Source organism: Solanum dulcamara, chromosome 4, assembly GCF_947179165.1.
Source record: "Solanum dulcamara chromosome 4, daSolDulc1.2, whole genome shotgun sequence".
Taxonomy (NCBI): domain Eukaryota; kingdom Viridiplantae; phylum Streptophyta; class Magnoliopsida; order Solanales; family Solanaceae; genus Solanum; species Solanum dulcamara.
In genome coordinates, this window is record NC_077240.1 from 49,933,665 (window position 1) to 50,005,753 (window position 72,089).

General features: G+C 37.1%; 1 protein-coding gene across 2 annotated transcripts; it reads left to right on the forward strand.

Moving 5' to 3' along the window:
* Positions 1-4,706: 4,706 nt before the first annotated feature.
* Positions 4,707-37,246, forward strand: LOC129887421 (double-stranded RNA-binding protein 1-like). 2 transcript variants are annotated; one of them, XM_055962520.1, is made up of 6 exons: positions 4,707-5,134; positions 13,842-13,979; positions 17,462-17,697; positions 18,088-18,304; positions 34,308-34,436; positions 35,446-35,532. In XM_055962520.1, exons 1-6 carry the CDS (start codon positions 4,858-4,860, stop codon positions 35,478-35,480), a joined length of 1,032 nt encoding a protein of 343 aa, XP_055818495.1. In that variant the 5' UTR covers positions 4,707-4,857; the 3' UTR covers positions 35,481-35,532. The 2 variants fall into 2 exon arrangements, with proteins under 2 accessions (XP_055818495.1, XP_055818494.1); XM_055962519.1 differs by lacking the exon at positions 35,446-35,532 and adding an exon at positions 36,601-37,246 and having other exon boundaries at positions 4,708-5,134.
* The last annotated feature ends 34,843 nt before the right edge of the window (positions 37,247-72,089 follow it).

Genomic DNA, 72,089 nt, shown 5'->3' on the forward strand with positions numbered 1-72,089 from the left:
ATAATGGGATTTCTCCTTTTGTTTGTCTATCTTGTGCAGGTACTCTGAAGAGCTGATCTTGATCATAAGGAAGGGTCTCCTCTTGGGAGTAGATTGCAACAACAAGCATCTTAACCCCCTCTACTATGGAAATAACATGGAGATACCCAAGGACCTGCAGCAGACTATGACCAAAATGCAGCAGGGTATGATGTGCAGGGTGATTTGGACCATGTGGACCTGCACCAAGGTCTTCAAAATTTGCAGGACTGTAGCAAATACTATAGGAGAAAGACCCAAGAAGTCTCATCTCAAATGGATAATTGGAGACGTTAGGCGAGCAACCTTGAAAAAGTCAGTTGTCTTAAGCCTAAAGAGGGAGCATTTTGCTATTTGGAAGTTCCAACCTGTGCAAAATACCTCAAAATCTTGCAGGACAAAAGAAAAGCATGTTTGTGCAAGTCTCAAGGAGTTTTATCTCAATCGGATAATTGGAGACGTTAGGCGAGCGACCTTGAAAAAGCAAACATGCTCCAAAACACTATTAGAGGTCCTTTCCTTTTTGCTAGCTTGTGCAAGTTCTTTCTTGCTTTTGTTTGTTTGCTGTATTATTGCAGGTTGCTGGAGTGCTACATCAACATGCATTAACAATAACTACATGGAGGACATCAAATATACAACCACCAAATCAAATAGAAACTCTAAGACTGCTACACAAGGCCCATCCTGGTTTTTCTGTCTGGTTGGCTGTTCGTTTTTCTTTGATGGTTTTTGTGTAAGTACAACACCTGATGGGGCACCTTGGCAAATAAAAGGCATCAACATAGAGATAGCAACCTTACAATCTAGGACTTCACCAACACATCAGCTCTCCACTCAAGCCAATTTCCTCACTGCAACACCTGAAGTAGACCCTTTGCATCCCAAAACTCCTGAAGCTCCTTGCTCCTTTACTTATTATGTGCAGGCACATAAGAAACAACTACTAGTTAATAGTACTAGTTACAGTAGTTTGCAGATTTGTTTGGTTGTGTGGTTTGTTGGTTTGGTTTGTCTGTGCAGGTCCATAAATCCTCATACTAAGGGAGACAACTACTTGGCTTACTTGGACCTCATCATCACAGCAACACTACTACATACCAGGTTCCTGGTCTCAACACTTGCAATAGCTTTTGTGCACCCCAGCTACAACTTCAAAGTTGAGAATTCTTGGGTTCTCAGAGTACCAGCAGCCATCAACATCCAACATCTGTACCAATAATTTGCAGCACTCAATGAGCAACTACAAGTCATTACTACTTCATACATCAGCTTCCAGATTTGCTTGTTGGGAGAGGCAATAAGGAGCTGGTTACAAGAATGCAGCAACCTTCCTTGGCTACTTATGTCAAGAAGCTGCCTACAGGTTTGCAACAGCCATCACACCTCCCATACTTGTTTGACTCTTTGGTTGCTTGGTTGTGCAGGTACATAAAGTCTCAGACAAAGGGAGACAACAGCCACAAAAGCAAGGGCCTCACCTACTTCTATCACCTCTCCATGCATACCAGATGCATTCTTTCAACACCTGCAACAACTCCCTTACATTCAAGACTCTTGGAACTCCTTCTTGGTTCATGTGTGGATGTGCAAGTACACCCCTGATCAACTTCGACAGCACTGGAACTATGCAAAATGCAAGGCACACAATGGTGCACATCCAATCAGCTGCTCAAGTCAGGGAGGCATCACATACAAGTTGCACTACACAACTACTCTATCTTTCATGATCCTCAACAACAACCCCAAGGCTACTGGCTGCTATAGCTCCATTTACTTCCTATCCTTTCATCCTCTTTAACTACTCATCCTTATATTGATGTTGTTGTATATTTCCTTGGACTTACTTGGTATGAGAAGACTAAAAAGGGCAAAGATGAAAAAAAATTTCCCATCCCATGCAAGATAGAAGTTTCATATACTTTTTTCTTCTTCAATTTAGCTATGTCTGATACGTAGCATAGTTGAATAGGAATAGTATAGGTTACTCTCTTTTTTCTCATGGAAGGGGAGAGTCTCCCTCATTTATGCTTTCCTAGTCGATTTGTACCGGGAGGAGTCCTCTCATAGGTTTACTGCTTTCTAGTTATAGTTAGCCTCTCTTTTATATCTGGGATGAGTTAGCAGACCTTAATAGGTTAGCCGACTTATGAACCAACATAGGATCGAAGGTAAGGTTTATGTCCCTCTCCTTGTATTTTTATTTTGTTTATTTATATTAAGGCTTGGGGGTGCTGCTCAACCCCTGACTATGCACGAGAGGTGGGAGCCTCGTGTAAGGTCTGTTCCCTTAAAAAAAATTAAAAAAAAATAGTTAATCGATAACTTCCCTGTGGGTTCAACACCCAGCTCCTAAAAGGAGCCACTTTATTACTTGCAGGACTGCATAGACATGCACGTGTGTTTGGACGCAACAAGTTCTTGGCGCTGTTGCCGAGGACTTAGAAATTAATTATTTTTCTTTTTTTATACTTTTTTGTTTTATTTATTTAAGTTTTTTTTTGTTTTTTCTACATATATATATTTCTTTCCTTTGAATATCTTGATACTCTTATTGATATAGACGATTGGGATAAATGGTGGTTGGGTGAGGCGTATCCTTGTTAGTACTATGGAGGACCCCCACTTGGATATAGAGTGTCATACTATTTAAAAGGGTGGAGAGTTCTTTAAGATTGATTAATATTATTTTTTAAAAATACTTTTTTATTCTTTAGTAGAAGCACACCTAGCCCACCCCTTAGTTTTTCTTTTCGGTTCTGTTTTGAGTTGTCCCTTTGAACCAAGTATCTTTAATTATTTTATTTTTTAAGAGTAAATTTTCTTTTTCTTTTTCTTTTTTTTGGAGAGAAAAGACCCTGCATCTTTTTACCTCTCCCGTATTTTTATTTGTATAAGTATTTCACATTTATGATTAAATTTATAAAAAATTGACCTACCTTTGACTTGTTTGATACTTGCTATTTAGCCCTAATTTTGAGTAGTACTTTTCTTTGAATGCTTGATTGTTAATGAAATTGGATACTATTTGACACCTAGTCTCATGGTTGTGACTCTGTATATAATTTATTTTTATTTTGTAATTTGTTAGGACCCTGTCTATCTTAGAAGTAGAGTTGATCCATCTTGATTGAAACTTATGCTGTGTGTGGGGAGAATTTGCATATATTCCATGTTTTGCATTTTAATCTAGAACTTGCCGTGATTTTTTTTTCCGGTAACCACATTGGAGCCCGACTAAATCCGGATTCGCGTCGGGTAGTCTCACATTGGAGGGTAAAGCCCTCCCTAACAAAGGTGACTCCGTACCTAAAGGGACTCGAACTTGAAACCTCTTGGTTAAGGATGAAGGAGTACTTATCACTCCACCACAACCCTTGTCGGTGCCGTGCATGCATGTTATTGAAACGAAATAAAAAGAATTGCTCGTTTAGAAGATGATAATAGACTTTCTTTGATTTGTCTTGTAAATTTTAGCCTCTTCAAATATTATATCACTAGTCAGCCCTTTTGAGCCTGTAACATTTTGTTGGTAGCTATATTTTTACCTTGTCTCTTTTGTTGAATTCTTAGTTTTTGTACCTTGCTTCCTTGAGCACTGTAGCATAGACTTATTATGATTATTAAATCTGAAGAAGATGGATGTTTGAGTGAAAAAAGTAATCAATGATATCTATAGAGTGATGAAAAAGCGCTCTTTGAAAGAATGTAACATGAAAAAAATTGTTTGAGTAAAAAAAGTGAAGCATTCTTGATGAGATGAAATTACTAATGAAATAATTATTGAAGACGGGACTGAAAATAAAGCGAAGAATATAATGAGTGATGACGTTTTAAAATATAAAGTGCTTAGGGAAGTGTAAGTTGATTATTTTTGTTGGATGAACATAATATATACTTTAGACAACTGTATTACTTTCGAACTCTCTAAATCAAATAATTTATTGTACATATCTTTGTCCTAAATCTTCATCGTTTACCTTTCTAATAAAACCCTTTTCAAACAAAGTCCAAGAAATGTGAATACTACTAAGTGCTAAGGTTTGGAAATCCTAATACAAGAAATGTGAATACTATCATTGACTGTTGCAGAAAAAGCTTAAGCAAATTCAAATCGAAGCACAAGCAAATCCAAATCGAAGAAGATACTACCCCTTTGAAGACCCAAATTGAAGCCTCATAAAATTCAAATCAAAATTCTAACAAATCTAAATAGAAGAAGATACTAACTTTTGAAGACGATGCTTAACAAGATGAGCAAAATATGACGACAAACGAAGTCCTAGCAAATTCCAAGCAAACGAAGTCCTAGCTAATTCCAAATCGAAATTTAATTAGTAAAAAAATGCTAACAAAACCTTAACAAAGGGTTATGTTGTGAGATTGGAGAGAAACTTTGGTGTGGAAGAGGGGTGGAAGAAATGCTAGTGTGAACTTTAGTTACATTTGACTTTTAATTAATTTTTTTAATTAAAAAAGAGAATAATAAAGCCTCTCTATATTTTTGAATTATATATATTATATGTATGCCACATTAGTAAGTGCGATGATCACCACAAAGTGTTTACCAGAATGGCAACAGCTATGATAGAGATTGTAGCAATTGTGGATTGTTCTAGAATTTCCAAAAAATAAAATTCACGTGAACAACCTGTTTTCGTGTATGAAATGAGTGTATTTGAGCTTCTTGTCTCATTATCTCTCAAATTAAAGTCGAACAAAATCAAGGGAACAAAGAAAACATTTCTCTCCCAAAAGTACCCCTGAAGCAGGCACATTCTAATAAGAGCGCTTCAGACCTTTCCCTCATTTTTTCTCTTTACTCTAAACTCACAAAGAATGTACAAAACGAAGCTACAAGAGCTTTGCCACCAGTTCGCATGGAATTTGCCAGAGTACGCGACAGAGAAAGACGGTCCTGATCACAACCCTTGTTTCACAGCCACTGTTATAGTGAATGGAGTCTCCTTTGAGTCGCCCAAGGACCAATGCCGTTCTTCCAAAGAAGCCCAAAATCATGCTGCCCATATCGCCTATGACCATTTCACTGTTCCCCAATCCATCCTCTTCTCACCCCACAACCTTCCTTCACCTGCTGTATTACCGACTTCTTCTGGTTAGTTCCTTAATGATTCTATCATATGGATTTGAAAAGTGTCTTATAATCCCCTTTGTTATGTCTATCACTGGTTTGCTACAATTTTTTTGGGTTTTGAACTTCTCTGATAAACTTTGTGTGTTGTTTGCCGTTGTACTTCATGCACAAGTTATTGTACTTTGTTTTCAACTTATTGAACGTCAAGTTTAATACGAGAACTTTTTATTTCCCAATATAGACCTCTCATTTTATTTGGGGATGTGCGTAAGATAAAAATTCCACAATTTACTTACTCTATTTAAACTGGTTGAGTTCAAAAGTGCAAGTAAAGTAACATTTTGAAAAATAGAACCTTTTAGTCAGAAGGTGGGTCTCATAAGTAAACCAATATTGAAAAACAATTTGAATTGTGTAGGAAATATCTACATGGGAAAAAGTCGGACCTTCCTTTTCCAAACAACTAAGGAGCTGAGGAGCTCAAGTAGAGAAAAACGTGGACATAATTTTGGGACAATCCCAGATATAGAAATAGGATACTAAGTTGGGTGAAATGACAACAAACAACAACAACATATCCGGTATAATCCTACAAAGTGAGATATGGGGAGGGTAGGAGGTATGTAGACCTTACCTTGAAGGTAAAGAGGCTACAACTCAAGAAAAAGAAATAGTCCAAAGCAGTATGGAAAATAGAAATTACAGAAGTGAAGAAGTTATGAAAAAAATACTATAGACAACATGACAAATCATCTTGAACAGTAATCACAACAAGATAATACGATAATCGAAGTATAAGAAACAACAAATAATAACCAAACTCATTGGACAAATAGTAAGTTGGGTGAGATGGAGTATCTTTGTTTATTTTATTATGTTATTATTTGACAAGGTTTGAATATGTTGATTGGGGTTTATTTCTTTGTGATAATGATTACTCCTGTTACCAAGTTTTTTCTTTTTCTTTTCATTTTTTGCTTTCGCATATTAACCAAATGAACTTTGACCATAAAGTATTTGGTACCATACTGATATTTTGAAATGGAAATCTTTAAATTTATAACATCATGTAGTTTCTACATCTCTAATTATTGTTATCCATTGAGGAATTTATTCATGTCCGATGCGGTGAAAAATAAGAATGGTTTCTCGCATCATGGAGGATGAGGGTAAAAAAACTAGTCCATGATAGTTGGATCTGGGTAGGTAGCTAAAACATAGACACTTTGACAGGGAAGCGATGGAATTAGTGGATACCCTACAAAGAAGGAGAGTTGATATTGCATGCCTACAGGAAATTAAATGGACAGGGAAAAAGGCTAGAGAAATAGGTAACATGGGTTATAAACTTCTAGTCAATGAACTGCAAAAGAGACAGAACCTGGCAGCTAATCTTTGTTGTCAAACGAAGTGTAATAGAGAGTCTTCCCACAGTGTAATCTTTATTCCCAGGTGTTTCAGAGGGACCTGATAGTCCAATATGGAAGTTACATAGCAAAGGGAGCTTCACTGTGAAATCATGTTACTGGAATATGAACTCTAACCAGACAATGAGAATGGAGTAACCATGGAAGCTAATCTGGAAGTTCAATATCCCCCATAAGGTGTCATGTTTCTCATGGTTGGTGACCAAAATAGCATGTCTAACCCATGAAGTGTTACAACATAGGGATTTGCTCAAGGTGTTATATGTGTGAAAAAGAGGCAGAGGGCAACAACCACTTATTTCTACACTGCAAAACATCTGAAATCTGCGGGACACGTTCTTATGTATACTTGGAGCTAGCTGGGTAATGCCCAAAACCTCTTTGGACATGCTGAAACAATGGGAAGGATTGAGCAGAAGTAGAAGATCAATAGAGGACTGGTGGAAATGTATTCCAACTTGCATCTGGTGGGCACTGTGGAAGGAAAGGAATGAAAGATCCCATGATGGGCAAGCTAGTAGCATTCAGAAGATCAAAATGAAGAGCTTGAGTCTGCTGTATTTTTGGTGTAAACAGGACATGGTGGGGGAGGTAGAAAGTCAAGTGGACTTCATAGGACAACTGTAAAGATTTTGGTTTCCATGATCCCCCAGGGAGTTGTAAATCCCACCTCATCAGTCTTTCCTGACGAGTTTTTTTTTGGTGTGAATACAAATTTACCTTTATAAAAAAAAGATGTAATTAATACGAGGACCGGTGAGAGGTTTGGTGAAGATATCTGCAAGTTGATCATTTGACTTCACAAAATTGACAATCAATCTCAATGTCCTTAGTCTTCTCATGAAATACTAGATTTGATGCAGAATATCAATAAAACACGGAGTGACCACCCCCACTACGAGTCATGCCAAATTCCTGAATTACTGTGTTGTACTTCTCAAATCAAGCTTGAGAAGACTCTTTCAGACCATAAAGTGACTTACACAATCGACATACAAGGTAACCAGACTCCCCTGAGCAACAAAATCAGGTGGTTGCTCCATATATACTTCTTCCTCTAGATCACCGTAGACAAAAACATTCTTAATATCCAACTGATTAAATGGCTAATGGCTAACAACAACCATAGATAGAACAAAGCTGACATGTGCTATTTTAGCCATGAGAGAGGGTGTATCACTGTAATCCAGCCCAAATATCTTAGTATACCCTTTTTTTAGCAAAAGTAAATCTGTAACTGAAGAAAACACTACAGGAAAACTCAGAGTTGTCGGAAACATTAGAATGGTCACTGGAAAGTGCTCGAAATCCTGTGTAAAATATATGGATAGTCTCAAAATCAAGAGATGAGTAGATCTTAAACAAAAGAGTTACCATAAAACTGGCTGGAATATGCTCATGGGCTGGATTAATTAGATTTGATGTCTGAAAGTGGTCTCAATCTGAGACATAAAATTATAGGGATAATTATTATTATACCCCAAAAAGAAAAACTATTTACCATTGGATACCCCATTACTTTCATGCCCCAAAAAGGAGTTCGCGCGCGTCATTAAGGAAAATCAACTAGTTCGCGCACGTCATCAAGGAAAAAACACTGCAATGAAAGACACTGCTCAATTACTTCTTGATACCATCAGAGTATATATATACTCTGATACTATCATGAAGGAAAAAACACTGCAGTGAAAAACACTACTAAATTATTTCTTGATACTATCATAGTATATATATACTCTGACAGTATCATGAAGGTATCAAAGTCTGAATAACACTGCAGTGAAAATGTTTAGCTGTCCTTGATACCTTCAAAGTATATATATACTGTGCTGTTATCAAGGAGCAAAACACAACTAATCACTAGATAAACTGTCCAATTATTTCTTGATACTATCAGAGTATATATATACTCTAATAGTATCATGAAAGAAAAAACACTATAGTAAAAACACTGCTCAATTATTTCTTGATACCATCATAGTATATATATACTCTGACTGTATCATGAAGGTCACGCGAAGACAAAAATGACCCTGGTCACGCGAAAAAGGGCCGGGGCAGTGCTGTAATTACTTTGGGCCTTTGGTCCAATCAGGGTAAATTAGTTGGGTAGGTCCAGTTTAAGTAAATAGTTTACTCCTTTGGTCTATTTTGTGTAGTTTTTCCAAAATTATATAGGTAGGGTCGGAATGATGGCACGATCCTACTGAGAAAGAAAATTATATGGGTAGGGTTGATTGATGACACGACCCTACTGAAAAAGAGAAATTATATGGGTAGAGTTGGAACGATGGTACGACCCTACGCAAATCAAACATGAGAAAGTAGTCACCGAAAAAATGACACGATGTTGCACAAATTAGATATGAAAAAGTAGTTACCGAAAAGATGGTACGGTGTTCCACAAATTAGTTATGAGAAAGTAGTCATCGTAAAGATGTCACGGTGCTAACAAATTAGATATAAGAAAATAGTCATCGAAAAGATAGCATAGTGCTACACAAACCAGATATGTGAAAGTGGTCACTAGAAAGATGGAACGGTGCTATGCAAATTGGATAGGAGAAAGTAATCACCTGAATGATGACGGTGCTATCCAAACACTGATGGACATTAGCTCTACTTTTGTTAACATAACCATTAGCTAAATGGGCGGCATATTTGGTAATAGCCGCCCGTTGGCAGCTTTAGCTTTTTTATTCTCTACCAATATTGTAAAGACTTTGATGCCATGTGAGAAATATAGGAGGAAAAATATTATTGAATTGTGTATCTACATTATTGCATTGAGACCCTATTTATAGATACTACATTATAATCCTTTTCCAAGTAGGATTCTATATCCTATTCCTATTCCTATTCTAAGTAAGATTGTATATACTATTTTTGTTCCTATTCCTATTCTAACATTGAACAAGAATTTCCCAGTTCCCATCTCATTAATTTTCAGACCGTGGTTTTGCCTCCACTACTTGCTTGCTTGCCCATTCCGTACCTCCGACATAGTTGGTGTCGTCATTTTCCTTTCTTCAAAATTCCCCACCAAACTTCTCTGTAGAATTTCATTTTGGGTATACAAGGAGTCATTAATGTTAATAGTTTCAGCATTCTTCATTAATGTTGGTTGAGCATTAACTCCATCCCCTTTCCTTTTGACCATTTAATGCTCTTCACCGCCTCAGCAAAAGGAATATTACTATCCACTTGTCTCTGTTTTATATTATTCTCCTCCCTTTTGTGACTAGAAAGAAATCTCCCCATTTTGTCTGCTATAATGTCCCATATTGAATTGAACGTCAGCTCCGGAATGATGATAACAGCTCTCCTTTTACCCCTGATATTTATCAAACTGATGTATCTTCCATATTTGTTGAAGTTCCTGGCACAGTAGATTTCCGAGAGCGATTCTACTTTCTTCCACCTCCTAACCACGTTGCTAATTGTCCTTGAGGCTTCCTTCATGACCTGGATGATCCAGATCATAGATTTCCTGCTGAAGGAAGTTCTTGTGATGGTATTTTTGTTCTTTCAGTCCATTCATACCACTCGCCCGTCGTTCCTTTGATTCTCTTGAGGTCAAAAGATTTGAATCCTATCGTAAAGTAAATACAGTCCTCCATCAGAGCTGGATAGAGGAATAAAGGTGAGGGAGGGGAAAGAAAAAAAGAGAGGAAAAGAAAAGTTGGGGGATTTGGATCCCGGTGATCGGAAGGACCACCGGAAAGGGTTGTTTAGAGTAGGCCTATGTCACTCTTGGGATTCGTGCCTGGGAGAGAAAGTTACTTTTTGTTATTTAGCAGTTTTTCACAATAACTTGGCCCTGGAAACATCTAGAAGGTCAAAACTCCCCTAAACGTTTCCTGTTTTGCTTGGTGGGTGATCAGAAAAGCTTGTTTAACCCATGAAATTTTACATCAAAGAGGTTTACAGATTGCTCAAGGTGTTTTTTGTGTGACAAGTAGAATTTAATGATCATCTTTTCTTTCACTGTAAAATAATTGCAAATATGTGGAACATGTTCTTGTGTATGCTAGTATTGAGCTGGATAGTGCCCAAGACTACTTTGGAAATGCTGAACAACTGGGAAACAAATTGGAAGAAGACATTCAGAGGAAAACTGGTGGAGGTGGACCCCAGCCTATATTTGGTGGAATCTATGGAAAGAAAGAAATGCAAGATATTTTGAAGGCAAAAGTAACAACATCAGGAAAATCAAAATGAACTGCATCATCCTTCTTTATTTTTGGTGTAAAGTGTAAACAAGATATGGTGGGGATCTAGACATGTTAGTTGATTTCATAGGGGAACTGTAAAGTCTATAGACTAGTCTGGATGGTTTTTGTCTTGCCCAGTGTGGGTTGTAAGTGAACATCTAATCATTTTTTGGATGATGAATTTTTGTGAATACAAAATTACCCTTATCTCAGAAAAGAAGACTTTGCAAAAATTTTCAGACTTCTTTCCTCTTTTTCTTGTTTGAACGACAATAATAGTCAAGTGTAGTGGAGGGGACAGGGTAATGGTTCATTCATAGTCCATTCATGATATGCTGCTCACAAGTTACAGGTTCTAATCAGATTTTTTATGGTCCATCTAAGAAGATAAGGAAAAGTAAAGCACTAACAAAAGTTATGTGTTTGATTACGAAAGAAGCATGCTTGACTCAAGATAATCTGCAAAGAAGAGGAATACACGTAACACATAAATGCTACATGTGTTGAAAAGAAGCTAAATCAGTCGACCAACTTTTTCTACATTGCCCTACAACTTCTTTGATCTAACAGATATCCCTTGATTTTTTTGGGTATGAGATGGAGCATGCCAAGAACAGCTGCTGAATTTCTGTCATGCTGGAACAGGAAAGGATTGTCTAAGAACCTGAAAAAGACTTGGGACACCATGCCTGTCTGTACAGTATATGGTGGTGTATCTGGAAAGAGAGAAATATAAGATGTTTTGGAGGACAAGAAAATTCTGTTTTAAAAGTTAGATCTGATTGCATCATGGTGTTGTCATTTTGGTGTCAATTGGAGCTGGTTAGTGATGCTGAATCCTTATTGTAGCTCATAGAAGCTTTTGTATCGATAGTTAGGGTTCTCCTTTTCTTTTATCATTCTTTCTTTTTGGACTATAATGACAGCACCTTAGTTTTGGTCTTTTTTACATTAGTAGTAGTTACCTGGTAAGAAATGGTTATGGTATTGTGGGATAGATAAAAATAGGAATGGTGTGAGAATTGTTGTCGAACCAAGACCTAAAGATATGGTTGTAGAGGTAAAATGAGTTTGGGATGTGATTATTGCATCAAGACTTGTATGAGAAAGGAGATAATCGAAGTTATTAGTGCATGTACTCTGCAAATAAGATTAGATGCAGAAGCTAAAGCCAAGTTTTGGAAGGATATGGACACTTTGATTCAAGGAATTCTAGGAGTCCACAAATATTGGTAGGGAGGATATCTAAATGGTCATGTATGTAAAGATAGCACGGTTTCATCGAACAATTATAAGACTTGCAATATTATATGGTAGTGAATGTTGGCCACTTATATCCAACAATCCACAAGATGAGTGTTGCAGAGATGGGGGTCTCTAAGATGGAGCTGCGGTCATACAAGATTAGAGTTGATTAAAATGACCACATTCGCTTGAAGGTCACTTGGTCATATCTTGTATCGACCTATAGATGCGCCGATCCATAGACATGATAACTCTGGTGAGTGAAAAAGTTAAAGGGATGAGGTAGACCTAAAATCACATTAAGTACGTTGTTTCAAAAGACCTAAAATTTCCGGAGATCAATGTAGACTTAGCTAAAAATAGGAAACAATGAAGGAAAAACATCCATATAGATGAGCAACATCCATATAGATGATGCTCACTAGTGGGGAATTTAAAGGTTATTTGGGAGGGATTAAAAGTTGGTCAAACCTGCTTTTAAGCACTTTTTAACTTAATTTGGTGTTTGCTTTACATTTAAAATGTTCTTAAGCCAAAATAAGCTAAAAGTTGTAAGTTGGTCACCCTCGAACTTATTAGTACTTTTTTACTTAAACAACTTTTCTAGTTTGACCAAAAGAATTACTTATCCCTTAAATATTTTATAAACCCCAAAATACCCTCCCCTCATAGAAACCCTACGTAGGACTTTTAATTTAGAATTCTTGAGTCATATTTCTCCGAGAGTCTTTCTTTAGGAGATTTTCTCAAGAGAATAACTTTAATTTATATGTGATTTTTTTGTAGTATTGGAGTATATTTTTTTATTTACTTAAGTCAAATTATAACATAAAATTTATTTAAATAAAATAATTTATATTTATTCATAGTAATCTTATCAAAGCAATTTATAACTTAGAAGTGAATTGAGAGACAAATTAATTTATTTTGAGTTAAAAGTTAAAAGAGTTGAAATAACAAGCTTATTTTTACTTTAAACAAATTTAAGGGTATTTCAGTCAATTAAGAAGAAAAGAGCTTTTCAGCCCTTCTTTACCAAACACATCAATTGCTTCTTTTCAGCTCCAACACTTAGAAATTGCTTTTAAGCTCTTATTACTTAATAATTACTTAAATTCAGCTGACCCAAATGGGCTCTTAGTGTTGTTAGAGTACTTTTAATAGTATTATAGATATTGCTAATTTTTCAATTTTTTTAATTTGGTATGATGATGACATGAATATAGCTTAAATGGTGAAGTGAAGATTCATATAGACAACCTCGACTTGTTTGGGATTGAGGTGTAGTTATTGTTATCTCAATTTTTGTTTGGAATATGGTTAAGTTGATCGCCAAAAGGAAATAGGGATATCCGAGGGATAAGTTGTTTACCTAACTGGTTTGATACATTGTAAAAAAAACACATGTAGACCGGTGCAGTAAAAGGGCTAGGGAAGGATCAGATGATATCATCTATATCCCTACCTTGCATTTTTTCAAGAGCTTATTTTCACTGCTTGAACCCTCGACCTCCTAGTCACATTACTTTGTTTGAAAAGGGGGACACATTTCCAATTTCTTTTTGATATGTTCATAACAACTTTTCCTTTACCAAAGAATAGATTGAATTAACTAAATGTGAACATGATTTCTTATAATTTTACTTTTGTTGTTTATTCGTTTTTGCTGCTTGTCTAACCGTTTTTAGTCAAATGATGTGCTGCGTCTCTATCCTCAATGATCAAGTTTACAGGCAAAACTGGAAAAAGAACAATAAAATAGTTATTTTGATTTAATGGGGTTACTTATTGGGGTGTTTGGAAAATTTCCTTGATATTGTTACATTTCACTTAGTTGTGCAGGTGCTTCAACATCAAAGAGTAAGGTGGGTGATAGATCTCCAAATATGGATATTTTTCAGCAAAGACAGAATAACATTGGACAACTTTCTCGTGTCAATGGAACTGCATTGGCTGGTGTGGACACTAATACCTCTAAAGGTTAGAATGACATTCATCTTGTTTTCAATTTATTTTTTGATAGAATGTGGATTTTATTGCTAAGCACCAAGAATGCACTAATATGTACAAGAAGTAGGATTTCTAGACCCTTAAATCTGTAAGGAGTTTGGGAAGTCCAGAAAACATTTACATCTTATGTATGAGAAGGAGTGTGTTTATTTGGAGAAGTATCAGGAAAAGAAAAGAGACTTATATATGCTATTCAGTGACCTTGAGAAGGCCTATGATAAAGTCTCGAGGGAAGTCTTGTGGCGATGCCCGGAGGCAAGAGGTATATTGGTGCCATATGTTAGGGCGATCAATGACATGTATGAAGGAGCTAAAACGCGGGTAAGAACGGTGGGAGGAGACTCGGAGTACTTCCTTGTAGAGATGGGGTTACATCAGGGATCAACTCTTAGTCCATTTCTATGTGCCTTTGTGATGGATGAATTAACGTGAGGCTTTCAAGATGAGGTGCCTTGGTGTATGTTGTTTGCGGATGACATAGTACTGATTGATGAGACGCGCAATGGAGTTAATTCTAAGCTAGAGGTGTGGAGACAAACTTTGGAGACTATAGGGTTCAGGTTTAGCAGGACCAAAGCAAAGTATGTGGAGTGTAAATTAAGTGAGGCGATGCATGAGGAAGTGAGGCTTGGCAGATAAAATATCCTCAAGAGAGACATATTCAAGTACCTTGGGTCTATAATTTAAGGGAGTGGGGACATCGATGAGGATAACACACATCATATTGGTGTGGCGTGAATGAAGTGGAGGCTTGCCTCGTAGTCTTGTGTGATAAGAAGGTATCACCGAAACTCAAAGGTAAGTTCTATAGAGTGGTGGTTAGACCGACATTTTTATATGGGGCAGAGTACTGACCAGTCAAAAACTCTCATGTTCAGTAAATACATGTCACGGAGATGAGGATGCTGAGGTGGATGTATGGTCATACTAGGAGCGATAATATTATAAATGAGGATATTTGAAATAAGATGGGAGTGACCTCTATGGTGGATTAGATGAGAAAAGCGAGACTGTGATAGTTTGGACATGTGAAGAGGAGATGTGTGAATGCACCAATGAGGAGGTGCGAGAGGTTTGTTATAGTTGTTGTTAATGTGTGGGTTCATGAGAAAATTCTTGCAAACATGCAATTAAGATCAAATCATGCATAATAAGATCAATGAGAATAAATAAAACCATAATTGATTGAACCCAATGCATAATCATAAGGTTTTGGAAGAAATCATAAAAAAGAACTGAAGATTCTTTGGGACTCCATAGATGAAAAGAGGTCCATGGATGAAGTTCCCACATAACTTGAAGAACCCTAGCCTTGGAATTGCGGTCACATCTATACTGTGCTTAAAAACAGGACTGTAAATTATGGGTCAGATGTGACCAACTTGCAGTCACATATGCCCTTCACATATGGGCAAATGTGGTTGCATGTCTACTCAGCGGACTGCTCCACAGTCCTTCAGTAGAAAGATCTTAACTTTTTTCTCCGAACTTGGATTGACAAATGGTTTGATGTGCTGGAAAGTAGACTCATAGAACTTTAATTTGATAGGTAAAACACCCTCTAATTCCTTGTAGATTGGGAGATACACTCGTTTAAATTCAAACCTGGTACGAGATCATCTGAAACAATTGACCGCAATGTAACCTTCAACTTGAACTTTTGTGCCAAGATTCCCCTTGACCTCTTATCTTATTTTAACCCTTCAAATACCTTCATTTATTGGTTCCTTCATATATTTAGCCACTTACCATCTTATCCTCCCGAGGTTGAACAAATTCATCTGCATCGACTAGTCGTTCTTTGGCATGGAGATACCGGGTGTTACAGTAGTATTGGTTCTAAGCTTATCTCTCATGGCATAAAAATTGTTTATTATTTGATCTTTTTATCTATTTTCTCTTTTTTTATCTCTGTTTCATATTGCTTTTGTTTATTATTGGTGTGGCAGTTGTATATCATTTCACCTCATTCTTAAAAATCTTCAAGCTGAATACATACCCCTTCAAAACTGACGTAATCTCTCTGAGAAGAAGAGCATATATCTATAATTGGAGTGAAAGTATAACTTCTTTCAGATAATTGGAACACATGGTAAATGGATCTTTTTCCTTCTGGATTTGATGAGATTACTTCATCGGTACCTTGGATAAAGCACCTGTAAGCAGTTGAGATTTGAGATTTACGGCCTAAACCATGAAAAGAATTGTGGAAATGTCGCTTACGTCTACTTCAGATTAGTAGAAGGTTCAACCCATCTGTCAACTAGACCAGTATAACTTTTTAAATGTATATCAGTACATGGTTGATGGTTGGACCTTCCTATCCAGTACAATAGTGTTCTGGGTTTCTCTCTGTGCTAGTCCATTATTTTTAAACAATAGCTTTAGTGGATCTTAGATGAGGCCTTTTAGCAGTTCCCTTCAGATGTTCCTTCTGTGCTTTATAGGATATTTTGTTCTTCTTGGCGAACTTAACTACTCACTTTACACTTATTATAATTCATCTTCTTTTAAAAATGAGAGTTGGCATGTTGGGGGAATCTATATTTTGAGAAAGGTAACGTTGTACTAATCAACAGCACAAAGGTTGTGTTGGTACAATTTACGGATTCCAAAAAGCTAAATATATCCTTGTCCGTCTTACAAGGATTCTATGATGTCTAAAGAGTTAGCATCCTGCACAACAAGATACCCAGTGTAACCCCACAAGTGAGTTAGCATCCTGCACATAACTTCCTTTACACCAATAATGAAATAACAGTAAGCAGCTCATCTTGTTCTTCTGAATTGAGCTGTATCTTCCTTCAAAACACCTGCCATTCCTTTCTGTCCATTAGGTCCACCATATACAAGCTAGGATCATCTTCCACCATTTCTATCCAGCACCTCAAAGTATCAGTTGTAGAACTAGGCATAGCCCATCTGAGTCCAACCATGTCCAGGAATTGTTGCCATAGCAGAACAGTGAGTCCAGAGCAAAAATAAGTGGCTGTTAGATTCTGCTTCAGTATAACAAAGGTAACAAAACTCATCTGAAAGTCCCTTTACAAATTTTTTGGATTAAAGAAGCTTTTCTAGCTACCAACGAAGTAAAGCAAGCCACTATGAAAAGAATCTCAACTGCGGGCAGAATTTAGCAGTGATTGAATTCCGTGAATCTCTAGAGCTTCAAATTCATAAAAGAAAATTACTATCGAAGCAGTTCCGTATAAGGATACAATTATAAGAAAGATGCTTTGACCTTATCGCAGAAAAACAGTAATTGATATGCTTGGACGCAATGTGCGAAATTGTTGAAGTATTTCATTTGTTTTGGATACCTCATTTCTAGACAAAGCTTCAAGAGTGTGTGAATGCCTTTTAAGTTCATATTACTGACTTCTAGATCTTTCTAATCAGCTAATCCTTTCAAGACAAGTTTCTGATTCTTTACAATTTTGTCCATGTTGCAGGCATGCTTCATTTGTACAAGAATCGATTACAACACTATGCCCAGAAGCAAAATCTCACTTTACCCGTGTATTCTTCTGAACTTGATGGCCCTCCTCACACCCGTCGTTTTAGGTCAAAAGTGACTGTTGACGGGGTAACTTATGAAACTCAGGAGTTCTTCTCTACATTGAAGGAAGCTGAACATGCAGCTGCAAAGGTTGCTTTTGAGTCATTAGCACTTAATGACATTCAGGAGGTTAGTCCTCCCTTCGTTCCTGTTGATATAATACTCTTTTCTTTTTGGACGTCCCAGAATGTTTGATCCATTCTATTTCTATACTACTTCCAAACTTTAAAAACTCAAATTTTTTCAACTACCCAAATTTTTGAACTTCGATGTGGTATTTTCTCTATCAAATTGACTTTTCATCCACTGTTTTAATATTTACTTCTTCTATCACTAATATAATCTGAAGTCAATTTAGCACATTTAACTCCGTGTCCCATTCAAACACCATCAAGTAAAAACGGGAAGGAGGGAATATTTAAACAGTCTTAGTTTTACTTTGGTGCTGAGAGATCATTCATGTGAGTACATCTCTTTGTTCTTCTGTGTATTTATTTAATTATTTTTAGATAACATCAGGATGAAGGTTTATACAAGACACTTCTGCAAGAACTGGCTCAAAAAGAGGGTTTACTTTTTCCAGCTTATGATACAGCCAGAACTGGCCCACCTCATGCACCAGTATTCCGCTCAATAGTGGAAGTTGGAGATGGGACTTTTCAAGGACAAGAAGCTAAAACCAAGAAGCAAGCAGAGATGAATGCTGCAAAGGTTGCTTACAATGCCCTTGTGAAACGTAAGGAGGATATACACTTAGTATCATAATTTCAAGTTTTCTGAATTAAAAATGATTACTTTGATTGGGGTACAAGAATTACATGGAATTTTATTTCAGATTAGAAAAATGATCTTTTTAAAAGACAATATAAAACTAAACAGGAGGACATGGTGTTCCCAGCTGATGAAATTAATAAACTAAAGAACAAGGAAAACTTTGCACATCAATCCTGTTGTAGTTTCATTACAGCTGGTTAAACAAAAATCAAGGTACAATAAATAGTTCAAGAAGCTACATCTGCACCTAGGGCACCTAGGTGCTTTCGCGACTTTCTAATTTCCTATGGAGTATATTAAGATCCATTTGTAACTGAAATGTTGTGTAGGGCTAACAGTATTTCCAGTATCTTATTGGTTCACTTATAAACATTTGCTGCTTGTGAGTATATGAGGCTATTGCTATATAAGGTGTTAAGTAATACTTGAGAATCGGTTTCCACAATTATTTGCTTAATATTTTTACTTTTTGCTAATGTAAGGCCATGTAGCAATGCTATATTTTAGTTTGGAGGATTGTAACTTGACATGCTACGGAGGAATTACGAGAGGTAAGGTAGTAGAGGCCTTGTGATTCAAGTCCTGTGCTAATCGCCTGTCCTGTACTGCGGTCCTGCATAACAAAAGAATCATCAAGAAATATTATGGCACTGTTTAGGGCACATGTCAAACGACAGACAAATACAAGATCAAATGGACAACTAGGGACATAAAGAACAATGTTTAGAGTGACAAAGGATAAGGGATTAGCTTGTCCAGCACTTCTTGCTTTTGTTTGGATTCCATTGGCTGAAGTAACGATGGGAGGATACTGTTAATAAATAATATTTGACAAAGGTGATTTATCACTAGAAATATGATCTATGGAGCTAGAGTCCACGACCCATGGTCCAAGGGTATTAGACTGTGAAATATAAGCAAAATAACTACCAATGAAAAAAGTATCAGGCTGAGTAACTGAGGCTACTTATAGAGATGTCTGTTTACTTGCTTGATACTGAGGGAAATCATTATATTCCTCTTCAGATGAATAACCAGCTGATTATCTGTAGTGTTGGTCTGAGAAACATGAGCATTCGTGGGTGGTCGACCATGCAGAGAATAACATACTTCACGAGTGTGACCAAGCCTATTACAATAACGACACTTAGGTTCAGATCTTCCAAAACGACCTCCTCGTCGATTCTTTATAGGCCAGGATATTTGATTTTCTGATCCTCTTATTAGGGTTCTGAAGTAATCATACAACTTGAATTTCCACTTTCTGCATATCTTAATGACAAAAATGTCTAACCCGACTGACATGTATGATTGAAAATTGCGAAGTGGATTTGGAAGGGTTTGCACACTCTTCATATGCTTGATAGACTTTGAAAGAGTCAACAATATCTGCTGAATTGTAGGAAGTCGCCCAAATTTGATGCTTGTCGACTGCTTGACTGAGTTTTCTTTGCTGGATAGTTCTTATCAATGCTCTGATTCCATGTCAGGAATAAAGACTCAGAAAATATTATTAAGAAGCATTGGCTACATTTTTACACTGAACAATCTTTATGGACACTACATTACTATCCTTTCACGTAACAAATTATGTACATTCCGCTTCATATTCCTATTCTAACACCTATAAAGATAATGCAAAGCAGGCAATCAGGGCAAATGAAGTTGAAACCGGTGCTAGGAGTAGGAGACATATTGTCTGGTCTGTTAATAAAGGTTGCATCATGATTTATTAGTTTGAGAAAGATCCAGAGTTTGAGTGAAAACTAACATTATGATTTCATCAAGCTATTTTGGTTTAAATAACTGTGTACATGTTCTTAAAAGAAAAGACATTAATACCTAATTATAATAGGCTTAAATTAAGCTACCTACTATTTTCATACATGCTAGAATATTCACAATGAATCAAACAGATGCCCCTCAAGGTGGTGCATACAACTTATATGTGCCAAACTTCCTACATATATAAGTTGTCTTGGGATTGGCTAGGGACTTGGTGAATATGTCTTTGAAACACCTGAAACAAAATGAAAATCATGCTAGGAGATGACTTGTAATCGATCTGGCTATTGGACATGATAATGCTCAACTAGACCTCGTAATTGAAATGTAAGCGGTTGCATGCAAAACAATACCCAACTTTGGATTCGGGGTCGAATGCACTAAGGTGTGATGTCACTCCCCGAGTGTACACCCTAGGTGTGGTTGACACTTGGAAACCATTGCTGGTTTTCAAGCGAACCCTTGGCCTGGCTAACTACTCATCGGAAGACTTAACTTGAAAAAGAAAGTGTAAAAACGGTGAGCACTTTAAATGCTTAAAAGAAAACTTATAACATATCTGAATACTTTGAATATAAGTAAATGAATGTTTAAAATATAAATCTCTAAAATATTGAATAAAACCTCTACTCTGTCTATGAAGCCCCTAAATGACTCTGGATAGGTACGGGGACATGTTCACGGCTACCTCAAGAACTAAAAATAATGAAATAAAGAAACTAAACGAGTTCCTCCAAAAGCAAGGAGGTCTAACCAACAAGCTGGATGAATGTGATCTTTAGCGATGCACCTGTTGAAGATCTCTAGCACCTGTATCTGCATCATAAAACAATGCATCATCGAAAGACGTCAGTACATGGAATGTATGGTATGTAAAATAGTTGAAACGAAACATACTCACTGAATACTAAACTTGAATGGATACTGAAGTAACTCGACTCAAATAAAGCATACAAATATGAAACTAAGTCAATGCTTTACAAAATGTAAGTAAGTGAATGCAACTCAGTATAAAAATAATGTTTACTCTTTGGGGGAGTTTCTCTAATCGAAAACCATCACTATGCGCATCGTGATGATACAACGAACTACTCTCGTTTCCAGAGCCGTCCAATACCTTGCTAGAGTAACGGATGCAAACTCAACTCATGGATCCATATGAAGGCCGTATCAGGGACTGAAATGAGGAGACGTCCGAACCAACGACACGATCCTATCCTATGCTGGCTATGTAGTTTGAGGTTTGAGTTATCTAAACTTTTACTCAAATCGGTGCTCAGTACTACTCCCAAAAATATGTAATTTTATGCTCATATACTCAGATGAGTGAAAACATTCAAAATATATCTCATTTAGTCTCATTGGACTTTATTTTGATAAGCTCAAACTCGTTTCTCAACTCTTATACTTTCTCTTTTAAAAATCAAAATATATTTAGGACTATTCGTGTTTCCTCAAACTCTTTCTCAAAAGCATCATTTATGCTCAATACTCTAGCTCATTTAGACTTGTAAAATCATGCATAATCAGTAATGTAAAGTATTATAACTCAAGGAATATAATGTACTCAAAACTCTTTGCTCAATCAAGACATGAAAATATATTGTTCTTCAACTCAAAACAATGCATAGTAAAAGCGATTGTAAATACTCAACTAGGGCTCATGGGAATGTAAACATGACCGGCAACTTCAAGAATTGAATTATGGGAATAATCGCAATATCAATAATATATAGGAAACTCAATGAAAGATATCATAACTCACTCGAAAACTCGATATAATAGGATTAAAATCAAGCTTGAACTCAAAAGAATGGAATTTAGATGTAGAGCACGAGGACGGACTTAGTCCATCGCTATGATTAGCCTTACATACCTAAAAGAACGATGTTCTTGGCGAAAATCAAAGAACTTGATTAATACGCTTGAAACCTAGCTTTTTCTCCTCTCTAAACCTTGCTCTAAATCTTTTAAGTGTTAATGAGAGAAAAGACACGTAGGGTACTGTTAAGGGGTCTAATTTAGTCCCAAAGCATCAGGGTTTTGGTTTGGAAAGGGTGGGAAAAGACTAAACTAACCCTCATTAAAAATTGTCTTTAGCCGTCTATGGGTCGACCTACGGACCATAGGAACTCCTACATGCCGTAGAAGACCCCTCGTGGAAACTTTGTGTGTAGATTGGACTTATTGGAAATTGCCATGTTGGGTTTACGAACCCTTTCTATGGGTCATATACCCCTCTACGGGTCGTACAAGGTGTTTGTAGAAGAGCACTGGGGTTCTTGGAGATTTGGCTCTACGGACCCTTCTACGGGTCGTAGACCCTAGTCGTAGGGCTGAGTACACTTTTTTGTGGCTACTGGAAACTGCAAGATGGGTTTACAGACACCTTCTATGGGTCGAAGACTCTTCGACAGGTCGTAGAAAGGAGCTCGTAGAAAGGATCTTCGATTGTGCCTTAGGGCTTCTTCTACAGACGCTTTCTACGGTTCATAAAAGGTTCTACAGGCCGTAGAAGCCCTTCGTAGAAGGGTCTCAATCAACTAAAATTTCACTAAGTCTAAGAGGGCCTTATGAGGCCCTCCTATGATCCGTAGAAGTGTCTACGACCCGTAGGTGGCACCCGTGGACAGCTCTTGATGCATAAACTCAACTTTTTTCTAGGTTCTTCGGGACTGATCTAAGTCAGAATACTTCGGGGTGTTACACAAGGATTGACGAAAAGAATTTACTAGAATTTGTTTGTCAACTCACACAAACAAGCACATTGTAACACAATAAATATAAATGGGCGGATTTGCTTGTAACAAGGGAATTACTTCCGATTTAAAGATCAAAACGTAACACGATTGTTGTTTCGACAAGATTTGGAGTAACTAGAGGTGTGCAACTATGCATTCGATGGGATATCGATTTGATAAGTATTGACTAATTTATCTTAGAATAAATTACCACATGGATAGAATATGGCTTTACTTACATTCAAAATTCTTTCGACCCAATGAATATGTTTGTTTTGGGTTCTCCCGAACCCCAAAACCATGCCATACAACCCACCAAACATTAGCTTGAGCAAGCATAAACTATCTCTAGCTCAAGTCCTTAAATGAGAGTTTAATCAGATTTAGATTCTCTGTTGATTAAACGTCAAGTCCACATCATTGAAGCCTTACTCAATTCCACTTCCCTTTCTGAAGAAAAAGTAAAATTAGAGAGTTCAATTATTGTTAGCAACCATTAATTTTTAGATTAAAACTTGAAGACAGCAATAGATCCATGCATTACAATCAATTCCAAGACCAATTAGTCACTATCCAATCAAATCTAAACGCCCATCGTGCATACACACCCCTATAAAAGAGTTTAGCTACTCATAATAAAAGAAATGGGATTATACCAAGGTTGAATTCCTCAATTGCATTCATAATGAGCAGATATAGTCAATTACAAGCTTGAGTTTCAGCAACAATGGAGTTTTCTTCTTTGAAAAGGAAGCTATGAAGGTACTCTATTCAATACTTGGATTCCCCACTATGTCAATAACCCATTTGGGGAAGAATAATGTTTTCTAGTTTTGGACAGATCTCCAAAATGACCTTGGAAGCTTCCAAAGTATGTCATTTTTAATGTACGAATTTGCCCTTCAAATTTCCGTCATCTGACTTGCCCCTGCACCTTCGTTTCGCATGCCCAACATGCAGCACGCAGGTGGCTCAGCATTCTTGATCACAGACTTGAGTAAGTCTTCCTGTGCTAGAACCTGCTAGAGGCAGGTGCTGTCTTGCGGCACGCATGTAAGCAGTCCAGTGACTCCTCCTTCCAGGTGTGTTACACCTGCGTTACGCATGTGCTCTTTTGTGGCAGGCATGCTCTTTGCCGATCTTGAAAAGATTGCTTTCAGTTCCAATCCTTCATTATTTTCATTTCCAAGAAATCACTGTATACAAGAGAACAATGGCATGAAATTCCTTTAAATAACATTAAAACAAGGAAACAATTCATGCTTTAAGAGCTAAATAAGTTGGTAAAGACCCTGGACCCACCCGGCCCGTGCAAGCTGATCATTTGACTGCACGAACTTTGTGACGATGTCTCCTAAGAGCACTTTCTTTCTAAAATGATAATCAGTCTCTATGTGATCGCTCCTCTTATAAAATATTGAATTCGATGCAATGTGACGTGCAAACTCATTATAGTGCACATTTTTTTTTTCTCTCTCTAAATTTCAACTCCTTCAGTAGTTACTTGATCCATATGAGTCACATGTGTCCGGTGCTATAGCCTGTTATTCCGCTTCTGCAACTCGATCTAGCTACCACATTTTATTTCTTGTTTTCCTAGATAGAAATTTCTCCCAACTAGAACATAGTATCCAGAAGTTGATCTTTATAAGAGGGCTGCCTACACTAACTTTGTGACGATGTCTCCTAAGAGCACTTTCTTTCTAAAATGATAATCAGTCTCTATGTGATCGCTCCTCTTATAAAATATTGAATTCGATGCAATGTGACGTGCAACCTCATTATAGTGCACAATTTTTTCTCTCTCTCTAAATTTCAACTCCTTCAGTAGTTACTTGATCCATATGAGTCACATGTGTCCGGTGCTATAGCCTGTTATTCCGCTTCTGCAACTCGATCTAGCTACCACATTTTATTTCTTGTTTTCCTAGATAGAAATTTCTCCCAACTAAAACATAGTATCCAGAAGTTGATCTTTATAAGAGGGCTGCCTACACTAACTTTGTGACGATGTCTCCTAAGAGCACTTTCTTTCTAAAATGATAATCAGTCTCTATGTGATCGCTCCTCTTATAAAATATTGAATTCGATGCAATGTGACGTGCAACCTCATTATAGTGCACAATTTTTTTTCTCTCTGTAAATTTCAACTCCTTCAGTAGTTACTTGATCCATATGAGTCACATGTGTCCGGTGCTATAGCCTGTTATTCCGCTTCTGCAACTCGATCTAGCTACCACATTTTATTTCTTGTTTTCCTAGATAGAAATTTCTCCCAACTAGAACATAGTATCCAGAAGTTGATCTTTATAAGAGGGCTGCCTACACTACCTTTGTGACGATGTCTCCTAAGAGCACTTTCTTTCTAAAATGATAATCAGTCTCTATGTGATCGCTCCTCTTATAAAATATTGAATTCGATGCAATGTGACGTGCAACCTCATTATAGTGCACAATTTTTTTTTCTCTCTCTAAATTTCAACTCCTTCAGTAGTTACTTGATCCATATGAGTCACATGTGTCCGGTGCTATAGCCTGTTATTCCGCTTCTGCAACTCGATCTAGCTACCACATTTTATTTCTTGTTTTCCTAGATAGAAATTTCTCCCAACTAGAACATAGTATCCAGAAGTTGATCTTTATAAGAGGGCTGCCTACACTAACTTTGTGACGATGTCTCCTAAGAGCACTTTCTTTCTAAAATGATAATCAGTCTCTATGTGATCGCTCCTCTTATAAAATATTGAATTCGATGCAATGTGACGTGCAACCTCATTATAGTGCACAATTTTTTTTCTCTCTCTAAATTTCAACTCCTTCAGTAGTTACTTGATCCATATGAGTCACATGTGTCCAGTGCTATAGCCTGTTATTCCGCTTCTGCAACTCGATCTAGCTACCACATTTTATTTCTTGTTTTCCTAGATAGAAATTTCTCCCAACTAGAACATAGTATCCAGAAGTTGATCTTTATAAGAGGGCTGCCTACACTAACTTTGTGACGATGTCTCCTAAGAGCACTTTCTTTCTAAAATGATAATCAGTCTCTATGTGATCGCTCCTCTTATAAAATATTGAATTCGATGCAATGTGACGTGCAACCTCATTATAGTGCACAATTTTTTTTCTCTCTCTAAATTTCAACTCCTTCAGTAGTTACTTGATCCATATGAGTCACATGTGTCCGGTGCTATAGCCTGTTATTCCGCTTCTGCAACTCGATCTAGCTACCACATTTTATTTCTTGTTTTCCTAGATAGAAATTTCTCCCAACTAGAACATAGTATCCAGAAGTTGATCTTTCATAAGAGGGCTGCCTACACTATGTATATCCAACAATTTTCTCATGTCCTCGGTGTTTGTGAAGTAATCCTTTAATTGGAGCAGGTTTTATGTATCATAGAATGCGAATATCTTATTCCAATGACTGTCACAAGGAGAATCCAAAAAATGATTTAATACACCAATCGGGAAGGTAATTTCAGGTCGAGTTACAATGACATAATTCAACGATCGTACCAGCCTCCTATATCTTCATGGATCACTAAGAGGCTCTCCTTGAGTATTGACCCGATAGGAGCTTAACATTTAGATCATTGGAGTATCAATAGGCCTATAATCCGTTGTCCCTGTCTCTTCAAGAATATCAACTGCACACTTCCTCTTTGGAATGACAATTCCTGATTTGGATTATAAACTTTTAATCATACCCAGAAAATTAAGTGGAGTTGTATTATAAACTTTATTTTTTGTGTAAGGAAGTAGATGCAGAGGAAGCTGATCAGTTAGTAGAGCTTTTAGGGTCTCTGTAATTGGTCTTAGGCTACAAGCGTCCATAGTTTCTTGGAGGTCTCTAGCATGTCCATGTTGAGGAATACAACTTACCAGTTCTCCAAAAAAAAGCCTAGATGTTAAGCAAAAGAGATGTTAAGTGTTCAGTAGTGATGAAATGGTTCGAACTGCTGGAAGCCATGGTCATTTTACCAAATATCAAGTATATGATGATGTAGATGTTACCGGAGTGAACCTGCCTGGGCTAGAACTGTCTGGTTTAGAAAAACTAGTTGCAGGTGCTGGAAAATCTGGTTGGAGTCATCGGAAATCAGATCTGGTAACCATGGTCGGAATCATAAGGAAGATATATAGTCAGCCTCGGAATGAAGAAGCAAGCCTACTGGAAAAGAGAAACCTGCCGGAAAGCTCTGCATGCGTCGGCGCGTGATGCCGGAGAGATGAATCTGGTGGTGGGTGTGAGGGACCCAACCCACAACAGATTTCTTGGGTAGGGTTGCATGAGGTTTCCAATCCTATTGGTGGTACTGCTATATGCACAATACCCTTGGAGAGAGGTAACTCAGAATAACGATGTCAGTTACCAGAAATTCATTGTCTTCTAATTATTGTCTCACTAATTGCTCTGACACCGTGTGAGAAAGAAAAGAGTTTGAGTCATAATTCAACTTGATTATTCCCTCAAGCTGTTTTTTTTTCGTTTTGTAGCTATTGGGGTTTTTCATATTATTTTGTTGTAAAACTGTTTTGTTACTATCTATTTTCTCTTATACTTCCGTTATATCTTTTTCTAGACTGTTTTTGTCTTGAGCCGGGGGTCTATCAAAAATAACCTCTCTACCTCACTTCTAAGGTAGAGGTAAGACCTGGGTACACTCTACCCTCCCTAGACCCCATTGTGTGGGACTACACTGGGTATGTTGTTGTTGTTGTAGCTTTTGGGGTTTAAATAACTATGCCATGTTGTAAAAAGGAAATCAATACCTTATTACAATAGGAGTAAATTAAGCTACCTACTATATTTACATATTTTCTAGAATATTCGCAAAGATTCTAACGATTAGCATAAATTTATGGATTGCCCCTCTCCCCCAGGGAAAAAATGAAAATAAAGGCAAGGAGAACCAACTACTAGAATTCGACCGACTCACTATACATTCAGGAGACAATGGATTCTGCTATTTTCTGTAGACAGTTACATAGGACCCTTTTCCAGTTGAAACTTTGGACATTTATAGATGTTCTAATTATTGATGGTTGGTAAACTCTGGAAGAAACCTTTAAATGGGGTGGTTGCATGTCTCACCTTTATGCATAACTTGCAATCGCTCCACCAGTTGAAATTAAATGGATAGATCTAAGATCTCAAAAAGTGGCATAGGACCAACACACACACCACACACATATATAGATGTTGCGTGTTCCTTTTGTTTCCTTCTGTAGGATCAATAAGGTTGTTGTTTTTGAGTTACATGTTCTCTTGATTCCCATGTACTATTCCATAGTTTACACTGTCAGACAGATTCTCTAATGCCACTGATGTTTCTCTATCTTCTCCTATCCTTCAGAGAATTCACACTTTCAATATCTAAATCATTTTTGACCTGAACTGTGTTGGCTATAGGCTTACTATCCCGTTATGTACTTCATCCTATTGCAGATCCGTGAATAATTAATTGAATTTATTAGCACCAAAAGTTCCATCATTGCCTCTTCATTTTAGTTTGAATCTAGTCTGTGCCCATGAGCTGCCACTTCTTGAACTTGGCTACATCTGCATGAAAAAATATGTGATAATGTCGTTTTGTTTGGGAATGATGTGAACAAGATACTGATTGCTTTTACATCATTATATGAGATTAGTTTTTTTTCAATTCCTTGTCTGTTTACTCACAATATTGCAAAAGCAATATTGTACACGAAGATTGTTGAACTTCAAGAAAAATGATAGTTGCATCATTTTAACTCTTACAAAGTGGGGTCAGTACTTGCATCATCAGCCATTTTCAGGTGTACAGTAAGATTGTTAAACTTAGAAAAATGATAGTTGTATCATTTTTAACTCTTACTCCTGTAGCTTTGAGATAAGATAAAAGAAAAAGAAAATCACTTAAAGTAGAGGATTGATAACTGATAAAAGATATTTCTTTAATTATTACTTAAAGTTTATCCAAATCACACTATGTGGGATTTACTGGGAATGTTGTATTACTTAAAGCTTATTTTTTCAATAAGCAAAATTGTTTTTCTTTCACATCCAAGAATTTCTCGTTGAGAATGACCACATATTGTCCTAGTTTAATCAGAAAATATTGAAATACCATTGTCATTTAGATTTTGTGGTTCTGGAGACTAAAGTTGTTGAATACTATGTTGACTCTACTCTCAAAAAAATACTAAGTTGTCTACAACAACAACATACTTGGTGTAATTCCACAAGTGGTCTGGGAAGGGTAGTGCGTTATGTGTACGCAGACCTTACCCCTATCTTGGGAGATAGAGAGATTATATAACCCTCTGCTCAAGTAAAAGCATTACAAGGCGGTTCGAAAAAAGAAACCAACGGCCAAAAGATGCTAAGTTGAATATGAAAGTTTAAACAACATCAGTGCTGGCCATTTTACTAGGAGAAATATGGCTACTCCTATCCATCTATTTTTACTCGTACAAGTAGGAGCGTGTTAAAACAGAAACACTCCAAGAAATTGAATTGAATTATAAAAACAGAGTGAACTTATGAAATTCTAGCCATTTCATTAACTTGCAGAAGTTCTAAATTTATACAAGGAAAATGCTAACCATTTCCTATCTAGTAGCTACTTACAAAGTGGATGAAAAACTGAAAAAAACATGTGCCACTAACAGCCATAAAAGGGCCACTAACTTCAGAAAATTAACTAACTAGAGTTGACCAAGGCTAGCTAGAAAATAGGGAATCACTAAACTGAAACGAAGTAAAAAACAGTAAAAAAACAATAAGCTGGAAGTTCAATAAATGCCAATTGTTCAACACTCTTCCTTGGCATTTTCGTGTAGAACACCAATTCTTTGCCATAGATCTTCAAACCTTTCCTTTGGCATAGACTTAGTGAAAATGTCAGCTAGCTGGTTCTCAGATGAGCAATGAACCGGCAACACTTCATTAGATTGCTGTACTTCTCTAATAAAATGAAACTTGATCTTGATGTGCTTAGTTCGACCATGAAACACTGTATTTTTTGAGATTGAAATTTCTGAAATGTTGTCACAAATGATCCTGGTAGCTTCAGTTTGTTCATGGCCCAAGTCCTTCAACATTTTCCTTAGCCAGATAGCTTGGTTCACAGCAGATGCAACAGCTATGTACTCAGCTTCTGCTATTCATTGAGCTGTAGTTTCTTGTTTCCTAGAGCTCCAACTAAAACAACTTGTCCCCAAACAGAACAGATATCCAGAAGTCCTTCTGGAATCATCAACGCCGCCACCCCAATCACTGTCAGAGTAACCGACCAGATTCATAGTCACTTCGGCAAATGCTGGGAAAAATATTCCAAACTTGCTGGTTCCTTTTATATACCTTAACACTCTTTTAGCCGCTGTGTAGTGTGTGTCTCTAGGCGAATGCATGAACCTAGAGAGCAAACTTACAACAAATAGAATGTCTAAGTCTGCTTGCGGTTAGATATAGAAGGCTGCCAATTAAGCTTTTATACATACTATCAGCCACTTTTTCGGAATCCTCATCCTTGCCAAGCTTCACACCAGTAGAGATTGGAGTACTCACAGGTTTGCAGTCTTGCATTTTGAACCTGTTTAGGATATCTGAAATGTATTTCTGCTGGCATATAAGAACTCCATCACTGGACTGCAACACTTCCAAGATCAGTCATTTCAAAGACTTCCTCCATTTCATCCTTGAACCTTTGGATTAGTTCAATTTTGCTTCCTGTCACAAGCATGTCATCCACATAAATTGAGACAATTAAGGACTCACCACCAGTGGCTTTCACATACAACGTAGCTTCACTTTGACTTCTACTAAAGCCAAGTTGGATGAGATGATTGTCCATCCTCTCATACCATTCCCTTGGGGCTTGTTTTAGTCCATACAACGCCTTCGTCAAGAGATAAACTTGATCCTCTTTTCCAGGAATTGAGAAACCATCAGGTTGCTCTATCTCTTCAGCAAGAAAACCATTCAAAAAAAGCCGATTTGACATCAAGCTGATGAACCTGCTAGGAACTATGAGATGCAAATGCAAGAATAAGCTTGATTTTGTCATACCTTGCTACTGGAGAAAATGCTTCCTGGTAATCCACACCATATTGTTGTGCATATCTCTTCACAACCAATCTAGCCTTATGTTTGCAAATTGTTCCATCAGGATTGAGTTTTGTCTTGAAAATCCATTTTACACCAATCACCTTGCAATTTCTAGGCCTGTCAATGAGCTGCCAAGTTCCATTCTTCTCGATCATGTCTAGTTCAGCTTGCATAGCTCTCCTCCATGCTTGAGAATCTTGTGCTTCAGCATAGCTTGTTGATTCAGAGATGACCATATTACACCGATGATAGACATCTTTTAAGGTTCGGGTGCCCCTGCACTGGTAAGTCATCCACTAGTTCATCTTCCGCAAGTTGAGGCTGCTCTTTTAAATATAAATCAGAAAAAGAGGTCTTCTGATTTTTCCAATCCCAAGCAGCTGCTGCATCAAACTTCAGTTCTCGCCTGAGAATTAGTTTTTCTTTTTTCAAACAGAAAATCCTGTATCCTTTGGATGAACTATAGCCCATAAATATGCCCTTCTGAGCCTTGTTGTCCAGCTTACTCCTCTTTGTTTTCGGAACTTGATAATAACATATACACCCAAAGATTCTGAGATGGTGTACTGATGGTTTGTTTCCATACCAAGCTTCATATGGAGTCATTTCCTGCAAGGCCTTTGTAGGCAATCTGTTCAGCAAATATACCGAGGTATTGACTGACTCTGCCCAAAACTGATTTGGGATCTTTCTTTCAAGTAAAATACACCTGGCCATCTCCATTACTGTCCTGTTCTTCCTTTCAGACACGCCATTTTGTTGTGGAGTGTACGGTAATGTTAATTGGCGTTCACTACCTGTGCTATTACAAAACTCCACAAACTGAGAAGAAGTATATTCTTCTCCATTGTCAGACCTTAAAAGTTTTAATACTGAGATTACATTGATTTTCCACTAAAGCTTTAAATTGTTTAAAAACATCAAAGACTTCACTCTGCAGTCTAATGAAATAAACCCAACACATTCTGGTGTAGTCATCAATAAAGAGGAGAAAATATTTGTTACCATTCAAGGAATCTGTTTTCATTAGGCCGCAAACATCCGTATGAATGAGCTGAAGTTTCTTGCTAGATCTCCATACTTGATTTGCTTGAAATGGCAATTTTGTTTGCTTTCCCTGCTGACAGGTTTCACAAACTTGAGCATTAGAAAGTAAATTCAGGCATATTTTCCACTAGCTCCTTTTTCATTTCTGCGATGCTTCTCAGATTGAAGTGACCAAACCTTTTGTTCCATAGGTTTGTACATGTTTTTGAAGTAATAGTGTAAGCCTGCTTAGTTATTTTCTCCCAATCAACTGAAAACATTTTGTTGCTCATCTTAACACAAAATGATTTTACTCCAAAAGGGTCAGAAACAACACATTCCAGATTGTTAAGATGCAGAGAATAATCATTTTCAAGCATTTGTTCAACATTCAACAAATTTTGACTCATATAGGTGTCTACAAAACATCAGGAATAGTTTTGACACCTGATATTGTTGAGATAGACACTGTACCTCTGCCTTTGACTTCTACAGCCTCACCATTTCCCACTTTTACTTTGGATTTGTAAGTATCATCAAGGAATTTGAACATTTCAACATCATTGCACAAGTGATGTGTGCAACCACTCTCAAGAAGCCACGAATCAGAGGATTCATTGATTGAAAAGTATGAAACTGCAAAGAGTTGCTCCTCATGTGCATCTGCAGCTTCTGCTACTTGTGCTTGCAAAGCTCCATAGGCCTTTGTTCTTGATTTGCAAACCTTGGATATGTGCCCCGTCTGCTTACAGTTGCCACATAGCATCGACCCTCCACCAACAGTACTTCTCTAGATGTGTAGTTTTTTTGCAATGTTTGCATGGAGGGAACTTCTGCTTCACATCTACACTATTGTTTCCTCCATCATGCTTGCCCTTGTTCTTTTGGTTGAACTGTTGCTTTCCTTTAGCAAAATTTTGCTTTTGTACAGAGAGCTCTTTCAGTGAATTTGTCCCGTCTCATTGTCCTTCTTTGCTCTTGTGCTTGAAGAGCACTCATTAGTTCACCTAATGAGAGTTTGCTCTTGTCCTTGGATTCTTCAAGTAAGGAAATCTTAGATTCAAACCTCTCAGGAAGAGTCACAAGAACTTTCTCCACAATCTGTTTGTCTGTAAATTCTTCACCAAGAAGTCTAATGTTATTAACAATTAAGGAGATTCGATCAGCATACTTACTTTTTGTTTCATCTTCCTGAATATTTAGGGACTCAAACTCTCTTTTCAGGTTCAACGCTTGCATTTAACGTGTTCTATCACTGCCTTGAAATTCTTATTTCAACTTATCCCAAGCCTCTTTTGCTGTTTTACAAGCCATGATTCTATAGAATGTGGAATCTGCCACAACATTCTGCATGAACGACTTGGCTTTACATTTCTTTGCCTTCTCTTTGCTGTTGGATTTGATCTGAGCCAAGGTAGGATTTGCTGGTAGAGCAGCAATTGGTTTATCTTCCGTCACAGTTTCCCAAAGTTCATAGGCTTACAGAAAAGCTTGCATCTTCACAGACCAAATTTGGTAATTTTCACCGGTGAAAGTGTGGTGGATTTAAAGGTAGGTTGTTGGATGCCATTTGTGCTGTAAGTTAAAAACTTTTTGGTCCTATAAGATCAACAGAGGCTCTGATACCACTGTTAAAACAGAAACACTCCAAGAAACTGAATTGAATTATAAAAACAGAGTGAACTTATGAAATTCCAGCCATTTCATTAACTTGCAGAAGTTCTAAATTTATACAAGGAAAAAGCTAACCATTTCCTATCTAGTTGCCATTTACAAAGTGGATGAAAAACTGGAAAAATACATGTGCCACTAACAGTCATAAAAGGGCCACTAAGGTGAGAAAATTAAGCAACTAAAGTTGACTAAGTCTAGCTAGAAAATAGGGAAGCACGAAACTGAAACTAAGTAAAAAAAAGTAAAAAAGAATAAGCTGGAAGTTCAAAAAATGCCAATTGTCTAACAGAGCGTTAGAGAGTTGGTGAATCAATTTTATTTTAGAAGTAATCCACAAGTATATAAATCGATGTTTCAGAGGTGATTTCCTTCTAATCAACTTATCATTTCATTGGAACATCTTTGGCTTATTTCATAAAAAGATATATTTTCCCACTTCGCAATTCAATTATACTGCATTTTTCAAATATTTATGCTCAATTATCAGGTGAATTATTCTTGTCTAAGTTTTTTCGATGAAACCACTTCAACCTAAAGAAAATATGTTTTGATTCTCTTCGAAACCAACATTATTAACCTTGGAAGGGTTGGTATCATTGGCAAGTTCTAAGTCAAGTGTGCAATTTCATACTTTTGTGTTACAGGTGGTCAACTAGATGAACCTCTTCGGGTCCTTCCATCCAGCTCGGAATGTGCTGTTGCTGATGTTTCACAACTAGTTGTTCAGCAGAAGACCAAATTGATAATTGAAGAACTAAGTTTGCAAACTGAAGGTGCTTTCTGAAGTCTGCAACCCCTTGACACCATCTTTTTACTTTAACATTTTCTGCTTTGTGTGATATCTTTCTTGTATGTGGAGGCTCTTAATTGAACTAAATATATAGGTGTCACAGGTTCCAGCTGTGCCACTGTCATGTATTAAAAAGGAGAAGACATTGTTAAGATTGCTGATAGAACTAAACTGAGTATTGCTGATGTTAGAATAGGAATAGGTATAGGTATATACAATCCTACTTAGAATAAGAATAGGAATATGAATAATAATAGGAATAGAAATAGTAAATAGTATCCTACTTGGTAAATGATTGTATTGTAGGGTCTATAAATAGGGTCTCTATGTAATAATGTAGATACACAATTCAATAATACTTTTCTCATATATTTCTCACATGGAATCAGAGCTTCTACGATATTGGTAGAGAATCAAAGAGCTTCCACTGCCGGCGGACGGCTATTACTCATATATGCCACCCGTCTGGCCAATGGTTATGTTAACAAAAGTGGGGTCAATGATATATGTATGAATCTCATATTCAAGGGAAGAAAATTCAGTCAGACAGGTTACTATACGTCAATTTTCGGTGACTTTCTAGGGCTGTTTTGTATCAACCCCATATCTGTCATTGTTTGTGTTGCATCGTGCCATCTTTCCAATGACTACTTTTTTATATTTAATTTGTGCAGCACTGTGCCATCTTTTCGGTGACTACTTTTTCATATCCAATTCGTGTAGCACCTTGCCATCTTTCTGGTTACTACTTTCTTATTTGTGTAGGGTCTTGTCATTATTCCAGCCCTATCCATATAATTTCTCTTTTTGCAGTAGGGTCGTGCCATCAATCCGACCCTACCCATATAATTTTTTTTCGGATTGTGACCACTTTTAGCCATCAAATCTAATACTCTGACGCATGAGTATGTTCTGACCAGTTTTTCTGTGACTTTGTTGTTTATTGTCGACTCGTCTATTGATTCAAAGATGATCCATATAGTTTATATCAGGTTTTGAGCACTTTCCGATAACCGCTGCATTATGAAGAAGTCTACATGGAGCAACCATCTAGTTTTGTTGCTCGGGGGGGGGGGGGGAAGAGGGGGTCTGATGGCCTTATATGTCGATTGTGTAAGTCACTTTATGGTCTGAAACAGTCTTCTCAAGCTTGGTTTGGAATGTTCAATAATGCAATTAAGGAATTTATCACTCTGTTTTATATCGAAATTATGCATCAAATCCAGTATTTCATGCGAAGACCAAACACATTGTGATTGACTAGCATTATGCATCAAATTTAGTATTTCATGAGAAGACTGAGCACATTGAGATTGACTGTCAATTTTGTGAAGTCGAGTGATCAACTTGCAGATATCTCACCAAGCTCCTCATCGGTCCTCGTATTAATTACATTTGTAACAAGCTAGGTACATATGACTTGTATGCACTAGCTTGAGGGGGAGTTTTAGAACAAGAATATGAATAGTAATAGGAATAGAAATAGTAAATAGTAATTCTACATGGTAAAAGAATGCATTATAGTGTCTATAAATAGGGTCTCTGTGTAATAATGTAGATACACAATTCAATAATTTTCTCCTATAAGGAACTGTATAATTTCTTAATGCATTACTGCAAAAGTAGTCACGGAGAACAGTTCAGTGGACAAAGCAAAACACTGTTTTCTAAAGTAATATCTTATAGGTTTGATGAATAATGCGCCACACTATCAAGTTGGGAATTGCAATGTGTCTCTACATCTTTGCGCAACAACTTAGAACAGGGTTCTCTGGACCCTGCGCATAGAGGGAGCTTTAGTGCACCGGGCTGCCCTTTAACTTAGAACATGGTTGCATGAGGCTTTCTTTAGTAGGTTCTATATCATTGCGGTCAAGATAGTGGAATTTCTATATATGGACAACCTGTTTAGTTGGTCTCATCAAGTTGAAATCACATTAATTCTTTAGAACTAAAGAGCTGCATTTCTTCCAACTCAATCTCCTCGAAAGTGATGCATATTGGTTCCGGCTTTAGTCTTTACAACTTAAACAACACGGTCATATAAGCATATTATTCACTTTGTGTTTCTTCCAAATTATCATCAGCATCAGTTGTTTATTCGTATTATGTAATGTGTTGATCATTATTTGACCACTTATCTTCAGAGGCAGACACAAATGCAAAAAGACACAGATACTCGACTGCACCCAACACATATTCCCTTATCAGGGATCGTTGTCCTGCTGCCTCATCTGCTGCTTCAGATTCAACTGATGCAGCTGCTGAGTCTGCTGATTCTGGTACACATGCTGGGACCAGTATTTTTTCAAGTGAGAAGATTTTCATTTTTCCCCAGAATGCAAACATGGAGCTTCCTAGTGGTGCTTCTGTTTTGCCTTGCAGCGATGAAAAATGGGTTGCTGCTAGCTTAGAGTTGAATCGAAATCACTAACTGCAGAAACCCACCTCTGTGATGCTGTTTGATGAATCTTATCTTGATGATAAAGTTCAATTCCGATAATTCTCTACTGGTACTACTAAATGTGTAATAGAAACCTGTGGCCTAGATACAGAAAGTTAATCTATGCTATATTCTCTGAGTAAGTACTATGTTGTTATCCTTATTATGAAAATTGACATTCCGTAGCATTTGTGAGAAGGAAGCCTAATGTTGGTGTACGAAGCAAGATTAAACAAGGACACTGCTGTTGTATCTTTTGTTAAATCTCTTTAGCCCGATGTCTCATGTGGCTAGGGGGTTCAAATTGTTGCTTTTGAATCTATCTGCTAGATCAATTTGGGTATCATGCACATACTTGTGTTTCGGTCTAAAAGAGTGCTATTGATCAAATGATAGTTACTTCAATAGTTGAAACATCAACGGTTTTTGAGGAAATTTCATATATAGATATAATTTTGACCATAATTATCAGTAGTAGTTATAGTTTGTCTAATTACGATTCTTAGAAATTTTGGAGCCATGTGTTTTTCAAATTTCTTGTATTTGTTAGCTCAATTTTATTGTATTTGTTCACTTAGTTTTATTGTATCTGCTCACTCAATTTAGTTTGTATTACTGAACTCACGTATATTTTATGAGATACACATATCATTACTTAAAAATCAACCCAACCATTACTATAATCAGATTTTGATCTTAGATACAAACCTGAAAAAATAGGGATAGACACAAACCAGAAAAACTAGGGAAACAACCTAACTACAACATCAAAAAAATTCTTATTTTTATTGGAGAAGGGGTCTAAAATACCCTCGATTATTGGAAATGGTATAAAATCATCCTCCATTCACCTATTGGCTCCCAAATACCAAATACCTCCGTCATCCACCTTTGGATCTAATATTGACTACTTTTGTTACAAATTATCATTTAAATAATTTTATTAAATACGTGGTGATTATCTATTGATTATAATTTAATTATTTAAAAACTCACCCATTACTAATTAGAGCCTACCAAAGGTGGATGACAGGGATATTTGGGAGCCAATTGGTGGATGAAGGATAGTTTATACCATTTGCAATAGTTCGAGGGTATTTCAGCCCCTTTTTCATAGTTTTGTTATATCCATTCACTCAATTTACTCTATATTACTGAACTCACTTATATTTTATGAGATACACTTATATCATCACTTAAAAATCACCCCAACCATTACTATAATCAGATCTTGATCCTAGATACAAATTAGAAAAACTAGGGATACGACCTAACTACAACATCAAAAGATATAAGCCAAAAACATTTCAGATACAATACACCTACTATCTAGTTACAACTTTGAAAAACACTTGAATCAATTGTTAACAGTTTGTATTCATACGCTCTCCACTTGTATTCATTTGCTCTAGAGTATTAGTTGTTACCAACTTGTATCACGTCTATTTTTTCATTCTTATTTCACTTATATTCATTCGTTCTGTTGTATCACTTGTATTCATTCACTCTATTTCATTTGTATTATTTGTTTTACTGGATCAACTATTACGAGCTTGGATCACTTATCTATACTATATTAAAAGCACGAAGATCCTACAATGTTGTATGAACTTCTTGCCCTTCATTAAAGAATTCTGCAATAGACAAAATAGTCATTTACTATTTTTAAAAATTATTAGTTAATTATTTTTATAATATTTTAAGGACTCCTAAAATATATGAAAAGAGGAGAATAAATAATTAAGGATTCCTAAAATATATGGAAAGTGTTGTACATAATTAAGGACTCCTAAAATATATGGAAAGTGGTGTAATTATGAGAAAAATTTATTTTTCTTAACCGTGAGGACTTTCAATTTTCTTCTCTCACATCTTTTAGATTGTCATCTTCTGTTTTATCTTAATTCATTTTATTATTGATAATTTTTTAAAACTAATTGTGTTATATATTATAGTCATATATAATGTAATTTGTTTAGTTTAGAGTGTATTTCGTATATCAATACAAACGTTATTTTCCCTTTTGATATCAATGAAGACATGCCATCACTACATTTAATTTTCTTCATTAATTGTTAATAGTGATGTTCCTCTTTAAGACATTTTTTATATACAAAATTTTACGTTAGTTTTTTTAAAGTTTCGTACTTAATAATATAACGTACACACAATAATTAACGTGATACATACATGCAAAGCACATACACTAAACTAGTATTTTATAAAGATACATGAAACATATATCTTAGGCATAATATATAAACGTGTCCTTTTACTTGAAGTCAACTGAAATCTATTCCCTTCAATTTTGTATATGCACAAGTAGACACTTAAACTATCATAAAGTTGAACAAGTAGACACACACATCCTAAATGACACGTTTGAGCTTGCTAAAACAACTTCAAAAATTGTTTTAAAGTATCATGTTGAACGCGTGTCTACTTGGTTAACTTTATATTAGTTTAATTGTCTGTTTGTGTATATCCAAAGTTGAAGGGCGTAGATGCCAGTTGAGCCTAAGTTAGATGATACAATTATATATTATACCTACATTATAAGAGATACACATAACTTAAATAGTATATACATACAATAGATACAATTTAGTTATATGCTTTCAGATTCGGTCAGAGAAAAGAAAGGCATCAATGCCAAATAGATCTCATTAGAGAGTACCATGGGAATCACAACAAACAGATGAACATCCCTAATCCGAAATGCATTAGAACACGAAAGAAACGTGTATGAAGCTAACTTTATTTATCAACAAGATTTTACTGATTTGCTTTTAGGCGTAAGCAAAGAGATAAAAAAGATCTTCCATATTCTTATGTAAAGAATACTTGTAACACCCCACAACTTTCCTTTTTAAATCCGAATCTTTCGCCGTTAGTATATAATCTTGAAGCAGGTGGTGTCCCACTTGTGCTTATGTGTTAAGGTTCACTACAATGAGTGGGAAGTGTATTGGAAGTGGCTTAGGGTCATAAGAGACCTCTAGTACTAAGTTGAGTTCAAAACCTTTCTACCGGTTAAGTTTTTCGCATTAGTTCATGCAAGGGTAAACTTCAAAAGATCATATCTCCTAAAATATAAAGAATTAGGTTTTCCATACATACCAAATTAAAAGTCTTCGAGTCTTCTTTCCAACACCTCCAAGTTTGCCTCATTTGGAGGTCTGAGTAAAAGGTTATACAAGTTTTAGTGAAGCTGTTGAAAAGTGGATATGGGACTAAGTCTGCGACGCGGACTTAGGGACATAATTTTGATCTGGAATAATTTTGAGATAGTAGAGTCCGCGATGTCTCCGAATAGCGGAGTTCTGAAAATCCAACATAGGAAGAAGGTCCGCGTTGCAGACCTGGAGTGTTATTTTGTCCGAGATTACTTTTTAAGTAGGGGAACTTTAGACTTTTTCCTAACTATTAGTTAATGAATGTAAGACCCCGGAAGTTGGAAAGTACCAAAAACATGGAACAAAGTAGGGGTGTACATGAACCGGGTTGGTTCGAATTTTTTACAAACCAAACCAAACCATTTGTATCGGGTTATTAAATCTATAAACCAAACCAAACCAATAAAAATCGGGTTTTTCGATATCAATTTTTTTCGGTTTTTCGGGTTTTTTGGGTTTTTTGGGTTTTTTCGGATTTCTCGGGTTTTTCATAGTATCTAATAAAAAGCACAGAGCAATGCTTCTTAAAAAGAGTTCTAGTACAAAATATCAACATATAAGATGGAGGCAGAACACTGTTTGAAGTTTTAACTTTATAATATAACTTTATAAGATGAACTTTTTTTGTATATTATTTAAATCGGCTTCTCAAGTTCAAATCTAAATGTAAGAAAGAAAATAAAAATTAAGAAAAAATTTTAAAAAATATTTATAAATTACATTTTAATAAATATTTTTATGTATAACATAATTTAAAAGTAGTATATCTATAATCGGGTCGGTTTGGGTTCGGTTTGACTTTTTTTAGTTAAAACCAAACCAACCCTATAATGGTCGGGTTTTTTTTTCAAACACCAAACCAAGTCAAACCAAACCACTAGTCGGGTTTTTTTTCCGGTTTGGTTCGGTTTGTCGGTTTGGTGCGATTTATCGGTTTGCCCTGTACATCCCTAGAATAAAGTTTGAAATTCCAGAAAAATATAGAAACTAGCACTAGGTGATGACCATGAAGGCCATCATGGGTCGTGGTCCGCATCACGTCTCGTGGTGAGCCACCGTGGTGGTGGTTCTGAAACCTAGTCCTGCAGGGATGGGACCACAACGAGGGACCACAGACCATGGTGAGCACCACGACCATAGTGCCCTCTGTGGTGACCCCTCCCATAAGGCCCTCAGAAAAATTTCCAAGGAAGAAACCATGAATGGCCACCATGGGTTGTGTAGCTCTTCAAAGACCGTGGTGGGTTCGGTGGTGGTCACTCCTGCAGGTCATGCATCACGTCCGTGGTTCATGGATCATGTTTCCCTCCACGGACTGTGAAGGTCTCCGTGGAGGAAGTACTGAAACTTTCCCTGCAAACCCCAAGATTTTTCCTGTAAGTCAGTTATCACAGAACACCACCATGGGTCATGGTGATGATCACGGACCATGATGGGTCCTCCGTGCAGCTGAGTCCGGCCAGTTTTAAGAAGGGTATTTTGATTTTTTCTTGTGTTTAATTAGAAAAGTGTGGTCGTTTTGGGGACTGAATCTAATCTATCTGAATGACCCTACGCCTTTCCCAACTCATTATTCTCACTCAAATTCTACGACTCAAAACCCTAACCTCTCAAGCTTCCCTCAAGGTCTTCTTCTTCACTAAGAAAAGCTAGGGTTTCATCACAAGTCTTCAAGTCCTCACTTTCAAAGCTTGCATTAGGGCTTTGTTCACCAAGGTATGCGGGTCTCGTTCATGGGTTCTTCCACCCATGGAGCCCAAGTATTTTTCTAAACCAAATAGCTCACTTTAAATTGTGAATTTTATGGATTTTCGTATTATGATTTTAAATGTATGGATCATTGAATATTTGAAGTTTATTTATCTATCTTAAAGTATATTGACTCCTAATTCATGGAATGGTTGATTTATCAAGGTCCTATATGAAAGTATGAAAAGGGTTTTAAGGTGTATTGGTGGGTTGTTTTAAAGATGTCTTAAATGATGCATTCCGTTACTCACATGCTTCTAGCATTGGTTTAAATGATTTGAAAGTTGATTGAATAAAACCCACCTAGTTTCACTATATTCCCAATGAAGTTTGAATTGAATGCTTGACTCCAAGTGAATGTTTATGAAAGCAATTTCTTTGATCATAAGGAGTCTTATGGAATGAAAGAATGATGAAATGATGGATTCTACTTGTGAAAGGCCAATTCTCACTTGTGTGAATCAAGGAAAGGTTTTTAATGAGCTATTCCACTGAATAATGTTTTGATCATCTAAAGATATGTAAATGATCATGTTCTTATGTTATATGAACTATTTCGTGGGATTTGACTTAGCACCGAATGAGGCTTGAGGTGGGGTTTAGTAAGAGAATCTTAGTAGCAACCTCTAGTTTCTTATAATGACCCTCCAGGTCATTTTTGAATTTAAGCATTTGTTTCATCGTTTAGAGCGTTTCTATAGTGACCCCAAGTCATTTATGACTTGATGGCACTGATTGTTCAGTCTCCAGGTCATTCATTTGGGTTTTTGGCCCGTTTCCCTATTTTGGAGCTTTTATAACTTGAAAAATTGACATCGCTCATAACTGTAGGAAAATGAGCTTAGAACAAAATTCTGATGGTTTCGTCAGCTATGGCATGGCAACTACACCCCACACTCTTGAGCTCGGAATGTCTCCTAAGCTTCTTAGAAGTTATCATGTGAGTCGGATAATTTACGACACCATCAAATGACTCTAAGGAAGGGAGAATGTGATACCCTATGGTAGGAAAGGTTGGAACTAGGGTCATGAGAAGTCGGAAGGAGTTGGAGGCCAAGTAATGAGTCGTAGGACTCGACTTACCCACGTAAGCTACTAACTTGAAAGTCTTACATACCTAATCCACTTGAGTACATACCAAGCTTACGAAGAAAGGATTACATAGGTTCTTAAAATAAGATGAGATTACGAACCCACACGGAGGAGGAGAGAACGACATGTGGAAGTAAAAGGAGGCACCACGTGGCAGAATAGGAAAGTGCCACATGGAAGAAGGTGACCCACCTACTTGGGGGTGGGCCCCACTAAGGACACGTGGCAGCCCCTAATTGGTTGCATGGTTATGTTGGTCCAATAAGGGTTGGACACATGTCTCCCTATGGGGATGACACATGTCACCTTCTAATGTAGCCCATATATGTATATTTATGACTCTTATTTCAGTTCTTCATCCAAAACTTAGCCAAAACCAAAGGAAAGAATCTTAAAGCCTAAGGGAGACTAGCTACGGCAACAAGGAAAAAAAAGGTAAGTCTCCAATTTTCCTCCATGAATTAATTATCTACGGTGCTCCTCAAATACGTGGAGATGTATATATGTATCTTAATATATCTACGAAATCATCTCTTTAGCTTTACGCCTAGAAAAGTAAGAAAGAAGAAGAGAAAAATGATAGGAGCACAAGAAAGGGACCTACGGGTTTGAGCAAGAAGAGGGGTAACGCCCAATTTTGTTCTGGAATAAATTATTTAGGGTATCCCATGGTGATATCAAAGTGCTTAATAACAATAAATTTCAATTTGGGACAACGAAGAAGCGATACAAACAGTCCTCTAAAGTTTCAGCACGACAAGGAACTTCCGAGGCTCGTTTGGCGAGTTTTGGCCAATTTCGGGTAAGGTAAGACCTTTCCTTTCAATTTGGGGTTTATGGTTTTGTTATGAAGGGTATTACACATTGTGTAAGTGTCTGGAAATATCAAAAATTCCATAAATATGCTCGACGATTCGAAACAAACTAAATTGGAGTCGTTATAGTTAAATTATAGTAGAAATGAGGCGTTGTGCGTGTGGGGTGCTGATGAAGATGTGTGGTGGTGTGTTGCAGGTCTTAAAAGTGTTCTAAAATAGGTGTGGGAGCTTCTGGTTGCAGCCACACGATCCTCCACTTCGTATGGTTAAAGATTTTACGAAATAAAGATTAAAGACCCTATTTTGGTATCGTAATGTTAAGCAAGTTGGTTGGAGCTTATGTTGTGTAATGTTTCCATGTTTTATGTGTATATGAGCTACAGGTTATTGTTGTTGGTTGGATGTAGTAACTAGGGATGTAATTGGAAATTCGGATAGGGCACGTTATAGGGGAGGTGCTGCCCAATTTTCGTTAACTCCTTAACTAGCTAAAGAACTAATCGAGAAGATGAGCGGGAGAATGAGTTCTATGAACACTTGGGTGAAACTTATGATGCTGAAAAGTCAAGAGTTATTGATGTTCGTATTGCTTCCATGTTGAATAGGTTCAAAGGACGACGAGGTGAACGTGATAAAGAGTAACCCGTAAGAGGTATGTGAAGCTTTCTCTTGGCATATTTTTGGCATAAGTATGTAAAGCTTATCTTTCCCTTCTTTTAGCATGTCTTCAAGTTTAGTAAATGATATGAGCTTGAGAATAAATCTATTCATAAATGCCAAGCGTAATCCACAACCCTTATTTACTTATTAATGAAAGCACTCTTACTGTACTTGAACTAGGGCTTCTCAAGCCTTCCATACGTTAGGAAGTGAGGAGTACGTAAAGTCTATCTTTATTTTCTTTTGGCATGTCTTAGTCTTAAGTGGATTGGGTATGTACTGTGAGAATAATTCCATTCATAGAACCCCGGGTAGGGTTCGTTAATCTTATTCACTTCTCGATATTCGAACTCCTGCGATAGTCGAGTTATGGACTTGTAAGTCTTCTACATGACAAAAAGTAGTACACGTGAAGCCTATCCCTTCCTTCTCTTGAAACAGTTTAAGGTAAGTGAAGCAATATATGGTATGAGTTAGAGGTGATTCCATTTATTGGTTTCAGATATAACTTGTGACTCGTATTCACTTCTTTAGGTTAGGATTCTTAAAGTGGTTAAACTCCTATTCGTCGAGCCTTTTATATGCTGAATAATGATTAGATGTGTAAGCTCCTATACCTAGAGGCTCCTTGACATATATTATGATGATATTCGGGAGATGTCTGATATATTACCAAGGTTTACGTACACGTATATGAATTATTATATTATATAGGGATCAGGCCATATGTTCCTCGTCACTAACATGTTATATGTATAGGGATTGGGCTGTACGTTCCTCGGCACTAACGTGTTATATGTATAGGGATCTGGCCGTACGTTCCTCGGCACTAACGTGTTATATGTATAGGGATCGGGTCGTACGTTCCTCGACACTAACGTGTTATATGTATAGGGATCAGGATGTACGTTCCTCGGCACTAATGTATTATATGAATAGGGATTGGGCTGTACGTTCCTCGGTACTAACCTGTTATATATATAGATCGGGCCGAACGCTCTTTGGCACTAACCTGTTATATATATGGATCGGACTGTACGTTCCACAGTGCTAATAGTATGCATACGCCTATAATGATAAAATGATGTATTTGTTACACTGAGTCCCCGAGTAGGCCAGATACGATATATGATAATGATATGCATGACCTTATTTTGTAAGGTGCAAGTACAACACTTTGTTAAATTTTATACTTGTCCCCTGCACCCCTGTGGTAACTATAATTTCCTTATGATGTTTTGTACTTTACATACTCAGTACATATGTCGTACTGACCCCCCTTTCTTCGGGGGAGGGGGGGCTGCGTTCATGTTCGCAGGTACAGAGACAGGTTTTAGGAGTCCGCCAGCTTAAGATTCCGCTCAGCCAGTTTGGAAGAAGCTCTATTATAGGATTCCTCTTAGCTCAGCTGGAAGAGGCTTCATTGTATAGGAGCCTAGTTTTGGCACTAGCCACTGATGTATATCATCATTTTATTTATTCAGGGGTACGGCGGGGGCCCTGTCTCGCCATATGTTGTCATTATTATTTTTAGAGGTCTGCAGACATGTATATGTAGGTTGTGTATGTCTGTTTGATTTAACTGGTCTACATGATATATAATATATGTTATTACATTATGGCGGCCTTGTCGGTTTGCGTGCCCTTTCATGTTGTGACACAAACAATAAAAAGCTACAAATTTATGAAAATGTTGTCACCTAGTGGGGTTTTGTTACATGATATTACCTTATTTACAGTTCAATATGACCACAGCTGATAAATATGTGTACATGGAGGGGGGGTCCAGGTCGGATCCCAGTCGCGGCCTACGGGGTTGGGTCGCGATAGGCGAAGTAGAAGATTGTAAACTAAGGACGTAGCTTCCGTTAAGGGATTGTGGGGAAATAAAAATTGTGAAGAGATGACTTAGGAAGCGGATGAGGAAATGAAACACAAGTATCCATACCTATCCCTTACGCTACAGGTAAACCCAACCTTTGGGACTCTGATAGTGATGGCTCGATGAAAGTATATGTTATTGCAATGGAATAGAGAAACTCTCCATATAGTCTATATAAGATCTTGAGGAAGGTTTTGGTTCACATTCGAAGACGAATGTTCTAAAGGGGGGAGGGATGTTACACCCCGTACTTTTGTACCTTGGAACGGGTTCTTAAGTCTCTTGAAAGGCTCTTAAGTTTCTTCAAAGGTTCTTAAGTTTTTGGAAGGATTCTTAAGTTTTTTAAAGCTTCTTAAAGCTTCTTTAAGCTTCTTAAAAGTTACCATCTGAGCCGGATAATCTATAACACTATCAAACAAGTCTAAGGAACGGAGAATGTGATGCCCCATAGTAGGGAAGATTGGAAATACAGTTATAAGAATCCGGAAGGAGTTGGAGGCCAAATAATGAGTCGTAGGACTCGAATTACTTATTTAAGATACTAACTTGGAAATCTTACATACTTAAGCTACTTGAGTACATACCAAGCTTACCTAGCAAGGATTACATAGGTTCATAAAGTAAGACGAGATTACAAATCCACGAGGGGAAAAAAAGGTACCACATGGCAGCATAGGAGAGTCCCACATGGAAGCAAATGGAGGTGCCACATGGAAGCAGCTGGAGCATGGGGTGGGCTCCTACATGCCATGTGGCAGCTTATGGTTGGAGGAGGTGGTGTGTTGGTCCAATGAGGGCTTGACACGTGTCACCACTTAGGGGTTGACACATATCACCTCCTAAGGTGGAATATATATATATATATATGTTTATGATCATCCTTATCAACAAAAGGTCATACTTATCTCCAAAATTCAAGAAAACTCTAGAGAAAAAAAGAGAAGAGAAACCCTAAGGTAAGAGAGAAAGAGGGCTACGGATTTGGAGGAAAAAAAGGTAAGTCTCTGATTTAGTTCCGTGAACTAATTAAATAAGGTATAACAAAGTGATATGAAGGTCTTATTGATGTAAATTTATGATTTGGTGCAGCACCAAAAGGACAACAAGCAGCGATAAAGTTTTAGTCGCGCTAAAGGAACTTTAGAGGCGAGTTTTGGAGAGTTTGGCGAGTTTTGGGAAAGGTAAGGTTTTCCCTTTCAAATTGGAGTTTATCATGATGTTATGAGGTATATTAGATGTCTTAAATAAGGTTGGAAGTGGAAAAATTGCATAAGGTTGCTTGACGTTAGAAACAAACTAAATTGAAGTCGTTATAGTGAAATCAAAGTCGAGTAGTGTGTTGCGATTGTGGTACTGTGGTTGAAGCTGGTTTGGTTGAGTGTTTGAGGGATGGAATGTGTTTTAAAAAGTGTGTGGTTTCTACTGGTTGCATCCCCATGACCCTCCATTTCATATTGGTAAAGATTTTACAAAATAAAGGTTAAAAACTGTATTTTGGTATCGTAGTTTTGAGCTAGTTGTTTGGAGTTAAATTGAGTAATGTTGAATTGATGTGATTGTATATATGGATGATGGTTTTTATTGGTAATATGGCTGTTAATATTAGCAGTTGGATAGGATAAGTTATAGGGGAGATGCTGCCCGATTTTCGGTAATTTCGGAACTAGTAATAAACTAGTCGAGGGAAATGGATACTTGGTTGTAGAGTTGGAAATTGGAAATTGAAAGGTTATTAACCTTACTATTACTTTCATGTCAAATAGTTTCAAAATACGATGAGGCAAACGTGGGTAAGAGCAATCCATAAGAGGTATGTCAAGCTACCTTCTTTCTCTTGGCATGTTTTTGGCATAAGTATGTGAAGCTATCTCCTTTCTCTTGGCATGTCTTTGGCATAAGTATGTAAAGCTATCTTTCTTTATTTTGGAATATCCTAGTCTTAAGTGGATTGTATATGTAATTTGGGAACAATTCCATTCATAGAACCCCTAGTATGGTTCATAAATCTTATTCACTTCTCGATGTACAGACTCCTGCGATAGTTGAGTTTTGGCCTTGTAAGTTTTTGACATGACAAAAAGTAGTACACGTGAAGCCTATCCCTTCCCTCTATTGAAATAGTTTAATGTAATTGAATCTCTATATGATATGAGTTAGAGGTAATTCCCTTTGTAGGTTCGGGGCATAACTCATGACTTGTACTCACTTTTGAGTGGTATGGTTCTTAAAGTAATTAACCTTCGACCCTCGAGCCTTTTTTACATACTGAATAATGATTGGATGTGTAAGCCTCTATACCTGGAGGCTCTTGGCATACTTTATGATGGTAGGTTGAGGTATGTTTGATAGGTTACCAAATGTTATGTGCACGTATATGCATTATTATACGATAAATGGATCGGGCCGAACGTTCCTCGACATTATTATAAGATAAATAGATCAGGCCGAATATTCCTCGGCATTATTATATGATATCTGGATCGAGCCGAACGTTCTTCAACATTACTATATAATATATGGATTGGGCCAAACGTTCCTTGATATTACTATATAATATATGGATCGGGCCGAACATCCCTCGACATTACTATATAATATATGGATTGGGCCGAACGTTCCTCAGTATTACTATATAATATATGGATTGGGCCAAATATTCCTCGGCATTATTATATGATATCTGGATCGGTCCAAACGTTCCTCGGCATTACTATATAATATATGGATCGGGCAGAACGTTCCTCGGCATTATTATATTAGATAGTACTAAGAGTATATAGATGCTTATGATAACAGGGTGATGTAGTTGTTACACCAAGTCCCCAAACGGGCCAGGTATAATACGTGATGATAGTATGTACGACTTTATGTTATAAGCTACAGGTATAGTAAATGATTAGATGTCATACTTTCCCCTGCATCCCTATGCCAACTGTCATTTCCTTATGATGTCTATGCTTATATACTCAGTACATATATCGTACTGACCCCCTTTCTTGAGGGTCTGCGTTCATGCCCGCTGTTACAGATATACACATTAGGGATCTGTCAGTGTAGGAGTTCCACTCAGCAGTTCAGAAGCACTCTATTGTGCCGGAGCCTAGTTTTGGTATTAGGAGTTCCACTCAGCAGTTCAGAAGCGCTCCATTGTACCGGAGCCTAGTTTGGGTATTAACCTTCGATGTATATATTTATTTGTTCACTAGTACAGCGAGGGCCCTGTCCCGCCTTATGTTACTGTTCTTACTCTTAGAGGTCTGTGGATATGTATGTGGGTTGTATATAGGTTGTATATGCATGTATGTACAGTGGTTCCTATGATAAGCCTCGTTGTCTTATTTGTTATCCTGCATGTTGATGTGCTATAACTTAAATAGGGGACAGATTTACTTACAGATAGAAGGAATATATGCGAGTACCCAGTTCGGCCATCCGTCATAGCCTATGGGGTTGGGTCGTGACACCTTAGTAGCAGCTTCATGTCCCATAAACTACGTGCCACCATAGGTTGCCTTCATGTCTTAGCTATTAGATCCATATATAGCGTATATATGGCCCGCCTAGTGGGGTAGAGTCTACCTTGGCAAGTAGATTCCTCTTTTCTTTATTGTATGGGGAGACAATAGGATTCCATATTATAGATCGCATGGTCTTTTTGTCGGTTATGGTTCCTATCCCACATATATATGATCTCTTAAGTATGTTATGATTTTGAATTTATGCTTTTAAATACTTTGGTCAATATGATTTTCTTATAACTTTACTTATTCTATCTTATCATGTGTTTTACTTGACCTTTGCATTCCATAATTTAAGTTGCATGTCACGCCCTCATACTTAGTACATTCCAATGTACTAATGCATACTTTTGCCTACATTATCTCATAATGTAGGGATTGAGGTTGAAGATCATACTCATCTACGTGGCTAGTTAAGCTTCCCTATTCAACGGCATTATGGTGAGTCCTCATTTATCGGAGACTAGTTGTTGAGTTAGTTACTATTTCCAAAGACTTTTGTTATGTTTCATATTGAGGGTGAGCGAGGGACATGTCTTATCCCCCACCCATATTCATGAGTAGAGGCATATAGTTGGACAAATGTTTTGAGTCTATGTTGTCATGTGATATTCTTCATTTACTATTCATGGTTTAGACTCTCTTATTATATTTTCGCCTTTTACTTTACCTTATAAATGCTTATGATATGTACAAGAGGCTTGGTTATACTCCTTTGGGGTTTCAATTTTCATGTTACGACTAGGCCGTAGATCGGTTCGTGACATGCACGCTTAAGCAGCTCCATCGCGAGGCCCAAAGGTACAATGACAAGAAAGCTAGACAAGATGATAGTCAAGGTGAACGCCGCTTTAGACCCTGGGAGTCTTATGGTAGTTCTTGCCAGATATTTCATCCCGATCAGTCCAGTTTCCCCTTCTATGCCTCTCTTCAGACTTTAGAGAGTGATCATCACCATTAGGTTGGCTCTAGTGCCGGTCCAAGGTGGTTCGCAGATGGGTTTTTTCGATCGAGGATGCCGACCTCTAGCTTTCAGCCGACATGCCAAGAGGTACTATGAGTTCGCGAAGCTATATCATTGGTCCCCTCACCGCAGACTAGCCTTACCAGCTTCATAGGTAGATAGACCTGCGCCAACACTAGTACCCAGGGCCAAGACTGTAGGGGTGGTTATCAGGGTACACGACGAGGTCCTCGGGGAGGCATATCAGGAGGCAGAGTGTAACATCCCTCAAAATGATCACAAGTGCCTTAAGAATTCCTTGGGATTAGGCCGCTCATGTAACGCATTATACTTAATCTTTTTGAAAAATTTGAGTTCAGAATATCGAACAGGGGGTCAAAACCTACAGGAAAATAATTTCGGTGGATTTTTAGGACTTGTAGATTGAAAGATAGATTTCTCAAGAAACTGCACAAAATAAAAAGGTCTGCGACAAGTTTGCATCGCGGACCTGACAGGTTTTTTGGCCGAGTTGGATTTTTAGTAAGGGCATTTTAGACTTTTCCCAAATTGTTAAATAATGAACCTAAACGATTTTAGGACCTAATTCAACTCTATAAATTAACTAAACCTCTAATTCTATTCATTCTTCTATAATTCACCTACTTAAATATTTCTCTCTCTTCAAAAGACTCTCAAGGACTCAATTGAAGACTTCAAGTAAATTCACTCAAGTTCTCCATCAAAACTCTCAAGTTCTTCCAAATTAATTGGTATTTTCACTTAAGGTATGTGAGTATTGATTCATAGACTCTTTCATCCATGACGCCCAATCAATTTCTCAAGTTTTCTATCAAATTAAAGTATGGTATTTTATGGGTTTTATGATCTCCATTCCTATTGCATGAATTATTATTCAAAGTATGATCATGAGTCTATTTTGATATACATTGATGGTTATTGCATTAAATTGAAGAATTTTCTCATGAATTCTACTATTTTGATTTTTAGGGTATATGATGTAAATTATGAGTATTTTGTATTATACTTCCAAGAGATATTATCTTTAATAAATTACGTATGGGCTGATATAAAGTTTATGATCATGCATGTTTTTAAGTTAATTTCATGATTTTCAAGTCAATTAATCATGCACTCATGTCTTACCCTAATTTCAAGTATAAGCTATGATCATGAATTCCTAAGTATGAATTATGTCTATGTAAGTATGATTGTAATGATGAAAGGACAATTCTCACAATATAAGTATGTTATGAAAATGAGCTACTCTATAATTTAAAACCTATGATCATGTTTATGATATATTTCAATTATGATTTCTATGCTATATATATATTCCATGGGATTTGACTTAGCACCGAATGTGGACTTGAAGTGAGGGCTCGAACTATGGAGTCCTTATATAAAGTCTCTTGTCTCATAACTACATACCACCGTAGGATTCCCCTTTTGGCCTTGCTAGTGGATCCACATATAGTGTATGTATGACCCACCTAGCGGGATAGAGTCTACCTTGGCAAGTAGATTCCCCTTTTCTCCAATGTAGTGGCAACATTGGGATTCCATGTTATAGCTCGCATGGTCTTATTATTGGTTATGGTTCCTATCCCATATATGTATGGTCCTTTTATGTTCTAAATTAATAATCCTATCTTTTACTTTATATGATACTTTTATGGTTTGTTATGCATTGATCTTTCTTAAACACTACTTATGATTTCTTTATTACTTCTCCTATCATGCTATTTAAAATGGTCATTTGTACAAACATGGTCTTCTATGTGTTGCATTGCCTACATACTTAGTATATTCCAATGTACTAATGTATATTTTTTGCCTACATTGTCTCATAATATAGGAGTTGATGTTGAAGATCATATTTGTCCACATGGCTAGTTAAGCTTTTTAATCCGGCGGTGTTTGTGGTAAGTCCTCATTCATCGGGGACTAGTCATCGAGTTGGTTATTATTTCAAAGAATTTTTGTTATATTTCATATTGAGGGTGAGCTAGAGATATGTCTTACCCCCCGCCCATACTCATGTGTAGAGGCATCTAGTTGGATAAATGTTTGAGTCTATGTTGTCATGTGATATTCTTCATTTACTATTCATGGTTCAGATTTTGGTATGATCTTTCTGCTTTTACTTTACCTTATATATGCTTATGATATGTACAAGAGGCTTGGTTGGAGGCCCTCAAGGTTTTTATCATCGTGTTACGACTAGGCCCTAGGTCAGGTCATAACAAACTTGGTATCAGAGCCCAAGGTTTTTCAAGTGTCCTAGGGTGTCCAACGTTCCATGTCAAGTAGAGTTTATTCATGGGTGTGAAGCGTGCCACACTTATGAGTAGGAGGCTATAAGGTGTCTTAGGATATTCTCACTTCTCTCATGATCCATGTCATGCGATAGAGTGTTACTTTAAGACCTTCCCTTCTAACGATTGTTCTCTGCAATTTTTTTTGGAACATGCCTCCAAGAAGCAAATCCCTCAAGCTAATGGTCCTCTTCCCGATTAAGTAACTAATGAGGAGTTTTGGACCACTATAACTATGCTAGCTCACATAGTGGCCAACCAAGGACTAATTGCTCCTCTAAATGTGATCACACCGGCTTCAAGAGTTAGAGACTTTACAATGATGAACCTTACCGAGTTCCATGGTTCAAAAGGCAATGAGGATCCCCAAGAATTGGTTTATGAGGTATATAAGATTATGCATATTATGGGGATGTCTTTGGAAGAGAAGGCGTAGATGGAGGCCTACCAACTTAGGGGTTTTGCTCGAGTGTGGTACAACCAATGGAAGGCCAAAAGAGTGAATGAGGGTTCTATAGATTGGTAAAGTTTTAAGGTTGTATTTCTTGATCATTTCTTTCCCTTAGAGTTGAGAGAGGCGAAGGTGATGGAATTTACCAACTTGAAGAAAGGGAGTATGAGTGTAAGGGAGTATTCCCTTAACTTCGTGAAGTTGTCCAAGTGTTCTCCTTCTTTGGTAGTTGATTCTCGCTCTCGAATGAGTAAGTTCATTTTGGGGGTGTCTGACTTAGTTGCTAGAGAATTCCGAGCCACTATGCTTGTGAAAGAAATGGACATATCTCAGCTCATGACCTATGCTGAACAAATAGAAAGGGAGAATCTTGAAGAGAGAAAGATGAGGGAGTCCAAGAGGGCTTGGTTTGAAGACAAATTTTCTAATGCTAAGATCGGTAAGGATAATAGCCGTTTTCAATAAGGCCAAAGATTCCAATGTCATGGTTTCCCTCAAACTTTAGGAAAAAGGTTTGATAAGGATAGGGTGCTATACCCTAAGGGCCAAGGTGGAGATGTGAATGCTAGTAGTACTACTCTCCTTATGTGCACCAAGTGTGGAAGGAATCATGGGGGTAAGTGTTTGATGGGAATGGGTGCTTTTTTTTGATGTGGTAAAATTAGGCACAAGGCCTCCAAATGCCCTAAAAGAGGAGAGAAAGACATACTCAAAGCCAAGCTATTCAATGTGGACAAGCTCAAAGAGGTGGCGGCCCGCGCCATAATAGGTTCTATGCACTTCAAGCTAGGAAAGAGGTTGAGGAGTCTCCCAATGTGATTATAGGTAAGTGTGGGTGTTGCACCTTGATGTTTATGTTTTAGTTGATCCGGGTGCCACATTATCTTTTATTACTCCTTACCTTTCTATAAGATTTGATGTATGTCCTGAAATCTTTCTAGGTCCTTTTTCGATTAATACTCTTATGCGACTCGATATTTAGGGGTAAGTTTGAGAGATGCTAATGACAGTGGGTGTTCCATATTGTGATAATTGTGGTATGCTTGGTCCATTTAAGGTTATAGACATAGAGGAAAATCTAGATGAGACCTCACTGTGTGCAATAGATAGGTAAGAGTATATTGGTGTGACCTTTGGTAGGAGTGAATATTAATGAGGATATAGAGATGCTAAGGTAGACACAATAATTATTAAGTGATGTTGACTTCAAGAGATCCATAAAGTGGTTAGAATAGTAGGCGTGAATGTGTGGTTGTAGATATATGAATGATTAGTAGTAGTCTATTGATCACTTCTTGTTAAAGGTTTCAAGTGAGTATATTTGAGTTTTTATAGAACTAGGCTTGAATTTAGTGTTGATGGAATATGGGTGAATGTATGACACATTGTATGTTTCTTTATTAGGTTTCGAGATTTGTTAAATACGGGTAGTAAGGGGTAGTACTCTTAGGATCCTAAGGTATATTGACAAAATGGAATATGAGTTAGACTTACCATTTGAGTTGACTTTGATTCATCCGGTATTTCATGTGTCAATATTGAGAAATTTGTGGGTGTTCCAAATTCTATTGTGACAATGGAAAATGTAAGTATTGAAGAGAATTTGACTTATGATGATGTCCCGATTGATATTTTAGACCGACAAGTGAAGAGATTAAGGAATAAAGACGTTGTATCCATCAAAGTGTTATGAAGGAATCAACAAGTAGAGAGTGCTACATGGGTAGCAGAATTGGACATTATGAAGCATTCCGTATCTCTTTCCTTCCACTCAAGCCTAAATGTACTAAGTTGTTCATGATCAAATCGATTAAACTCCTACGTTCCAGTTCCATATGTCATTCATATGCATGCATGATTCATGAAAATGATTTTTTCTCAAGGACTATGTCTTATGTTAAGTATGAAATTTACATATTCTATGCATCTTTCAAAGTGTACTCATATTCGTGTTGGGTTGCTAGTCCTTTTTCCTTGTCCTTCCTATATTAGTTGAATCTTATTCGAGGATGAATGTTCCCAAGGGGGAGATATTGCAACATCTCTTAAAATGCTAATAAGTGCCTTAAGAATACCTTGGAATTAGGCAGCTTATGTAACACATTATCCTTAATTTTTTTGGAAAATATGAGTTCGGAATATCGATCAGGGGGTCAAAACCTGCAGGAAAAGAGTTTCGGTGGTTTTTTAGGACCCGTATATCGAAAGATAGATTTCTAAAGAAACTGTAAAAAATGAAAGTCCGTGATAAGTTCGCATCGTGGACCTAGCAAGGGTTTTTTGGCCGAGTTGGATTTTTAGTAAAGGCATTTTAGACTTTTCTCAAATTGTTAGATAATGAACCTAGACGTTTTTAGGACCTAATTCAACTCTATAAATTAACCTAAACCTCTTATTCTATTCATTCTTCTACAATTCACCTATTCAAACATTTCTCTCTCTACAAAAGACTCTCAAAGACTCAATTCAAGACTTCAAGTAAATTCACTCAAGCTCTCCATCAAAACTCTCAAGTTCTTCCAAATTAATTGATGTCCTCACTTAAGGTATGTGAGTATTGATTCATGGATCCTTTCATCCATGAAGCCTAATCAATTTCTCAAGTCTTCTATCAGATTAAAGTATGGTATTTTATGGGTTTTATGATCTCTACTGCTATTGCATGAAATTTTGATTCAAATTATGATTATGAGTCTATTTTGATATAAATTGATGGTCATTGCATTAAATTGAAGAGTTTTTCCATTAATTCTCCTATTTTAATTTCTAGGGTTTATGATGTAAAATATGAGTATTTTAAATTATACTTCCTAATGATATTAACTATATGAATTATGTATGGGCTAATATAAAGTTTATGATCATGCATGTTTTCAAGTAAACTACATGATTTTCATATCAATTGATCATGCATTCACGTCTTACCCTAATTTCAAGTATAAGCTATGATCATGAATTTCCAAGTATGAATTATGTCTACGTATGTATGATTTGTAATGATGAAAGGACAATTCTCACATTTTAAGTATATTATGAAAATGAGCTACTCTATGATTTTCAAACCTATGATCATGCTTATGATATATGTCAATTATGATTTCTAGGCTATATATATATTCCGTAGGATTTGACTTAGCACCGAATGTGGACTTGAGGTGGGGGGCTCGACATATGGGGTCCTTATATAAAGTCTCTTGTCTCATAACTACGTGCCACCATAGGAATAATGTTTTTGCCTAGCTAGTGGATCCACATATAGCGATGTATGACACGCCTAGTGGGGTAGTGTCTACCTTAGCAAGTAGATTCCCCTTTCCTCCGATGTAGGGGCAACATTAGGATTCCATGTTATAGCTTGCATGATCTTATTATCGGTTATGGTTCCTATCGCACATATGTATGGTTCTTTTTATGTTCTAAATGACTAATCCTATCTTTTACTTTATATGATACTTTTATGGTTTATTATGCATTGATCCTTCTTAAAGACTACTTATGATTTCTTTACTACTTCTCCTATCATGCTATTTAAAATGGTCATTTGTACAAACATGGTTTTCTATACATTGATTGCCTCCATACTTAGTACATTCCAACGTACTAATGCATAATTTTTGCCTCCATTGTCTCATAATGTAGGGGTTGAGGTTGAAGATTATATTCTTCTACGTGTCTAGTTAAGCTTTTCTATCCAGCGGTGTTTGTGGTGAGTTCTCATTTATAGGGGACTAGTCATCGAGTTGGTTATTGTTTCAAAGACTTTTTGTTATGTTTCATATTGAGGGTGAGCTAGGAACATATTTTATATAAGTCATATAGACACAACCGAACACATATACACACAACTCACACATATATCTATAGACCTCTAAGAATATTAACAGTAGCATATAATAGGACAGGGCCCCTCCGTACCCATGGATAACCAAATATATATATCAAAAGGATCTGTACAAAAAGTCTAGGCTCCGGGATAATGGAGCACTCCAAAACAGCTGAATGAAAATCCTAAGCTGGCGGATCCCCAAAATGAGTATTTGTACCTGCTAGCATGAGATGCAGCCCCCGTCCACCTCGAAGGAAGAGGGTCAGTACAAGAAATGTACTGAGTATATAAAATATGAAATACAGTAAGAAAGATAATAACTGAAGTAGAGAGTCCAGGAGACAAGTATGATAATCAAGAACTCACTGTACTTGTGCCTTACAAAACAAATCATGCATATCATTATCACATACTGTACCCGGCCCATTATGGGACTCAGTGCCATAATCATATCATTATATTATCATATCATCATATTCATATACCATACTCGGCGCTCTAGTAAGGGACTCGGTAAACAAAGTCGTATCATTATATTATCATATCATCATATACATATACCATACCTGGCCCTCCAGTAAGGGACTCAGTGAACAAAGTTATGCGCACCCGGCCCATTATGGGACTCGATGCCATAACCATATGATTGCATAATTATATCATCCTATAGCGTACCTGGCCCCCTAGTGAGGGATGTAGTGGATAATGTAGTAAAATGTGCGTGATAACATACCCGGACCAGGACTCAGTGAGAGATATAATAACAGAATGCACGAGCAGAGTAGTGAGCAACCATATGCATTTAGATCATCATTTGAGACTCAATAGATAAGTTGACTAATTAATACTTGAGTATCAGAGCGATATTCATGTTCAGTACTCTTTGAATGTCATTATGAACCACATTAGATAAAGCCTCAGGGATCATAAACACGTATCTAGATAACTCAAGACAGCTTATGAAAGTTAAGTACATTAATCATTATAGGATCCTTAAGATTAGGGACTTTCATATATAAACTACTATCCAACGTAGACAAGATTCAAGGTGAGTAGATCAACTACTTTAAGAGTTTTAACGTCAAGAAGTGAGTAAGAATCATGAATCATACTCGGAACCTATGAATGTAATTACTCCAAAGCTCATATCATATATCACTTATATCTAAGACATGCCAAAAGGAAGAAGGGATAACTTTACATACCATTAGCATTTATACAACACGTATACACCGCCAGAATGTGTCCTAACCTATATTAAAATGTCAAGAACTATGGTTAAGCTACCGAGAGATTCAAATGTGTCCCAACGTTAGCAATTCCTTTCTAGATAATTAGATGACGTTTTCCTTATATTCAACCAACTATATAATAACTAAGACAACATCAATAACCACACGTTTAAGTGCTATATAAAATTTAGCCAAGGCAAGATTCAAGAATGTTCCGAGACAGCCCACACAATATTCCAAATCAGCGCACACATTAAGATATTTCATAATCTTTCACATAACGACTACGATGTAATCAAGTTACTCTAAATAATCTATAGCCACAATACTTCATTAAATGACCTTATAATAGTCCAACAATTACAACAACACTATAGACTTAACTACTCTTAGTCCTTCAATTCAACAAGAATTTAGTCCTCCAATTCAACAAGAACAACAACACAACCAAACTAGATCATTCTCAATACAATACAATTATAACTTTAAATATCAAATTCCTACACTTTTATCATACAACCAATGAAAACAAAAACCACAAAATTAATCAAATTTAAACCACCATTTTTAGATTAGAACAACTCCAACATGGCCCAAACAGAGATTTAAGATTAACATATACAATCCCTTCACTTTTAACACATAACCCATAAAAATAATAACAACAACAACAATCAACCCAATCAAATTTGAGCAACTCTAATTCTTTCCATTTCAACACCAACACTAATCATGGAGTTTTCTTATTTCCAATTCCATTTAATACAAGTTAATCCCTTTATTACAACATCGTTAGCCCCAATTTTATGACAAAAAAACAAACCTTACCTCAAATTTCATTTGGAAAGATTCCATAATGATGTGCACCATTTCATCTTCTTCAACTTAAATCCCTAACCTTCCTGCTCCTTTTAGTACATAGAACACTTTGGAGATTAATAATTTTTATCAAGAATATGAATTAACTCAAGGGCATCCATGGCTGTGAGCTTGGCAGCCAGGGTTGTTCATACTTTCTTTTCTAATTTAAGGTGAATTTTAGAAATCTAATGGTGATGAAAAGAGCTGGCCATGAGCTTCAAAGGCTGCTGCCATGACCGTGAATCTCTCTCTACTTGGTGAAGATGAGGACCTCTTTCTCTATATCTATGTTTCCTAAGGTTAAATGTGGAAGAAATAAGCTTCTTAGTCATTAACTTGGGTATAAATATGTTGCCTAGGGGTTGGACATGTGTCCACCTTTATATCATGTGTCCATTTGTTTGACATGTGTCCACACACCAATCAGATTCTACCACATATCTTAGTGGGACCCACTTAGTGGTCTAGTTAAGCTAATTAATTATAATTAATCACAAATACCCACGTAATTCCTACCACAAGTTTGTAAGTGGTTGCATCACCTACTTACCCTTTTCATTTAAAATCCAATCCACATATTCTAAGAAGGTGCATCACCTACTTGTTCTTTTTAGTATGTTAGCAATTAGTCTTATCTTAAGAACCTGGGTGATCCTTGCTACTTAAGCTAAATGCATAATCAAGTCGCTTAATTATGTAAGACTTCTAAATTAGTAGCTTAAGCAAGTAGTTCGATTACTATGACAAGTTATTTAACCTTGAACCCCTTTCAAATCCTTCCAAACCTATTTCAAACCATCACTACTCACATAAAATTAGTCTATGCAAAATATAAGGCATTACATCCTCCCTTCCTTAGGATTATTTAATAACATCATGGATAACATGGATCAAATTGAAGCTTTAGAGGAGCTTAAAAATGTTCCAATGTACAAAAGTACAGGATATAACAAACCAGGTGAGGATTAGGGAAGTGGATGTCCCTTAGACTGTATTTAGGACTTATTACGGCCACTATGAGTTCCTAGTGCTATCTTTTAGGTTGACTAAATCCCCTACCGTATTCATGGACTTGATGACCCAAGTGTTTAGGCCGTACTTGGACTCATTTGTCATAGTCTTCATCAATTATGAAGGGCGTGATGAGATTTAAGAGCTAGGTCAAGCTTAGCCCCATGTATATTGGTCCTTTTGAGATATTGAGGATAGTTGGCGAGGTTGCATAGCAATTAGCCGTGCCCCCGCCCTTTTTTGCTATTCATCTAGTTTTTCATATTTTAATGCTGCACTGGTATATTCCAGATGAGTCCCATATGCTTCAGTATAATGCGGTTGACTTGGATGATTGTTTGAGCTATATTAAGGAGCTAGTTGTTATTTTGGCCAGGGATGTCAGGAAATTACGTTCTAGAGCCATTCTTGTGGTTAAGGTCCATTGGAGGTATTTCCAAGTCAAGGAGGCTACCTAGGAGACCGAGAATGAGATTTTAGAACAGTTCCCTAGCTAATTGGGCCTTCAGGTGCTTCTTGACATATACTTTTGCGGATGAAAATTCTTTTAGTAGTGGATGTTGTAATGACCCTCCAGGTCATTTTTGAATTTAAGCATTTTTTCTGTCATTTAGAGCATTCCTATAATGACCCCAAGTCATTTATGACTTGCTGTCATTGACTGTTCGGTCGTCTAGTCGTTCATTTCGGTTTTAGGCCCATTTCCCTATTTTGGAGCTTTTATAACATAAAAAGTTGACTTTGGTCATAACTTTAGGAAAATAACCTCATAATGAAATTTTGATAGTTTCATCAGCTTTGGTATGGCCAAATTAGGCAAGTAGCATGGCCATCATGAGTTTTGAGGTAATCGATACGAGTTTAGAATCATTTGGCGCTTTTGCCTTTGAAATTTGGCCTATAATTGACTTTGGTCAACATTCTTGGAAAATGCTCTCGGATGAAAATGTAGAAAGTGCGATTAGCTTTGCAATATCAAGTTTGGTTTAGAATGACCATTTGTTCTCTTCTTGAGGCTTCTAGTCTAATACTGAGTCCCGTTGTAGAAATAGGCTCAAAATGGTACTTGGGTGTGGGACCTACTTCTCATTAAAATGATCTTTTATGGGAATTTTGTATGCGCCATTAAGTCTGAAATGTCGAATTTGGTGGGGTAGCATATCTCGTTGGCAAGCATGGGGTTCTGAAAAAATCCTAAGTACACCGTCAGAGGATTTGGGATGCTAAGCTTTTTCTTGAACCAGCTGTGTCTGGTGCCATCGCTTAAGTGACCCCTGGTCACTAAAACGAGTGTTGCTAAAGCAGTTAGGAGCTCGCTAAAGCGACCAACCCTCTTGGGTGGGCGTCACTTAAGCGACAGCCCTGTCGGTAAAGCGAATGGTCGCTAAAGCGATGCCAGCCATTTAGGTAGGTGTTGCTTAAGAGATCGTTGGGTGGTCCCTAAAGCAAAATCTGAGGGTCGTTCTTAAGACCCAAATTCCAAATTTTATATCAAACTTCAAACTTCATTTCTCCTTCAATTTTTGGGCGATTTGAGTGATTCAAAAGGCTCACTTTCATAGATATTTGTGGGAAATCCAGTGGTGTGTCCAAAATTAGGAGTTGAGGCTTCCTTTGAGAAAATTTCCCTTTCTCCCGCGTTTCTAGTGTTCTTGGGCTATGTAGTTGATCATGAATGCATACATAGTTTGAGCCTATTTTAGGGTATGTATTTTGTTCCCTAGTAGAACATGAGCTGGGGGCAAAAGTTGGAGCCTATTCTCAAATTCAATTTCGTGAATTATGGAGCGGGTCCCACAATTCTCAAATTTTGACTCCAAAATTAGCCAGTCTTTGAATTCGATATTTTTAGTGTCATAACGATCGTATTAACATTGTGATTCTATTATTGATAGTGTGGCAACACTTAGAGGCTGCTTGAAAGGGAAAAACTCTGATATCATGAGTTTGAGTGCACGTGGTCGGCCTATAGGTAGGCTATGGTTTTTGCCTTATGATACTGAGCATGGTTAGGCAATTATATCTTGAACTATATGAGTTGGAGGGGTTGGAGTGTCGAGCATGCTTAATTCCTAGAATTCCTATCCTAGACACTATTTTAGTAAATTGTTGGACTATGTAAGCATGATTCCTGCTCTTATCATTCATCCCTGCCTTGTGTTGTATGATTTGCCTGTGGTTATATATTTGGAAGCATGTTGGGACTTAGTTTAGGCTTAGACTAGTGATTGCCTTATACTTGAGTGATTTTGGTGCCGTTAGGCGTTAGAACTTCTCCGATGTTATTTTGGATGGTTAGCTCCTCGTAGACTGATATAGCATGCTTGAGTTTGATAGTCTGAGCTTTAGCTAGGCAGTAACTTAGCTTGTGGCCTCACCTTCATATTTCCCTATTCTCGTATTGGTCTGGTATCGCTTGGTTCTTAGTTTTAGTAGACTTCACGATGATTCTAGTTGTATATGGTTGGGGTAGAAATGGTATATTGATTGAACCCAGCTTGGAGGAACTCCCCGTGATGCATGGTCACCCTCTTATTCTAACTCGGTTCAATCCCTTATCTATAGCTACCTGGTTGAAGTCCATAGTCCAGCTTACTTGTGTTCAGCTCTTTAGCTACAATTACCTGATTAAAGTCCGTGGTCAAGCTTACCATGTTCGTCTCTTTAGCTACAATTACCCGATTAAGGTCCGTGGTCTAGCTTACCCCTATTTGACCCTTGGATACAGTTACCCTATTAAGGACCGCAGTCTAGCCTACTCGTGTTGACTCATTAGCTATAGTTACCTGGTTAAAGTTCGTAGTTCAGCTTGCACGTGGTTCAATTCCTAATTCCCTGATGAATCTTTGGTTCAAGTCTTTATCTACTCTCAGCCTTGGGTTGAGGTATAAGAGTTTAGAAATGGTTCAGTTCAAGTCTGGAAAATGGTGATATTATTGGAATACTTTTGGCTCTGTTCATTTTCCTTCAGCTATTCTTGCATCTGTCTAGCTTATGGTAGTGTATGCAGGTGGTTACTCTTTACTTGTGCACGAGCACACCCGTCAGGTTTATGGGAGCCCGATGGATTTAGTTAGATTCTGTCTCTTTGTTTGTTAGTATGCTTGTGTACATACCTATATTTACTTGTTGACCTGTCTTAGGTTGTGATCTTTTACTTGCATTTCTGTTTAGTTTTGTTATCTTGCCAGTCGGCCTATGATGCCTACTGGGTATCTATTGTTTTAGTACTCATACTACACTCGACATCTATTTTTATAATGTATGTCGGAGTACTAGCTACCTTCATTAATTCGAGCCAGCTACGGTCGTGATCGGAGGCGAGCGTGAGTATATTGCGTCCTGGATTTACTCGTCTCCCTCTATATATACATTTTTCCTGTCTTTTGATTTTTAAGACAACTCTGTTTCTGTGGTCCACTTTTGGGACTTGTACTCTTTTTGTAGTAGCTCTGTACATGTGACTTACAGGTTCTAGGAATCTTTTATTTTGTATGTATTTAACTTTGCTTCCGCCCATTCGTGGATGTTTCTGATATTTCATTATTGTTTTAGATTAAATTGTTGGTCTTCTACCCTGATATTCTATTACTCATAGTTCCGGGATATGGGTCGGCTTGCCTATTAGTGGGTCATGGTAGGCGCCATCATGACCTGAGAAATCGGGTTGTGACATTTCTTGAACTATGTACCAACATAGAAGCCCTTGTATGCTAGGGTAGTGGATCCACAAATAGCCCTAAATGTTAAACAAATGAATGAAGTTGACAGAGCTCTACCCAAAAAGTAGTCTCCCCGTGCCAACGTAGGGGGTTATGTTTAATTCCATGTCATATCTCGCATGGTTTTAAATGTCGATTGTAGTCATCTTCCCACAAAATGAATGTTTGAAATGTTATTCATGTTGATTTCTCATGCATGCATCTATTCATGTACTTTGACTTATAATGCTTTAACTTTTTTCATTGAATTGCATGCTTACATACTTAGTACATTTAAATTACTGACGCATACTCTTTTGCCTACATGATATCACCATGTAGGGACTGACATTCCACCTCATTCACCTCTATGTGGCTAGTAGAGATCATTGAAGGCTATACTTGGGTGAGTTCCCATGTTTTGGGAATAATATTCCTTTGTCTTTCTAGCTTATTAAATGTTGAGACTTCTTGATATTATATTTTGGCTTTCGCTTTATTTTGATTAAGGGTTAGCTAGAGACATGTCTTAGCCCCCGCCAAGTCTATGATGTAGAGGTATTGTTGGACATGTATAAGCAAGCTTAAACTAATCTGGTTTTCATGTAAATGTTTTCCTTAGTCCCATTTTCCCTTTTTATTTCTACTTATTGTTAAATGTTATTACCTAATAAATAGCAAAATGAATGCTAGGAGTAACTGGTAAAGTTGCTGCCATGTGACCAGGAGGTCACGGGTTCAAGCCTTGGAAACAGCCTCTGGTAGAAATGCAAGGTAAGGCTGCGTACAACAGACCCTTGTGGTCGGGCCCTTCCCCGGACCCTGCGCATAGCGGGAGCTTAAGTGCACCGGGCTGCCCTTTTTTTTTTAAATAGCAAAATGAATGCTAGGAGGCTTGGGTGAGGCACCTCCAGGTGTCTTATTTGCCGTGCCACATCGAGACTGTTGCGACCCTCCATGGATGATGCTACTACTTTTTTAAAAAAAATGTATATAAAGCTCGTGACACAAAAAAAATAAAAAGCTAAAGGTGTAAGTTTTTTTGCTAGTTTAAAAATTCTTTGATTCCAATTAAATCAAATAAAAGCTCCAACTTAGGATGGGGCGAAGTTTTAAAATAATTTAAGAAACTAACTTACGATACATTCATGTATTATTCCTTATCACTACAATTTATGCTATAAATTATTATCAACAAATAAGTACACAAGGTTAGCTAACTCATGCGTCATCCAAATATTCCGACTCCAAAGGTAATTTAGTACATCAGACCTGGTAATTTACATGCTCCAAAATAACCAAACAAGCAACCAACTTTAAGTTACAATCCATGGTGTTATGACTGGGTCAACCCTCACAAATAAATACATAAATACATATACACAAGTACCCCATAGATCATATACATGTCCCAACATATTACAAAATATAGATGCCTATATGCAAATGTGATCTTCCTTTAAGCTCCCAAAAACCTTATCTCCAATGGCCAACCTCAAGCATCTTCTCGGACGTTTCCTACGATAGAAACAACTATCGCTAAGCATAAAGCTTAGTGGTGTAAAACTACAAGTTTGAAGCCTTTAGGTTTTCCACCATATCCTTTTCAAGTCATGAGCAACACCAGTGTACAATAATAATTAAATCAAGCCAACAACTATTTCACGAGTATCAAGTTCTAAATGTAAAAGCTTAAGTGTAAATAATTCATAGAAGTACATTTATAAGATTTAGCATCAAGTTTTGCCCAATATGTACGTCATGCCGTCACACCAACATGATCAAGTATCAAGAAGGACGGGAGCCCTATATAAAGAAGGGTAAAGACCCAATAATCAAGAGAACCAAGAAACATATTAAAAATGGCTTCCTAATTCGTACTTAAAATGGACAACTTCTATACTTAAGATGAACTAAAAATCCATAATCAAGATGACAAAGGGTCCGAAACAAGAGGCATGCCAATAGTGACAAAGTCACAGCCACAAGAAGGACAAGGTCCACAAGAATGTCAAGTGATCGAGCAATCCGTACAAGTGGGCGAGTTAAGCAAGTGTCTTGCAAATTTCCCAAGATACTAACATGACAAGACAGATTTCAAGACAATAGCAACCATACCAAGATAGGCTTTCAATATACTAGTAGGAAACAAGAGTTTATACACAAACCTCAGCCTTTTAGAATACCACAATCCAATACGACTTCAGGAGTTCCAACCGTAGACCAACCCGTGTCTCATATTTCTCAATTTGTACACGATATAAACAACCTTGAAAATACCATTAAATGCCCTCTTTAATTCCCATCATCTCCATAATATTTACATAAAACAAGATTTCTCATTAAAAATAAGCCTAGAATATTTCCACCCGAACTATGTTACTTAAATAGTAAATTCGGAAAGCCAAACACTTCAGGTTGTATCTAACTTTTGGAATTGAAAATGGCAAACCTGGTCTTTATTCACTCATGAAACTTTTAGACCTATGTCTTAAGTTTTCAACTCAAAAGAAATTGATGCAAAAATCATTTTGTACAAAAAGATATCATCAATGCACTAATAGTAGTACCCTCCAAAAATGGGTTTGCAAACAAAGTTTATTCCCCCAATTTCGACAACAACTACTTATCTACAACATCAACAATAATATAAACAATCATTTTACATCATTACTTAATGAATTCTACTCATTTAATCCAACCAAAATAGCCCCTAATTTATCAGTCTCAACAAAGCAACAAACAAGTTTACAACGCTACTTCCTCCATTTTAATCCGTTAAATCTCTAAACAAGCTTGTTAACAAGAAAAAGAACCTCAATCTTACCTTAGGTGTGCAGAAACTATGACAACACACTCCTTACTATCTGATTTTTAGCTCAAAGTAAAGACAACATAACATGCAATGCCCTTCTCCTCACGAGCTTTAGAATTCGGGACTCGGATTTGGGTAGAAAATGGCTTCTTAGCCTAGAAGCTCTCTCTCTTTCCCTCTTTCTCTATGATGTTCTAGAAAGTTATGGTCTACAATGGAAGAGATAAGCTGAACTTATCCTTTAAATATCAAAGAAAATGGGCCTGACCCGACTTGGAATCGGGTTGGGCCCAAAATCATCACCCTGCTTGACCTTTCTGTGTTAAAACGTCCATAACGTTTTATTCCAATGTCGCATATAAGCCCACAATCTATGGTTGGAAAGGTATTTCAATTATCTAGAACTTTAATTTTATAATCTTTCCCAAATTTCCAAATTCTACTGGATTTATGGCCTCCCTAAGTCCGATCATCCAAAAACGTAGCTAAACAAAAAACATTTTTCCCCCATAACAAAATTCGAGTCAGTAGCAGTTGATCATATCATCAAGAAATAACTACTTTAATGCAAAAATTAGGTTAAATAATTAGGGGCGTTACATAGACCCTAGGCTTGGATCATGACAAACTTAGTATCAGAAGCTGAGGTTTTGAATGGTTTTTGGAATCTAACTTACCGCATCAAATAGGGTCTTGTTCATGGGTTTGAACAGTGCCAAAACTATGAATACGAGACTATGAGGTGTTTAGGAAAAGTTTTCCCTTTTTTGATGATTCATGTTATTCCCTAGAGTTGTCGTAAGACTTTTTTTAACTAACAAATCATTTTATGTCTTCTAGATCATGCCTCCAAGAAGTGTACCTCCACCTAGATCAAGGGTTGATGATGAGGACCAAGCTCGTCCGGTTCCCGAAGCTCCAAATCATGAGGAAAAGGTGGCACACACAGAATTTCGCAACATCATTACTTTGTTGGCCCAAGCCATAGCCAACCAAACTAACCAAGGCATTGTTACTCTGACTTCTATGATTCGGGACTTCAGGAGAATGAATCCACCCGAGTTTGATGATTCCAAGGAGATGAGGACCATTGGAGTTCATTGAGAAAGTTTATTAAATTGTGGCTATCATGGGACTGCCTCCAAATGAGAAGTCCGAGCTAGTGGCCTATCAACTCAAGGGTGTAGCAAGGGTTTGGTATGAGTAATGGGTTAATGAGAGGGGTAAAGATATAGGACCCATAGAATGGGAAGAGTACAAGGGTGCCTTCCTAGATTATTTCTTTCCATTGGAGATAAGGGAGGAAAAGATCAAAGAGTTCATTAACCTTCGTCAAGGGAGCATGAGTGTGAGGGAGTGAACCTTCAAATTCACCAAATTATCTAAGTATGCACCTTTCATAGTCTCCGACCCAAGGGCAATGATGAGCAAATTTATTTTCGGCATTTATAGTTTGGTGTCCAAGGAATGCAAGATGGCTATGTTGGTCAAGAGATGGACATCTCCTGACTTATGACATATGCAAAACAAATTGAGGAAGAGAAGTTGAGGGATAGGTCAAGAGGGTTCAAGAAGGCTATGGTTAATAGTATAGGGTTCAATCCTCAAAGGTTCAGTCATGGTTGTTGTGGAGAGGGCCAAGGTGGGCAACAATTTATGGGACCATTTTCCACCAATGCCCCTCTTCCAAGGTTCAACAAGGACAAGGGTGCTAACCCAATGGTTCCAAGAGATAATATTGGTTCTTAAACTTTCCCCGTTTGCAAGAAGTATGGGAGGACTCATAAAGGGGAATGCTTAGCCGATTCCAATTCATTCTTCAAGTGTGGTAAACTAGGTCACCAAGCTAGAGATTTTAGAGGTGGTGGTGGTAGTCTTTAAGGTCAAATTGCTCATGGATAACAAGTTCAAGGAAGTGGCCAACGCACCAACCACTTTTATGCCTTGCATGGGAGAGAAGAGGCTGAGGAAGCACCCATTGTTGTTACCTATATGTTAAAGGTCTTTGCTTTTGATGTGTATGCATTATTAGATCCGGGTGTCAATTTGTCATTTTTTACTCCATTCCTCGCTAATAGGTTTAATGTGTTACTTGAAAACTTAATAGAGCCCTATTTGGTGTCTACCCCCATTGGTGAGTCAGTTGTTGCTAGAAAGGTCTATAGGGGTTTTCCTGTGTCGATCTTGCATAAAGTTGTTCCTTGTAATCTCATAGAGCTTGACATGATGTATTTTGATGTTATACTTGGGATAGGTTGGTTGCATGCATCTTACGCTTCCATAGATGGTAGAACTAGTAGAGTCAAGTTTCAATTCCAAAATGAGGCTATTCTTGAATGGAAGGGTATCGATTCGATAGTGAAGGGTAGATTCATTTCTTGTATTAAGGCTTGAAATTTGATTGCTAAGGGTTGCATCTACAACATTGTGAGGATTAGGGATGTTGACTCTGAAATTCCTTCTCTTGAGTTGATTCCTGTGGTTAATGAGTTTCCCGATGTTTTTCCTGATGAGCTTCCTTGTGTCCCTCCCAGAAGGCAAGTTGATTTTGGTATCCATCTTCTCTTTGGTACCCAACCTATATCTGTTCCTCCCTACCGAATGGCCCCGATGGGATTAAAGGAGTTTAAGGAACAACTAAAGGACTTGTTGGGGAAAGGATTCATAAGGCTAAGTATTTCACCATGGGGTACTACTGTATTGTTTGTGAGGACGAAGGAAGGGTCGCTTCATATGTACATAGACTGCCGGTAATTGACCAAGGTGAAGATTAAGAAAAAATATCCAATCCCTAGGATACATGATTTGTTTGACCAATTGCAAGGGGAAAGCCATTTCTCAAAGATTGATGTGCAGTCCGGCTACCATCAACTAAGGGTAAGGGAGTGTGATATTCCTAAGACGACATTTTGAACAAGGTATGGTCACTATGAGTTTTTGGTGATTTCGTTTGGGTTGATGAATACACCGGTGGTGTTTATGGATCTAATGAATAGAGTGTTTTCATGAACCAAGCCTAGAGTCTAGACGCGACATGACAAATAAGACACCTAGAGGTACCTCACCTAAGCCTCTTAGCATTCATTTATCTTTTCATAGGTAATGACATTCAATAACAAGAGGAAATACAAAGGGATAATGGGAGTGAGGGAAAATATTATAGAATAGGAATCGTTATTGAGTTCAAAACTTGATACATCTATGTCCAAACATACCTCTACTAAATACTTGACGGGGGATAAGACATTTCCTTATCTCACCCTCATAATAAATTAAAATAAGTATCGTGATAAGTATTCAAAAGACTTTACATAACAAAGCTAGAAAGGAAAGGATGTTATTCCCAAAGCATGTGAACTTACCAATAAAGTAGCCTTTAACGTAATCAACTAGCTATGTAGAGGTGAATGTGGATCAACACTGGTACCTACATGGTGATATCATGTAGGAAAAAGAGTATGCGTTAGTACTTTGAATGTACTAAGTATATAGGCATTCATTGATATTGAAGAAACATTAGAACATTTGCATAGTATGAGATATAGTGTAATGCATGCATGATCAACCAAGTAGATAACATTTGAAATGTTTATTTTATGAGAAGATAACCATAATCGATATTTAAGACCATGCGAGCTATTACATGGAATCCAACATAACCCCCTACGTTGGCACGAGGAGACTATGTGTTGGGTAGAGCTGCATCAAACTTTATATTCCTTCTTTAACTTTAACTTTAGGAGCTTTTGTGGATCCACTAGCCTAAGCCTACAAGGGCTCCTATGTTAGCGCATAGTTAATGAGACAAGGGGTTTCTACTAGGATTCCCTTACCGAATCTCACCTCAATGCCCCATTCGGTTCTAAGTCAAATCCCATGAAATAATATATCATAATAACATAAGCATACATATAGTTTGAGACTTCAAATCATCATTTGGTAGAATAGCTCCTTAAAACCTTTGGTGATTCAAATATGCAAGAATTGTCCTTATTGGATAAAGAATTCTTCATTTATATCATTTCATTAATTCTTTCACTTCATAAGACTCCTTTTTTTATCATAGACACTGCTTTTATAAACATTCATTTGGAGTCAAAAGCTTTCAAATAAAACTTTATTGAAAATATATTAAAACTAGGTGAGATCTATTCAATTAAACTTTCAAATCATTAACATCAGTATCATGATGCATGAGAGTAATGGAGTGTATAAATTAAAACATTTTTAAAACAGCCCACCAATACACTTAAAACCTTTTTTGTACTTTCACATAAAAACCTTTGATAAATCAGTCTTTTTATGAAATTTAGAGTCAATAGAACTAAGATAAATAAACTTCAATTAGTCAATGATCTATATATTTGAAATCTTACTATGAAAACCCATAAAATTCATCATTTGAAATTGAGTTGCTAATTTAGGAAAATACTTGGGCTCCATGGGTGAAAGAACCCATGAATGAAACCTACATACCTTGTGGAATAAATCACTAATGCAGCCTTGAGAATAGAGATTTGAAGAACCTTGAAGTGAAACCATAGACTTTGATTGAAACCTTTAGAAGAACTTGAGCAGAAAGGATTTTGTGTTGGAGTCTAAGTGTGAGAATGAGGGGTTTGGCATAGTTTAGGGTCCTTATATAGGGTCCATTCTGTCCCCAAAATGACCACACTTTGATGTTAAAACACGGGAAAAGACTAAAAGGCCCTTTAAAAAGTTATCCGAAACTGACCCTATGAGTAGACCCTACGGGTCGTATAACTTTTGACGAGTCATGGAAATGGCTTATCATGTAGGCTCTGAGGAAGCCCTGATTAACCAAACCTCTGAAGTTTTTTTATGAGTCGTGTTTATGACTCGTAAACATTTCTATGAGTCATCAAATAGACTCGTCCTGTAGGTCTGAAACCCTGCACATCATTTTTATAACTTTTTGTTTCTTCTATGAGTCGTATTAGGGAATCGTGACCTCCTTTCTTCACTTGGTCAAATACCAGGACTCACCATTAGTCCTATGAGTCAGTCCTATGACTCGTAGGAACATCCACGACCCAAAAAACTTGACTTTCAGTCCATATTTCATAATTTTCCCTCATTTAGACTCTTCAACTTATGG

Coding starts and splice junctions, on each gene's coding strand:
- LOC129887421 (XM_055962519.1), top strand. CDS start 4,858: ATGTACAAAACGAAGCTACAAGAGCTTTGCCACCAGTTCGCATGGAAT. Junction 5,135..13,841: donor TGTATTACCGACTTCTTCTG/GTTAGTTCCTTA, acceptor TTAGTTGTGCAG/GTGCTTCAACATCAAAGAGT. Junction 34,437..36,600: donor ACTAAGTTTGCAAACTGAAG/GTGCTTTCTGAA, acceptor ACTTATCTTCAG/AGGCAGACACAAATGCAAAA.